General features: G+C 41.0%; 1 protein-coding gene across 1 annotated transcript; it reads left to right on the top strand.

Annotated features, from left to right (window-relative positions):
• Nucleotides 1-6,545: 6,545 nt before the first annotated feature.
• hs3st2 (heparan sulfate (glucosamine) 3-O-sulfotransferase 2) lies at nucleotides 6,546-33,899 on the top strand. The gene is made up of 2 exons (XM_050069189.1): nucleotides 6,546-7,167; nucleotides 33,184-33,899. Exons 1-2 carry the CDS (start codon nucleotides 6,656-6,658, stop codon nucleotides 33,800-33,802), a joined length of 1,131 nt encoding a protein of 376 aa, XP_049925146.1. The 5' UTR covers nucleotides 6,546-6,655; the 3' UTR covers nucleotides 33,803-33,899.
• Nucleotides 33,900-64,954: the final 31,055 nt, after the last annotated feature.

Consider the following 64,954-nt stretch of genomic DNA (forward strand, 5'->3'; position numbering starts at 1 on the left):
GGCGCTATCAACAAAATGATCAATTCGGGAGAGGTTAAAGTCGGTACGGGAAACCTCTGTTACTGAAGGACTTGGTATTGAATTTAACGACGGAGTAATCATTTCCTTAAATTTTGCGACAGCACTATCTGATAAACATCTAGTATAGTAACTGTTGCTGAGTGGCGTGTAAACGAGTAAAAAGAAATCAAAAGTAATCAAATAATGATCCGATAGTGAGGGATTCTGTGGAAAGACTGTTAGGTTATCAATTTCAATTCCATACGTCAGAACCAGTGTTTTCTCACTGCGCCATATATTGGTGGGGTCAAGGTTATTTATCTTATCTAAATTTCTTATTTAGTTATTTGAATTTTTAATACTACAGTAACACCAAGAAATTCAAAAAAAGACACACCCTACGGAACTGCTGTGTCCAAGTGGCTGTACATCATTAAACTTTTTGGAGGTGGTTACAGTTTCTGACATCATTCAACATGAGCTGCAGGTGAAACGCTGCTGTCTGGTTGCCAGCTCAAGGGGCCTGATGGATGACTTCATAAAAGTGTGTATAAGCTTTAGTAGTGTAAAGAAAGACCTGCCACTTGTTTATTTCCTGGAGTACAGTGTAGCAGTGTGGTGGTAAACCCCAGGGAGCCGAGAGTGTTGTCTGTTTAAGCAGCACTGAATCTGAGATATTTCACTTGTATAATGTAACAATATTCACAAAGCACCTCTGAATGTTCTCCTAAAAGGATTCACTTAACCCCACTGCTACTCTATGCAGCATAAATCCGCTTTAAACCCTTCTTTAATTTGCAATAAACAAAAGTTAATGAGCAAGAAAGGGAATAACAACATATGCTGAACCTTGAATGTTTTTTTTTTCTGTTCATGAAAAGAGTCTCAGTTTCATTGTAGGTTTTGTTCTCTTAATGTGGAGATACTGCTGTTGTTTTAATGTCAGATGTGACTTTTATGAGCACTCTTGTGCAGGTTTGCTGAAATAATAAAGAGGTAGAAGGAGGCAGAGGCTAGCTGAGTACCTGCATTTTCTGTTTAAGAGTGGTTTCACCTTCACCTCCTTGCACCTCTTCTGTTTTTCACTTTTAGTTCATACAGTATAAGTACACTTTTATCATTATAATCCTTTAGAAAACCAACTCCTTTCACTTGTGTGCTTCACCCTTTTTTAAGAACTATTTGCCTTGAAGCAGGGAGTGTATACGGCCACGTAACTTTGCTCTGAACTCCTTCACTTCTAACAGCTTCGCATCATTGTTGCTGCAGATGGTGCTTCAAAGGACATTCATACAACACACAGTCACAGAAAATGGATCCCAAACGTCATTAAAAAAAGACAACGTGAGGCAAACAGGAAGATTCGGGCATGCGTGGTACCTAAAATAAGATTTTTTGAATACCATTTTTACCATAGATTAGGTTCTTTGTTCAAAGTTACCCACGTATCGCACCTGCCAGTAGGTGGCAGAGTAAGTTATGAAGGTGTGTGCCCAGTGCTGCTGTACCAACTTGTATGTTTTGCCAAGACTCACCAGTTAAATAATTAAAGTGAACATTTTTCAACATCACTAATGCAGTTGCAGTCTGGATGGTGCAACAATTTGGAGGTCCCACTGAGATTAGACATTTCACGGTGAAACATTTTCCATCGCCGGCAGACACACATTAAACACCGGTGTGTGAAAGTGGTAGACAGCTACGTAAGCTAATAGAGCTACAGCTTGACATGAAGACATGAAAACATGAAGTCCAGCTAGTATGACACCGACCTATTTTGTTGTTTTTCAAGGGTTCCTGCGAAGTGTTCGCAAAGCAAGATGTCAGAGCACTAAGAATAGTTTTGTTTGTAAACAGAAAAAATGTTAATTGTAAACCCTTTCGAGTTTGTAAGTACTGTAAACTTCCTGGCCAAGACTATTAGGACATTAAAACAAACCAAAAGTTATGGTGCATTGGTTGAGTATGTCATGGCCTGTTTCTTTCGTTCTGAGCACAGCTAATCTAAATGCAACTGGATGTTGCTGGGTGCCTGAGCTGACTAAGTTCAACATAACTCTAAAATACCATCCATGAAAAACAAATACAGGCATCCTGTTTTACACTCCTGTGAGAAGGAACTCCCAGCTCATCAAATATTGATGCTTGGTCCATGGTCCTACACATCAGAATATGATGCGCTATAGGTACCCCTCCTGCATCAGTTTTGGACACTACGGGATGGTCTGTCAACTTTTGCTCATTGCATGCATTTCTGCTTGTTGTCCATTCTTAGAATGGAGGTAAAACACTTTGGTTTAATGCCTTGGGTTTAGGCAACAAAAGCATGTGGTTAGGTTTAGAAAACAACATCATGGTTTGGCTTAAAACAAGTAGCCTATGTTTGTCACTAACATAATGTTATGTTGTGTGACATATGTCACTAACATGGCATGCAGCACATACTAGCACACTGCGTTGTTGTCAAAATAACACAACTGACTTGAACAGGTGACCAGCAGGCCCCCTGGTGAAAGTCCAGACTTAGTTTGACCCATCCACCACCACTTTTGCCCACTCTATGCAGACTTTCTTGCTATACTATGGTAGTTGCCCAGTGCATAAAAAACACAGCTGACCGGTGTGTCTCATACCACCACTAAATGGTGCCTTGGTGTGTTGGTATCTGACGCCAAAGGCTACCACTCAAGCTTCAGTGTTTGACGAGCTGAGATTGAGTAAGACCAGATTTGGATGAGTGCACAAAGCAGGACTCCGCTGAAGTGTTAGGTGCAATATTCAGTGCAGGTCAAACACAAAAGCAGCATGAGGTGGTGTGGATCTCAGTGATTACCTGCAGCCCACATGTTGAGGAGACAGATACAGATAGCCAGCCAGACATTAAAGTAACAAGGCCAGAGGTACTGCAGGCACAGTTGCGAGACCCAGGCATATCCCATGTGCTCCAGTTGAAAAAGTCAAGAGAAAAACAGACAGAGGCGTCAGGACTATGGAAATGGCAAAGGTTAAAGAACTTCTACATGAATGGAAAACACTCTAGGTTTCTCGAGAGGATCTTTTATAACATAAAAAAGCAATCTTTACTCAAATTGGACTTCGAGAAAAGTACAAAGACATGGCATACAAGTACCTTTACTGTCCTGGGACTAGTACAGGTCTTACACCTTGTTAGACAATCTGCATTGGATACAAAAAGACATTAAACTTTTTTAAGACAGTGGCAGCAGAGAACATGTTTAATGAATCTGCTTTGAAATTTGGCTTCCCTGTTATGATACATAATGAACAAGGCAAAAAAATGAGAAGCAGCTGCAAAAAAAAACTAAAAAACACTGGTGCTGAAAAATCCCTTTCAACTCCCTCAACCACAATGGACAGACATAATCACACTTTGTTATCTATGCTGCAGAGGACCTGGAAAATTGTGTTGGAAAATCAAATTCATATTGTGGGCTTTCAAAAGGGTAAAAACAGCTCAGTTTATGAGGGGAAGTCTGCACAGACACAGGAAGAGAACTAATTTCTGTCTTGTTTTTATTTGTTGGAATCAAAAATTATTGTATCCAGCTGATTATTTGCTCTAAGCATTAACTGAGTGAATCTAAGGGACCATAGTCATTTGCTAAAAGAGCTAAGTAAATATCAGCATCAACTGCATAGCTGTGATGGGCAACGTTATTATCATGTAAGATTTGGCTTGGAGGGAGCATGTGCAGGTTGAATAATTGTGACCCAAGAATCGAACCCTGGGGAACTCCACATGTCCACTCAGATTAATTAGTGGATTTATAGTACTATTTAGGAGTAAAGTGTGATTAAATTATGTGGTATAGGATAGTAATACACTGTAATGGTAAACACTTTACCATTTACTTGTTTCTAAATTTCAAAAGAAATCCATTGTTAATAAGAAAGTCAGATGTTTAATCTACAGTTATAGCTGATACTGCAATTATTAGTTAAACATTGTGTCATTTCATAGTCCATGTTGGACTGTAAACTAATGCCAACATTTAGGTGGACAATGGGTCCAACAAACACAGATTTACAACCGGGAGAGCAATTCTTATCTTAACCCTCAATCTTAACTCTCAGTCTCAAAAATCCACGTTCCCACGAAGTGCTAGTGCTGTCCCGATTCTCAGTGTGTTGAGTTAAGGGTGAAGATTAAGGGTTGTATGTCCCTTACTTTTGAGATTTTCCAGCACCACACTTGGCAGTGAGTGCTATCCCAGAATCCCTTGCACATCATCGGCCGAGCCCAGCTGAAATCAGTCGAGTCCGTACGATTCATTCAAAGCAAGATTGCAGCGGAAAGCGGTAAAAAGAAGACTTATAACTGAGTATTTTCCTTGCAAATATGAGTTTAAAAATTATGATAAGCATTGTAATATCTTAGTTAAATGTCATTTTATGGATTTTAGATCTCTTTGTAGCGTAAACACTAACACATTTTTTCGCTAACGATCGATAGTCAGTAACGTTAACATAAGCCGTCGCGGTGCACACAAGCCATAACGTTAGCTGTCGTTCAGGTAACGTTACGAAATACCATTTTTCTCAGTGGGAATGTTGTTAAGTTTCATCAATATAAGTGAAATGTTTGCACCGTAATGTATCTTCTTCTTCTTCTTCGTTTGAATTGACAGACTGGACGGAGCTTTGGCATATTGCTGCCCCGCACAGTCTGAAGACATATCTGCCTTTAAGGGGTGTCCCATTTCTAAGTCTCAAAATAGCCCTAACACTTGATTTTTAAGGGCTAGTGAGATCGAGGGTTGAGCTTGAAAGTTAAGATTGAGGGTTAAGATAGGAATTGGGATTGGGCCTTAGTGTCCTTTAAGGTGATAGTGCCAAACCCTGTTCTTTTTTCCCAAACCCAACCATGTGCTTTAGTTGTCAAAATCTAATCACGTTTTAGTTACCTAAACCCAATCACATGCGATAGCTGTTGAAGGAAAAAAAATGTCAATTAGCAGTTACCAATGTAGTGCATTTATTTTGAAAGAGACTATGTAAATGGTAAATTTCCTGTGAAAACTGAAGTGTATTTTGAAAGAAGACAATGCATGTAACAGGCAGAACTTGAAACCAATGTAGCAGGGTACCTTTCACGCTGTATCTTGACATGGGAAGTCCATGAGCAAACGCTGATATGTGACGAGGTCAGAATGTGGTACCTATAAAAAGATTTAGAAAGACAAAAAAGACCTTTGCGTTTAGCAGATAAGTCTATGTTAAGTACGTAAGATGAAAACGTCATTCATGGGGCACTAATTTGTTAGATATCATACAAACTGTTATTGCATTTTCATAAGATACCAAATGAGCAGTTGTATAAGGATACCTTGCACAGGACGACTGGTGGTAGTCTAGCCTGAGCCTGTGGACTGTTGTCACACACAAAATGTGGCGTACTTTGTATATTTGGTAAGTCTTGCTGATGAAATAAAAACAGGTATGTTTTTCTACACTGTCAGTGACATCTGATATTAATGGTGTAACGTATTTGTGCAGGGTCACAAATTGAAACAAGATATTCATATTTTGGTGGAAAATCATGAATACTGCAGCTGCTCTGTATCCAAACACCACATAGGCTATCCACTCCCCCATAAAGAGAAACTTTAACCGTGACATTGAAAGAGCTGTAAACTTTGCATTCTGGTCTGCATCCAGCTTGCATCATGGCACACAGAGGATCAAGCTTGATCTTGACTTTCAGAGGCTGCTAATGCCCAGGTGTGTGTACAGAAAATACTCATGTCGAGAATGCTCCCCCTTGATGAATCATTCTGTTGCAAGTAAAAAGCAAAGGTGTTGAAAACTGATTACAAAACTGTTGATAGCTACTTTTAAGGGTGTTTTGGTGGATTCCTCTGAAATGAGCCATGTTATTTATACATCAAACATTATAAACCCTATGTCCTTGGGCTCAGTCAACACACACACTTGCAGCTCTGATATCTTTAAAGTTAAAATTAAAGTTGAAATAACAAATTAATGACAAATGTTGCATCTTTAAATCTCCAGATATGTTACCTCAAATATTCAGGATGTTCCTTTAAAACAAAACGCATATGGAATTATGATCATGTGCATGACGTCAGGGGGGTGATTAAATATTTATAGCTGGTAGCCTAAGTGCATATATCCTCACAACTTCTTTGTGAAAGGAAAAGCGGTGGGCTGAGCATCGAAATCCCCTCGGAGGCGAGCAGAATAATCACACTGGTGGGACACAGGACGCATTGGACTTTTTTTTTCCCTCCTCACTATCGACACACAACAAGGAGAAGCAGGATAAAGATGGGCGTCAAATTCCCCTGGGATTCGTTTTAAGACAGTTATTGATCCAAATGACTCACTTCAAACTACTTAAGAAAAACTTGTTTAAAAAGGAGGACTGACCCATTTCTTCCCTTGGCAGCGGCTGTAATCATATTCTGCTCCAAGTTTTCTCGCACAGTTCAGCAGCCTATGAAAAGGAATAATGCGACTTACGCGCGGTTGATGCCTCCGAGAAGCCACCCCTATCCTCATGTGCCCGTCTGTCTGACTTTAGAACCTGTGTTATTGCCAGACTCCGACCGCAGACAAAGAGAGGAGGAAGACTCCGATGGAAAATCATGCAGCACTTTGAACCCATGGAGACATGGCACATAGGTTCCTCTCACCTACTAATAGATTCAGCGCCAGATTCGCCTTCATATTCACTGTGTCACTGTCCTGCACCTACTTATGCTACAGTATTATTTTCTGTCGCAGCACAATCATGACAAACCAGGGTTACGAGGGGAAAAGATGCCCGCCGACCAAGAACGCGGGAGGGAAGAAACTTCTTGGAAAATTAGACAATTGCGCTTCGCTGGAAGTGAGGTCCGCTCTGGATGAGTCTGCTGCCCAGCGGGGCTCAAGTGATCTCCGCGACCAAAGTAAAGCCCCTGCTTCGTCTGGAAGTCACTGGGCTGACATGAAGTTGAGAAATATGAGCGTTGCGCAAAAATATGGGAATAAGAAGTTGCCTAATGCGTTGATAGTCGGTGTAAAGAAAGGAGGCACCAGGGCGGTGCTGGAGTTCATCCGGATACATCCAGATGTGCGCGCGCTTGGAACAGAGCCGCACTTTTTCGACAGAAACTATGACAGAGGACTTGACTGGTACAGGTGAGGAAAAAGTGAAACAATGATTTAAGTATTCATTTGTATTTTTCTGAGATAGATGCACTTGATTTGATATATTTTAAGTAGATACACTGTTTTTAATTATGTCACCCAGTTCAGTGTGGTCAGCCCTCTGCTGTACTGGGCTCCTGTCATATGTGGGGTCCAGATGTAGACACGTCCATGTCCAAATATTCAATTAATTTGTTTTTGTGACAAGTATGAATGCAAGTTTATAGTCCAAGTCACTTCTCAGTCATATAAGTGTCTTACAAATACTATTTAATTCAATTTAAGGGTCACATTTTGCTGCACTCTACACATACAAAGGCATCACGTTGATTGGGGATATCACACATACACACACCCACATGCCAACACCCTCCATACATACCGAAGCAGCATCCACCTCTGAGATCACAACTTTGATTCTACTTTTCAGTCTGCATGGTGTTGTTTTTCTCAGCGCTGCAGATGTTAACTGTCAGCAGAACTCCATGGTGCTGAAAAGACAGCTCCATGATGCTGTGGCAGGATCAGTGTACACAATCACAGCCAACAGCACAGATGACACCAGCAGCCCCCAGGTTACCTAGCCGACTTCAAACAGGCTATACTAAGGCACAAAATGTTCTTGCGTTGGTTAGTGAAGGCAAAGCGGTTCATAAGGTGCACCGAGCCCAGAGCATCACCCCCCCCCCTACTATCGAGATGGCCCCTGTTGATTCTGATTTACAGACATCTTTCTAATCTAGACTTTCTTTCTGCAAAATAACACTGAACTAGAAAGTTCATGTTCCCTCTCAAAAGAAGATCATTGCCACACTGAGTAAGCACTCACATAAAACGTTGCACTCAGGTCTGCAAATGTCCTTCAAAAAGGCTCAGTAGTGTTGTATTACATTATGTCTGATTGTTAGGAGCTGCCTACTGATTTCCGCTCACATAGCCACAATGCCACCAGTGTGGCAGGAACAGACCACAGTGCATTGCTTCCAAGAACATGGAACAAGTGCTGAAGTCTGTTCTCAAGCTGCACTGCAGGAAAGAACAGCGGAGGCTGCAACAAATTATCACGTCTACAAGTACCTGTCCATCATAGTTTGCTCAGATCTCGTTAGATATTTTTTAGTATGTTTTGTTTTGTTTTTTGTTCTATTTCTCAGTTTTAAGCTTTTCAATAACTATTAATGATTTAATTACAAGATGTGCATGTTTAAATTCTTTCCTTAAATTCTGCACATGCATAATATTACATGCATACTACTGTCACTTACTGGCAGGCCCTGTCTCCAGCTGATTCTTGGAGTTATTATGCATTTTAGCTTGACTGAATTTTGGTACACGTATAATATTGCAACACACTCTAACTCCCAACTCGTCAAATACAGCAGCTTAGTCAGCAGCCCTGTGCTTCAAACTATGACACTCTAGGTACACCTATAGCGTCAGATTTTGGATGTCAATTTACGATCGTTACATGCACAGCATCTGTCCAAAATAAGATTTATATGTTCACAGGAAAGTAGTTTTAGTTATTAACACTAAGAGGATGTTTAGGCAACAAGACTACTTCTTAGGTTTAGAAAAAAGATCATTGTTGGGGTTAAAATAAATATGTTTATTATGTAATTTAACTGACAAAAGTGTTAATGAGTGTGTCACGAAACGCAAGTGACTTATGCCACATTAATTATGTAACATAATTTTTTAGAAATCAAAAAGCCGTCCTTTTACATCGGCATAATATGTGTCCGGTTGCCGTTGTAGTTTAATGGCGCTTTGCTAAGTCAGGGACAAAACACGACCGTACAAGTGCCAAAGTCAAGGTAGCGAGAGTCCGAGTGGGGCGGGCGGGAGGGGCGGTGGATGGGTCCAACAAACAACCTGGTCTCACTCCGATGTTGTCAAAATCCAGCGCTTGGGCAGTGATTTGTGGCGTCAAACAACGACAAAGAAAGCTGTCCTTTTACATCGTTATGATATGTGTCCGGTTGCCGTTGTAGTATAATGGCGCTCTGCTGTCGGGGAGGAAACCGGACAAGAACGAAAAAGTGAAAGTGGCGAGAGTCCGAGTGGGGCGGGCGGGAGAGGTGGTGGATGGGTCCAACAAACGTGGACTTTCACCCGGGAGAGTAGTGCTTGTGTCCAGTAAGATTATAAAGCCAAACCCTGTCATTTTATCCTATGAAAATGGATGTGTATTTGAAAGAAGTCAATGCATGTAACTGGCAGAACTTGACACAGTGTCCCAGAACGTCAACAACCACCCAAGGTACCTTGTAAGTTATATCTGGATGTGGAAAGTCCATGACTAAACATCAATATGTACCAAGGTTGCAGTGAGAATGTGCTGGCTCTGTCTCATACAGATGCTAAAGGCTGCCTTGTGGGTTGGAATCAGACACTTACGGCCCTTGACCAAGCTGCAATATTTGACGCCCTGGGAGTGAGAGTGAGAGCAGGCTGAATAATAATAGCCACATTTTCTATACTTGACATGAAGCAAAGATACACCACATTTCTGCAATGAAGGATTTTGTCAAGGTGTGGTTTTTAATTAATTACATTGCCTCGGCATTGTTGTGACTAATAAACAACTAAGTTTGATTCTAGTTGTTTCTAAAACTTCATTTCAGATAAGGAAAGTTTCCTGAAGTTAAAACTGAAAATGAGCCCTCATTGTTTCAGAGTGAAACAAAATTTACAAAATACAATAAAGATGCAATGTCAATAATGCCAGTATGGACGAACGTCCTCATGGAGATGTAAGACAATCCCCCACAGAGACAAACACACACACATCCACACAAACCCTGATGTACAATAGAGTTATCTCAAAAGCTGCTCCATAGTCCTGAATAGCGAATCAGTCGTTTTTATCTTCAAACTAATGAACCAGAGACTATGATATTACAAAAATGCATTAATATAAGACACAAAAACACTCCACAGTGCCCCTGGTTGGAAGTTAAAAGCAAACACTTGTTCAATAATTTGCATGTTTATTAAGGTCTCTTTTTAATTGCTATTTCTGATAGTAATCTTAATTTTCTATGTATTGTACTCAGTTATCAAGCTTACAGTGGGATGTCATTTGAATGCGCAAGAAAGGAGCTTTTCAAACGCTGAAGGAAAACTTCCTGAGGGGCTACTTTATAGACAGTTAGTCTTTATTGTTGTGTGAATTTCACAAATGAAATTGATTTGGAAACATTCACAGACGAAAGGTGCCGCTCTTTGTAATACTTAAGAGAGAGAGCTGGAAAGCTTGTCAAAAACCTCATTGAATACCTCGACGCATGACGACATTTGATGTGGGCCCTGAGGATGGTCCTTTTTTGTGGTAAAAGACTTGATTAATTTACACGTGTACACAGAAGGTCAAGTGTAGACACAGTGTAAAGGAGTCAGCTGTACGTGGTGTATTCACAGGGCTCTCTTTAGTAACGAGCATCAGCACTACAGCAACAGAAGTAAACCAAACACTAGCTCAACATCTGAGCACAGCAGACTAAGAGTGTACAGATAGAAACAGCTGTGGTGCCTTTTTATACTTCTCCAACAGATGAGATCAGACATTGGCACATCAGACGTCGTCCTGCCCCAACCATTAGTCCATTCACTGCACCACCAACCTTCCTCCCAATGATTCTACCATCTTAATGATGCAATAGCAACTGTTTAACTCGCATTGGGCTTTAAAGAAGTTTGATTATTTTTCTTTCTGTCACTCTAAATTTAAGCAAGGATAAACTGAGGTCCCACACCGATATGATGCCACTAGTGGAAAATTACAAAGCTGGAAAATTGCACCACTTGTCACAAGCTGACAGTTCATATACTGAAGATAAATACTTAAACAATATCATGGACACAAAGGCTGGTTTAATTCAGGCTGAAGCAACTGTTACTCAACCTGACGAGTGACTGAGTGACGTTCATTGTGTTAGACTGGCCCTCAGTGATTATCTGTCACAATGTTTGGGTTGTTGGCAGCACGTCACATAAAGTATCTTTCCATTTTGATTAACTGTCACATTCGTCTCTATAGCAAGTAGCACAATCCCTTTGTGTTGCTGGGCTTTATGCACAAGTTGGCAGTTGGCCTTCCTACCTGTATATAAATGGACTGCAGTAAGTTATTTTTGTTATTAATCGATCTTACAGATATGTTATGAGATTTTTTTTTTCAGTGAAAGCTAACATAAGGGTGTAAAAGGTGCTTGGTGCTCCAATAACCCCAGATCAGCAATTACGACTCAAGACTCCCAAATATAAAACAGAACATTGTGTAGTGAGAACAGTACAGTGATCTGGAGACCTTGAAAGTCGTGTAGTGTGAACTCTTTTAATAGTTTAATAGCGCTAAGCAACATTTCGACGATAGACCTTTGGCAGGTAAAACTGACAACAGGCCACATGCTGTAACAACCAATTAAATCACAAACATCTAAGACAATTATACCTTCAATCACTGTAAAAAACACATACATAAATGAGACATGAAATGTAGCTCCATATCCATAGAATACAGTAGAAATGTGAAACTAGGAAATCCTAGAAGAAAATACAAAATAAGTAAGAGAAAGACAGAAGTTTCCTTTTCAAACTGGAAGTCACAAAAGAGATAAATCAACATGAATACAATATAAAAATGATTTTGATAAATGCCTGTGGGGAGACAACAAAACTGATGCCCAGTTATTTATTTAATTGCTGAATTAGTCAAAAAATAAATAATTAAAATAAACAAAAACAAGAGATGACAGTGTTCATCAATTATAAGTTTATAAGTTTATTTACTTTATTAATCCCCCTGAGGGGAAATTCAATGTTCAATTCAATTAGCCCCCAAAATCGTGGTCTGAAGTCAAATGCCTGGACAATGATGGGAATTAATAAATAAAAATACAAAATTAATAAATTTGGTACAAATATTCATGATCCCCAGAGGAAGAATCCATTCACACCACCTACATGCCTAATTTCATTTCCATGGTAGTTTATGACAAGATGTCTCCAAAGCATAACACCTGGTCCCATCACTTTGAATCCATATACCCTCATATCATGCTACAATAGCACGCTACACAATAGTATCTCACATGACAGCTGTACAGCTGTTAACTGCCAACATGCTACCATACAGGTTTATTCTTGTCTTAAGTGTTCCTTAGTAGCACATGTATCTCAGCTTGTTCTCACTCCAAACTCATTAAAAACCACCACTTTGTCAGTGAACGTAAGTGTCAGACACTGACACATGTAGGTGCCCTTCATGGGGGTATGACACGCACTGGCTGGCTGCAATTTGTAACACCACCAGCAACTACCAAAGTATATAGGGTGGATAGGAGGTGAGGTGGATAGGTCAGACAAACTCCATTACCCAGGAGCCTGATGTTCGTTTCCCATGCGAAACCAAAAGTCAGTAGGGTTATTTTAATAGCAAGGTAGTGTGCTAGTATGTGTAGCATGCTATGGCAGTAGCATTTGTCGTGTGAGGTTAGTAACAACTGTACTTATGTTAGGCCAAGACATGATGTTTTTTTCTAAACCTAACCACATGCTTTTGTTGCCTGAACTTAAGGAAATAAACCAAAAAACAAAGTGTTTAAGTACATTGTAATTTTATTGTGAAAAAGACTATATAAAAAGACTATATAAATGTAACAAACAGAAGCTATACACTTCCTGTGAAAGCGTAATTTGAAAAGACACAATGCATGCAACATGCGTAAATTTACATACTGCCCCTGAACGTCCAAAATTGACGCACGAGGATACCTAGAGCATCATATTTTGACATGTAGGTCCAATGACAAAGTGGCGGTATTTGACGAGTTGGGACGAGAACACCAACAACTTAATTTTCCATCATGTAGCATTATAGTCTTGCAGGCCTGCTACTTGATGAATGAACGCAATGATTAATTGATTACTGAAATTGCCCATGATTCATTTAATTTGACTGATTAATTTGAGCATAGGGGTTTATTCTTGACCTTGGGAAAAGTGTGTGCGACAAAATAATCTGAACAAAACGTCCACTTATTAGCTTTTTAAAAACTTCAACATCTCATGGTCTTCATCGTCAAAAGCAAATTTGAAGTGTCATCATAAGATAACAATGGATAAGCTAATTCACTGATAATTTTCTGCACTAATCTCTGTAAAAAAAAAAACACTTAAAACTCTACATACTCTTTTCTGAGGAGGATAAAAGCAACATTTGTGATATATTTTGAAGCATCTTGTTTTTATTTGGAGTTTTTCTTCGTAGCTTATATCTGTAGAACAGACAGGAAACATACAACATGTGACACCAAATTAACTCTCGTCACTTTCAGTGTACTGGCCAGTTGTTCTGCACAGTCTGTCCTGTTACATTAAGCGTGTGACAGATCATTTAGACTCCCAAGAAAAATGGTGCAGTGTTCATTACTGTGCCTCCTGAACAGAACACACACGTGGCCTCATTTATTTTATGCGAGGGTGTTCACATAACCATACAGGACCTGATAAAACAGACATTTCACTGCCACCGATTTTCCTCACACTTCTCTCGCCACTTTTTCCATCCTCCACAGAATCAGAAAGATCAAACAAAAACACGTCGCTATACACCATCAAGACTTAAAAGGGCATCTCAGCTCTATTGATTTCACAGGAGTCAGAAGCACTTCCAGTAGATTCCCCGAGAAGGGTTGAAATTGTATGAGAGGCTGCGGCAACAAATATTCTCCAGGTCCACATTAATTGGCTCAGGGAGGCAGGGAGCTGTGGAACAGTATCATCAGAAAGGTTGATGAGGACAGAAAGTTGGATGGTTCTCATTTAACACAGAAAACTGCACATTATACAGCAAGGGATCGTAAGGCGTAACTCTGCATTATTAATGAGCTGTCTTCATTCCAGTGCAGCTCAGAGACATGTAGTGGTTAACATTAATTAAAAAACAACTCTTTCTGAGAGGTTTCCCCAATGAGACGAGTCTGAAGCGCAGAGACATGGTGCCTTTATTCCTTTAATAGAATAATTCAGGAAATAATGTGATCATGCATACAATATGGACCAGTCCTATCCAGTGCATGCAATTAAGCAACTAATACTGCAAATCCTGCAACACTGATGGTGTGAAAGTCTGGTATTTGACATAGAATATGATGAGCTTTCACAACATCCACCACTTACTTTTTGGCCATCAATCGGTCATTACTTTGTTCCAGACTGAAGTATCTCAACAACAGTTTGATCGATTGCCATGAAATTGACATTCATGGTGCCCAGAAGATGTATCAAAATAATTAAATTGATTACCTGACTCAAGTCTGACTGACTGAAACGTCTCGACAACTAGTGGATGGACTGCCATGAAAATTGGTCCACACATTTATGCTCCCCACAAGATGAACTGTATTCATTTTGACTATCCCTCAACTTTTCCGTAGCACCATCAGGACTTTGATTTATGACCGTATCTTACTATTGACATTCCCATCAGCCTTAGCTGTACTTTTTGATAAGTGCCAAGTTACGAATGTTAGCATGCTAACATGCTAAACTAAGGTGGTCAATATAGTAAACATCAGCCTATACCTGCTTAGCATCAGCATATTAGTAAGCTGAGCTCGAAGCATGTCTGTGCATACAAAAAGCATCACAGAGCTGTTAGCGTGGCTGTAGACTCTTGAAAAGACCAGATTGGTCATTAACAGGGGAAGAAAAAATGAACTTCAGGCACTCATGCGTGGAGCAGGAAAAGATGCATTTGAATTAAGTTAAAATGGCTTTATTTCAAAACACAGCTGCTTACATTGAAATACTTACCGGTTTTGACCCTAAGTATTCACCCTCAGGGTGCAAAAGGGTGGACAGGAGTCGAGCAAACATTTTATACGCTTGTTAGGGGGCATTATAGCCTGGAAATCCAGACTCAAATCTAGAAAGATTTTGAGTCGTCTGGCCCTCACCAATACACCCTTCCTACCCAAGGGGCGGCACTAACTGAGGCATTTCAAATGCCACAGCACACAATTGGATAGCATGATGGCCAATCAGAGCAAAAAATAAGGTGACGTATTCATTGCACTAAGCCCCATTGGTTTGCCGACCAGTGGGGCTTACTGATATATCATGCTTTTGCTGTATCTCGTCGGCAAAACAGCAAAAACGTCCTTCCTGGAAGCGAAGGCTTCTCGGGCAGTCCTCTGTTCCTCTCTCAACGAAAAAGATAAGTGTTATTGGTTTAGCGTATCTTCCAAAGCTAAACTGAATGGACGCGGTCCTTCGGCAGCTGCCATCTTGGCTGTTTACTGTTCGATTCCTACAGCGCAGCGCTGTTTTCATCCTGTTACGCCTGCCAAGAGCCCGTCTCTGTCAGATAGACTGATCTGATTGGTCTGATTGGCGATTCAGCGGACTCTGCTCATCGGAGCCACATTCCCGTGCAGTGCAAATTCGAATTTGCTAGGGGCGGGGCATCTGGAGTTCCAGGTTAGGGGTGTTACCCAATCTTGATTAATAAGTGAGCACAGGTGGGTGACAGCAATGGATTACAATGAGAGGCCACTTTGAAAGTGACACGCCTCATCTTTAACAGGATTTTAAAGTGGATTTTTCTGATTATTTTGAAACACAAATCTACCTGAATATTTTGTTTTGTTTCGTTTAAAGCAAACTGACATAGCTTTGATGTGTGGAAGGGGGGTCTGATTCTTAAAGTCCCACTGATAATTTTTGTAATAGCCTACTATTGCAAAATTAAATTACAAGAAAGGATGACTTCAAGCCTGTTCATATTCTGCATGAAAACTGTTAAAGCCTAAGCTAAACTACGGTAATCTAATGAATAACTGAGCTTCAAAACAACTCAACTTGAACACCTTAGGGAGAAAGTTCAAGCTCCAAAATGAAAGCCATGCTCACGAGTCACATTCATCATAGCCTACACCTATCATGATCGGCTGGGAGAAGATCACATGAGAATAGATGCTTAAACGCAGATGTAGAATCCATTATTTCCTGTCCTGATCATGTTGGGAAATTAATCAAAATGAGACAGCACAGACTAAAATCAACTTTTACAGTAACTATAAGCTGCACAAAATGGTCAAATTATTGTGCATTATGTCACTTTTTGGCATTACTGATGGTACATTCTACAGAGGGCAAGCTTATCATGCAAAGGTGGTAGTTATCATAAATCTGGCAACACATTTAGTGCATCAAACAACCTGACAGGGTGTCGACCAAACTTGCTTGCTCATAGTCTGAATGGATTTAATGCGCTCGATCATTTCCAGGCATGTGAAAAATGCAAATCGTTCCACTGCATTTTTATGAAATTAGTTGTCCTACCCTTGATAACAGCCCTGTCTCATAACATAATATTTATATATGACTAATTTGCAACAGCGAGTGTGTTTTGACAAAAACAGAAAGGAGGACAACTGGTAACTTTTTAATGAGCGTGTGCAGAGTCGCAAAATATTCATACCGAAAATAAAAAAATCACTGACAACACATTTTGTTTCCCTAGAACATCCACTCATGTCAATTACAGACTAATTAGCATGTTTATGGTTATGTATAGGCAACCTAAAGTGCTTGGTTAAGACAGCTGGAGCCTTGATGAAATATTAAAAAAGTCAAGGCTGACTTGAAGGACAAGACATCATGCCTCTACTTTTAAGTGTACGTAGCTTGAACAGCACACAGGATTTAGGACGCAAACCCCAGTCTCCTCTGTCAAAGCCCTGTGCTTTCTACACCCATTATCCACCACTAACACCTCCCTACAACTGCTGTACAACAAAAACTCATAACACTTCCTTGACTGGAAAAAAAATGTTGCCAGTGAACACAATGGAGGCAGCATTTTTTTGTGCTGTGACTGTAGCAAAACCATTTTTTTTTTTTTTAGATTTTAGGAAACAGGTTGCTGATAAAAGTCATAAGAGATGTAATCTGTTTTTGCGTGGCCACAAAATTTAGGTCAAGCAATAAAGACTGATGGCAGCAGTCTGGTTTGTCAGGTGATGTATCTCAAGTCGCGGAAACAAATGATAAGATCAAACTAGTTATAACTGTATCTTTGTGGAGACATTGTGATTCTGGAAATATCCGGCAGTCAGCGATCCTTAGCTCACCTTAGCTCATCCTCAGAGATTGTCAGCTTGTTAACTTTCCCCCCTTGGCGAACCCAGTGCGTCCCTACTGACCAGGGATCAAATCCTGTCTGAGCTTTCCCTCCTGTGCCTCCCCTATATTGTCTCCTTTTGTACTTTCCCACCATCTAACTCAACAGTGAAACTACTAAAGGTGGGTGGATGGTCCGCTCTCCATTTATAAATATCCTTGGTGGTCACATTGCTACAGGCTATAGTGTAAACTCAGAAAGAACTACTAAAAGCTCCAGTTTTGATTAAAAAAAAAATTCAAGTTGGTTAAGATAATACTGTAAAACTGCACAAATGGGTGATAAATAGACAGGAAGTGTGCAGGAGCAGGATGTAATCTGCCCATCATCGATTGCAGACATTCACATTGTCACAATGTTATTATCATGTAGGGCATTTTATGTCAATTTAAGATTAGAAAAATATTCTAGCTTCCTCTCAGAGTGGCAAAATTTTATTGTATGTGTTTATCAGCTGAAATCAGCTTGAAAAATTATCCCAAAATAAGCAGAATAACCAGTAATCCTCATCTGAGAATGTGCAGTTTAGGATTTCAAAGGCTTTCCCATCTTCATTTCAGTGTCGGTGGATACTTTCTCATGCCACATGTTAATGTGACAGCTCGTAGCTCAGCTCAATTCAACGTGTTATTGTTCAAGGAGAGCAAGTGTCAGTCATTTCCCCTCTGCAGACCAAACCATGAATAATTGTTATTTCAAGGAAAACAAGAGCCCGGTGTTGAAATGACAGCGATTAAATAGGTTTTGGTTCAAGGTCAAGTACATTATGCAATTTATTTCCAGTATTTCAGAGCTGTATTGTCCTGCTATGAATATGTTTTGATTCTATTATGTGGCTGAGGATAGGCCAGGAATTTTCTACTCCGAGACATCTGGCTGAGTCAGTTGGCTATTTTTGACCAATTTGTCTTCAGTTAAATTAGAAAAATAGATGCTTGATTCTCAGAGCGCTGAATTGTTATTCACCTCTGTTCCTCACCTAGCTGAATTGACCACAGGATTGCTGTATTCGTCTGGACTGCCCTTTGTTAACTCTTAATGGACTTGAAAGGCGGCAGGCCTCTGTTGCTGGTGATTAATGATCAGATGTCATCACAGCTGTAATCTAAGTGAGTGATACTTTAATAATGGAGCAGCCTCTTCAGTGGAGACTGGATCTATTCTGTATCAAGAAAAGGGGAAGATGCCATTTTTAGGAAGTGCAGTGGCACAGACATTATGAGAATCACGCAGCATAAGAACATTTTCTCGGCACAGTCTACCTGAGTAATACAAACTGTTAATGGGTTTGGACAGCAGGGAAGCAAGTCTGTGGGTGGTATTGGCTTTTCAGGACATTTCAGGACAAATGGTTTGTATGAAACGCAATTCCCCAAAGTCAGTTTCTGAAAGTATGGAAACAAAGTTTGCAAAGAAAAAACCCTCCAATTAGCACTTAAAAAAATATTATTAGATAATAGCAAAATTACCAAAATATGAATTTGTTGGGATGCAGACAAGACAAAAATCCAGTACTTGAAAACCCCAACTGAAAACACACTAATGTGTCCAAAAAAAGCAATTACCCTGAAGCTGCTATGACAAGCTCTCATGACACTGCAAAACTAATCAGACCACAATACTTTAGTATATTAATCCAACTCTGCATGGCATTTGCATTGTATTGTGTATGTGTGTGTTCAGCAGTACTTTGCTGCTCCCTTTTGTTACTGTTGATAGCACTATTGTTGCGTGTTTTTGTGTAGCTCTAATTCAGTTTTGAAGATAACGACACAAGCAATTTTAATTATTTCACGATTGTGTGTTGGATATTTTTTGACTTTGCAGCACCTCTGATAAAAGTTTTAATCTATTTCTTCTCAAGAAATGTCTCCTTTTTGTCTCTAGACCAAAGCTTTTTGTGTATCGCCAAAGACTGTGACCATCATTACTCCGCAACTGCTTATTGTGATAACACACAGGCAATGAGAGCTCAGGAGACTTTTCCTTGTAATTTACTGTGTAACTGTTTTGCTGCTAAATTACTCCAGAGACAGAACAAACACAGCACATGTAATAGATACTTGGATTTGGGCCTCTCTATGGTCAGCCTGTGTGCCAGCATATTGTTCAATGGGCAGGGTTCATTATTGTCCTTGTAATGACAAACATTTGTTGTCCCGTGGGAGGGAAAGGCCATTCTCTAAATCTCTTTGCCCCCCCCCCTGCAGAAACACTTCACTCTGTGATTAATGGTTTCGAAGTTAAATCCCAATCAGATCAGTGTTTGCCTGAAATCCTCCAACTTATTCAACTGTTTTATTAGTAGGACTGGGTATCAGTACTCAATACCTTTAGGGTATCGACTGAATCAACCCAGTGCCAAGTAGTATTGAAACTTCTACAATCAAGCGATAGCTGCATTAAATCCTTTTTTGCACCAGGGGTCTGGACTCGGACTGTTCCAACTCCCCTGCCAAATCAGGAAACTTTCTGTTGCTGCATTCTCTTGTGCCACTATGTTTTGGGTGAAGGGTCAGTTCAATATCTGCCCCGTTAGAACGCGCCAACACAGCAGCAGCAGCAGCTAACATCCATCCCTGAGCTGCTAAATGGTCCCAACAAGGTCACACCAATACTGAAATGGCTGGATGCTGCGTGTAAACCTGTGTGATGCTAACAGTTAGCCCTGTCCCTGCGTGTGCTGCTTCTGGTGGACTCTCAACAAGACAGAGGTGATCACATGTGATGCCTAATATTATTATGTGATTATATTCAAAATGATTTAGGGCTGCTTTGAGCAAAGCTTTGGATTTACCGGTCAATCTACATCCCAAACCCTCACCTATGGTCATGAGCTCTGGGAAGTGACCGAAAGAATGAGTTTGTGGATATAAGAGGCCGAAATGAGTTTCCTCAGAAGGGTGGCTGGGCTCAGCCTTAGAGATAGGATAAGGAGCTCGAACATCCGGAGGGAGCTCGGAGTAGAGCTGCTGCTCCTTGTGTCGAAAGGGATCAATTGAGGTGGTTCGGGCATCTGATCAGGATGCCTCCTGGGTGCCTCCTATTCGTCGTCGTTCGAATGAGGCACAGTCAACCGGTAGCAGACCCAGAACATGCTGGAGGGATTCGTCTGGCCTGGGAACACCTCGGGGTCCCCTAGGAGAAGCTGGACAGTTTTGCTGGGGAGAGGGACGTCTGAAATACTTTGCTCAGACTGCTGGCTCCATGACCCAGCTCGGATAAGCAGTTGAAAATGGATGGATGGATTTAGGGCTGTACCCGATTCTGAATTATGTAACTCGAATCACATTTAGCTGTTCAATATGAATATTCAATTATTTGTTCCTTTGTTTGAGAGTTTGAACAGGGTTAAACAGGATGTTCAGTGTGACAGTGACATACATGTAATATAGTACATAAGCTAACTGCGATAACAATGGATCAGAAATGTGCAATAATATTTGTCGCCGACACTATTGCGCAAAAGCCAGATACTGTGTCATATTATGTTGCAGTGAGCCTTAAATTCACCACTTCCCAGCAGAAAGATAACATTTCAGAGCCTTATGGGGCAAAGCCTCTCCTCCTCTGTGTCGGCAGCTGCCTGTACAAAAAACAACGTGAAAGTGAGTACTTACTCTGCAGCAAAATGTAGGGACCAAAACTTCCCTAGAAGTACACTGCACACTGACTGGCAAAGGGGAAAAAATGCTTGACTTAAAGCTATCTCAGTTGACTGAGGGGTCTCTGACCAATGATTCAAATCTCAGACATTCAGGGGACAGCCCTATAATGATAAATCACACATGAGAAGGTGACTGAGAAGAATTCACTGGTTATTTTGGTTTGTTGCTTCATAAGGGACTTGCATTTTGCATGTGTTGCCCGTATTTGTGCTGCAAACATTTACTGAGAACTTGTCTGGAACTGACAATATGCAACATTCTGTTTTAAGTTCAGACCACAGTGAAATGACAGTAATATATTCTGAGTTCATTGATCGTTCACAAGGAGATGATTCAAAGCTGACCTTTACTTGTTCTGATGGTCTGCATCCCTGATGAACCTGCATTGCTCTTTGGAAGTCTAAGTTGTTCAACAAGACACACTTGTCTGGCGCTGAACAGTCCACTGTTTCACTGCATTGCCTGTCTTCACACCATGAAACAAACCGTGCACATGCTGGAGGTGATGCAGCAGCTTTTATATTTATATATATGCAGTGTCACATAGAGGGGGGTGGATGTCTACAGTCTGCAGTCTGTAATGTGATACATCAGCCCTGCACTAAATTGATTTTAATGTTCAATCTTTATTTGGTTTGTCTGAATTGATCATACTCTGTGGTAATTATTTGGATTTTGCTGTTATACTGGATTGTAGCAAAAGTGTTTTTGCTCTGACAGTGATGGGATGTATGGAGAGTCTGTATCAATTGGTATCTTTGTTTGAAACAGGGCTGCTGGACATTGCCCTAAAATCTGTATAGATATTTATGGCCCCTGAACAAATCCTGCTCTATTTGTTGACCCCTTAATATTTACGACAGCACCACCAGCAGACCAACATTTTATTTTTTTTTACAAAATAAATGTATAAAAAGGAATGCTGAGGTTGCCATGAATGTTACAAAGCATATTCATACTCCCCAGAGGATGGACCCCTTCTTGTTCAAACACTGTATGATTTCCTGTAGTGCAGTCCTCTTGCAGGGACTCTGCTGTGGGTAGTATTGTTTCTGACATTCTGGAGTCTCGACCTCAATAATATACCCTTTAAAACTAAATTACTGTCTGTGCAGGTCAGCTGTGGTGACTAAGCTGGGATAGTCATGTACTCATGCAGTCCTCTGTTAATGCTGCCACAATGTTGTATAGCTGGATCGCCATCTCATCTGAAGTATACTTGGAGGACGTGTCTATCGCCAGCCAAAAACAAACCAGAGGTGCTGTCCAGATGGTTGGTTTTAAACACACAGCCAAATGAAGATCTGCCTAAGGCAGATGTGTAGCCTATTTTTTGATAAGGTTCTCTCCAGGGTTAAAAGTGCTCATCCCTACTGGTTCAGCGCATACAAAATATTAAAATCTTTGGTATGCTGAACACCACAGATGAATAACTACACCTTTAGGGCCATATGAGAAGTCGTGAGTAAAATGGACCAACAGCAATTCACAGATATTAGCTTGCAAAAGTCAAAGCAATCATAGCAGGGATTAATTTAAAGCTTTAAATCTGTTGCTAATGAATGGCTTAAGGTATGAATGCTGTAGTAAGAGTAACACGTTCTCCCAGTGGAACTGCACGCTGCAGTAGAATGGTGTATCTGGGTTTAATGGGAAGTCCTTGGTACTTTGAAACAGATCCATGTTTGTGGCTTATTCCTCCATAATGATATAGCAACGTCCAGAGGGAACTAAGCGTGAACTCCAGACCTCCTGCCTCCACCGCGCCAACAGAGATAAATTGTTCCGCGAGATAGCCAGCAGGTTCTTTCAGGGTCACTACAATATGCAGACGAGCTTTCAGCACACCACAGCTCATTAATGTGCGGCAATGACTGCCATGCTTTCCGCCGTCGACCCTAACTACCTGTAGATAAGAGCTGCAGCTGGATGCACGTATTTGGTTTTGTTTTTTTTTTCTCTAATCTCATGGAGTGGGCAATTGAGCTAACATAAAATATTTCATCAAATCATCACAGAGCAGAATTGTTAGAATAGAATAAAGTAGTTTATGCATAATGTGGAATGAGACAACTTTCAACTCCACCCCCCTCGCATACCAAAGTGGTTTTATTGTTGGTGCTGCTGTGGCAAAGCCAACTGGATTGCTCTCTGTTTTCTTCAGAGTAGTAACTACCAATGGCACAGGAGAACATTGTGGGAAACACACTGCATTTTCTTCTACTTTGGTTGTCCATCGTCCACCATTTCCACCAACATTTTTCCACAGTTTTCGGGGATAGTAACTGTTGCCAATAGCCGACGCACTGTCTTTATACTGTAAGTTTGGCCTTCATTTTCCTGGCGACTGTACCTGGTGGCAGACAGAATTGCATCGTGAAAGTGAGGCTTACAGGGAGCCCATGGAAACACTGATGGTGTCATTATTCTTTACCAATTGCATTGTGCTATTAACATTTACTTCATAATATTTAAAAATTGAAAAGCAAAAAAAAAAAAAAAAAAGTGCTTATTTTTATCTTACTGTATAGCCAAATTTAATAATGAATACATGCCTCTAAATAAGACTGTTTAATTTTAGCGTTTGCCTCAGCTGTTTTCAGGGCATTGTTCTGTTAAAAACACATTGTAATATACTGTGAAGTCTCCCTGTTGTGAAGAGACACAAATTAGAACCTTCACAATAAAAGAAACACCACGTGTAGCGGCTGCTTCACACCCATTAGCAGTGACTTCCTGTGATGTTCACACAGATGAAGCTGGTCCTCACTTTTCAGTTTTCTTGGTTACATTTATTTGCTTTATTTCTAGCAATAAACTGCCTTAATTGGTAAACACATTGAAATAATCATCGCAAAAATAAAAGTGATGCTTGAGGGTTAATTAATAAAGCTGCTAGTATTAATGCTTTAAGGCCCAAGACTATTATGTCTGTTAATTGTTTAGATATTTACAAAAAAAATATCAAACAAACCATTTTTATAGATACACCAGAAGTCATTGTTAAATTCAAACATACCTAAATAAATAAGATTTACAATATTTTGCACAAATTACCAACAAGAATCAGAGAATCAGGGCATCAAACGAAATGCTGAAGCATCCAGAACGAATTAGCTTTCAACCATGTCCTCTCATTTGACCAGGAACAGGTCTCATTTACAGTATCGAGCTGATCTTCCACACCTGAGTTCATTTTCCCAAAGTGATTAAAATGTCACAGCCAAGCCTTGTAATGCATCCTGACTTAAAGTTTCACCAAGAATTGGGTAGAAGAAAATTACCCTGAAGAATTTAGCGTTGACTCTGAGTGAAAAGGTGGTAATCAATCAGAACACTTCACTCAAATGTCAGTTAATCAAGGTGTGTGTGTGTCCGGGTATGTGTGTTCGCTCATGTCCCACAAAGCAAGATGTTCATTTGAAAGTTTCTACTGATACATGCATACTGATAAATATGCTGGAGTGTCAGACCTAACAGTGATTACCCTTGGAGCAATTCCATTGGTATTACAGTCATGTAGCTTTACAAACTGGAAATAATCATTACTAAGCAAGGGTGGAGCAGCTTTTCGTGAAAGAACCCAGTGCCATAAAGATCCTCAATTTTATCTTCTACTTTCAGATGCTGTGTGCAGTGCAGATAGTTTCTTGGGGGCATTGGGAGGAAAAAAAATCCTGATGGTTGGTTCAGACACCTGCCTCAGGTATCACATGTTCCCCTTCTGGCTTGATTCCCGCTATCTCAATAAGGAACAGATACATAAATGAGGCTGCTGCTGCTGCTGCTGGGTGTGTTTGAGCGAGCAGAGAAAATGATTTATCAGAAATAATAAATCTCTGCTCGTCACTTGCGTTCTGTTTGTGATATCACATATGGCCCTTAAAGGTTCAAATAAGCTGTGGCAGGGCCGGCGCATGCACGTATGATAATTTTGTAATAACCAGATAATTTGAGATGAGCTCCAACTACAAAATTCTAGTTCAAATAAATGTTTGTACTTACAGGCACCCCCCAGTGTTCCTCATTAACATCACTCCAAGACAGACGACTTTGAGTTTATAGGTCCAGGCTGCTCCCACTGACATGAAAGAATCCCTTATAAATAGCCCTGATTTCAATAGAAAATAAAGACTAACATCCTTTGATCATTGGACTGTACCTTGTCCTCCTTGGCCGCAGATAGTTAAACAATCCTTTGACTGGAAAAACGACAACTGAGCTCAGAGGACACGGAGGCCGTAGGTATCAGTTTAATGAGCCACAGGGCGAGATTAGACGATGCCCAGCAGGAGATTGCTCTGTTAATATTTCTGTTTTCATCTAGTCATGTGTGATCAGATACTGGAGACAGGATTATTCCAGCACATATTGTATTTTCTAACTTGTTGAGTTCTTTGAGGAGAACTGCTCTCAGTAGAAGATACTAAAGTGTGAGAATTTATTGATCCATCAAAGACAACAATCGTAAAAGACTGCATAATTTTGCCGTGGACCATATACAGTGACTATGTTTACACTGACTGCAACGGTCTCTTGTTTCCCACTGAGACCCCAGACCCCATTTACACCTGGTATTAACATATAATGTGCAATGTATCTGAATAATGCAGCCCAGTCACCAGAATAAAATGTTGGCTTTGTACATTTCTGAAAATCACACTTGTTTCTACATTTCATAAATATCAGAACAACATTTAAAAGTGACATGGTTCAGGGTACATGTATCTGAGCTGAGTGCCTCACCACAGGGAGACAGCTATCAAGCAGCAGACAGCAGCAGATCACTGTTCAAGACTCAAACACTGTCCAGCTGAGTTTGTATCAACAAAAGCGAGTATTTTTTTAATGAGAGTTTGAGACATGTCCAGCTGTGTTTGTAGCAACTAAAAATGCTGGTATTCTTTTTTATGAGAGTTCTGGACATTTCCAGCCAGGTTGTAGTGAGAAAAGCAGGTCATTTTAATGAGAGTTCAAGATATATCCAGTCATGTTTGTAGCGACAAAAGCGGGTATTTTTTAATAAGAGCTCAGGATACATCCAGCTGTATTTGTAGTAACAAAAGTGAGTGTTTTTTAACGACAGTTCAGGACATGTCCAGCTGTGTTTGTAGTGACAAAAGCAGGAATATTTAATGAGAGTTTGGGACTTTTCCAGCTGACTTGTAGCCACAAAAGTGAGTATCTTGAAATTCGATTTTGGGAGATTTCCAGTCGTGTTTGTAGTGACAAAAGCGTGTATTTTTTAACAAGTGTTCAGGACATGTCCAGTTCTGTCTGTAGTGACTTAAGTGTGTATTTCTTAATGAGAGTTTGGGACATTTCCTGCCAGGTTGTAGCCACAAAAGCAGGTTTTTTTTAAAGAGAGTTCGAGACATATTCAGCTGTGTTTGTAGCGACAAAAGCAGGTATTTTTTGATGAAAGTGTGGGACACTTGCAGCAGTGATTCTAGCAACAAAAGTGGGTGTTTTTTTAGCAAGAGTTTGGCATGATTCCAGCTGTTTGTAGCGACCAAAACAACCCTGAGAAAGTAGTTTTGTGTCTAAACATAAACAAATGTATCTACAGTGTTGTCATAACAAAAAATGAAAAGTTTCAACATACCCACTGGATATGAGATATACAAATATGAGACATCCAATACCAACAATTATTCTAGGTATTTCAGTTGCATAATGACATCTGATTACAAGCCTTTGGATTTACACCTGCTACTAAGAAGCACTGTCATTATCTTTAATTCTGGCCACATTGTGATTGGTTCTGAACATGCAAATGAAGGACTTTTGGACAGACAAAGGCATCTGTAGATTACTTTTGGGGAATCTTGCTAACATGGCTAATACTACTCATAATGTAAGAAGGTAATCAGTTCCTCCATGGAGGGTTTCTAGTTTTAGTTGCCACACCTGTCTTGCACATCGTAACGTTCGGGTCCATGTCATTGGTTCGACAGCCCATTGGTTCGACAGCCCATTGGTTCGACAGCCGTGGTGCTGAACGGCTCGCGGCGGGCATATGGTCCGCTTACTAAAAGAACCCGGGAAACATAGAACCTTTTTTGTGTAAGCGGGGAACATAGAACCCAGGAAACATAGAACCCGGGAAACATAGAACCTTTTTGGGTGGTAAGCAGGGAACATAGAACCCAGGACACATAGAACCTTTTTGGGTGGTAAGCGGGGAACATAGAACCCAGGAAACATAGAACCCGGGAAACATAGAACCTTTATTGCAGGGTTAAGTGGGGAACATAAAACCCGGGAAACATAGAACCCGGGATACATAGATAGGCTCCCATGTACAGATGGAGTGCCATTCATTCCTATAAAACTGCTCACTAGGCACATACACTGGCTTCCTCACACTTTTGATTTTGAGCCCATAGAGCATGTGCATTACTTTTCTAGTTAAGCCAGTTGAGAGCACGCACTGTCCCAGACATCCGCTGGCCGAGCTGTCTGAGTTACTCTTAGCTCCCCGCACACATGAATGCTTAAATTTAATTATATAGCTCTTCTCTTACTTTCTAAATGTTGCTGGAAAGAATGGACCAAATTCTGATAATAAAAAGAGTCATTTAGCAGGGTTCGCTCAGAAAAATGTATCCACCATTTGACTGCCACTCCTTTACAATGATAGTGTATGGGGAAAAATGTATTCTTATCCAAATAAGATATCCAGACTCAGTACATTAACATGGACAGTTTAATTCCACTTTCATTCGGAATGAAAGGCCATTCCAATTACAAGTGGTCATGTAAATGGTCATTCCGACTGAAAAATGGTCATTCCGATTGAAAATTAAGTCCAATTAAAGGGGGTGGTTTATTCCGTTTGTCATTCCGAATGAAAGAATTTTGTGTGCATGTAAACGCTCATTCCTCTTTAAGTTCATTCCGGTCTTTCTGTGCATGCTTGTTTCCTTGCCCTTCTGGCGTGATGACGTGTATAGCGCGCATAGCAACGGGCTGAGATAGAGCAGTCAGACTCGTTGCACTCACCGGTTTCCATTCGCCATCTCCCTTCTTCGACCTTCTGCCTCTCTCCTCCTCCTCAACAGATGAAGCATTAGCAGAACAAGGTTGTTGTCGTACTGCTGCTTCAAGAATATAAGCAAAACAAGCCCGAAATAGGCACGAAGAACGGCGTTGTCAAGCATCTTGTTATCCGGAGTGAGGACTACAGTGTTTTCTTCCGGTAAACGTAAACACAAAACATCTGCCCCGCCCCCTATCCAATCAGAAACCTTCCCTGCCCCAAACCTTGCGCGGGCCCGAATACAGGCGATTGAACTGATCTCCTGTGTAAACCCTCATTCGGAATGAATATTTCTCATGTAAACTACCTGGAAAAACTTTAATTCCGAATGATTTCATTCAGATTTATTTCGTTCTGAATGAGAAGCCATCATGTAACCGCACCCACTGTGTGTATAATACCTGATGTAAATGGCTTCTTAGCAGAGACCGACTGTGGTTGCTTGTGTATATTATGTGCATTCAAAATGTTACATTTACTTTCAAGTCAGAACTTTGAGTACCTCTCATAGGAAAAATAACACCTAAATGTTGACTAACCATTCTTAACACATTCATGATAATTGATTTCAGCGGTGCCACTGACTCTCCAAACTCGAGATATTTCAGTCTATTCAGTTTTTTAACACCCTTATTTCCATCTCGTCTCTTTAATTCCCCTCAGTTCTGTATGATGTCTGTGTAACATGAAGAAGATCTGGTGCTGAGACTCACAGCTGTAAAAATCAATAACTCAAGATAAGTTAGTATATAATGCAGCTTTCTCTGACGGACAGGCTCACTTGGAGTTTTGTATTCTGCATCCAAACAAAAACAGCCAGTGTGAGTGGAAAATGTCAGTGTGAAATCCTCTTGGTTTAGCATCATAGGTTTTTCATCAGCACCATATTCCCAGTATCCTCATGCTTGTGTGTAAACATGTTGTCAACAGAGTAGTGCTGTATACGGTTGTGTAGTCAGCAGTGAGTAGCTATACTATTTTAAGCAGAGCCATCTGCAACCTTTCACTGTATGTGTTCACATTGTCAGCCCAGTTTTGCGATATAACAAGTTGAGCCAGCGTGTTCGGGGTCCTCTCATCTATACAATCTTCATCTCCGAGGATGGTGAGAATGTATGGAATTGACAAGCCAGATAACGAAGACAGTTTCCTCAGCACACAGCCAAAGATTCTGTACCTCCTGGAAAATGGCTGCGAGTTTTTTTTTTTCCAGTGAGTAGCAAAGCTGTTTGCTTGAAAAGGTGCTGTTCTCATAAAAGATTAATAGTTGCCTACTGGCCCTGAGGCACCCAAGCCAACAACTCAGGATTCATAAATAAAACTAAATGGATCAATATTTCCAAGACTTTAAAGGTAACCTATGGCTACCCCTTCCTTGCGAGAGAAAGCTTTGAGAAAGGTTAGGCTTTAATCGAAGCCTTCCCCAGTAATAATAAAGAAAGTGTGGTATTTAATCATCAGCACTGTGTGGTAACATACCTGAAATCAAGAGACTGATGCACATGCTGTGAAATAGAGAAGTTTAGGTACTGTATCTGTAATAATAAAAGTTAAACAAAACAGTATAATGGTACTATTTTGTAATTATTCTCACCAAACTGTAAAGCTATTGTGCTGACTCCACAGCACAGTCCTTTTTCTTTACTTACAGGACACAGGGAACAAAGTGAGGATGAATTGTGGCCGAGGCATTCGGTGTCTCAACAGCCAACATCAGATGCTCATTAATCAAGTTTTATTGAACCAATGTGCCAAAGCAGAATGACATATTACGCCGGGAAGGAAAACTCGCATGACAAATATGACAAATAGAAACATTTGCCTGTAGTTTGCAAGGCCATTATCTTGGCAGCATGATGATGATAATTATGATGCATGTTTTGATTGTACAAGCTGTCGTGTCATCAGTGAATATCTAACAAATACACGGTGTTTGTTCAGGTTTTGTCTACAGTTAACTGATACTTTGCATTTGCTGGAAGTTGACCCTACAGTTTTACATCTAATGTCATTAAAATATCGTTAAACTGTAGTTACTACTGTCTGTATTACCAATATTTCTATATATTTGACTGTGGTCATTACATAGCCAGATTTTTTGTTGTTGTTTGTTTTGTTTTGTTTTTGGGTTGTCTCTTAAAAGAACTGATAAAAGTGTACAAAAACTGAGGAAATAAAAGACAGTAAAATCAGGAAGGTCATACAAGGTACAACTCCAGATCCTGTCAGCTCCTCCTTCCTTACATAGTTGGCTTTATAAGTGTCCATGTTCCCACATGGTTCTGGTAATCCATGTTCACTGGTTGTGGAATAATTTAACTGTTGTTAGTACAGTCACTTCTGTTATACAAATTAAATCCACTGCGGACTCTGTGGAATTCATTGATGTCATCAATGACATCAACGGCTGGGTCCCAGAACGTTCGGAAGACTCCGACTGGCTCCTCTCGTGTCACTGAGGGGATGCATTGCAGTTTGTTTGCATATCTTGACCTCAACAAGATGTTGGATGGTCTCTCCTCCCCAACACGGGCAGTGATCTCACTCTGAAGCTGCCTCTGAACGGCGAATAGCAGCAATCCAGAGGATTTATTCCCCTTACGGTGCAGGGCGAGCAGTAACTGGACGGCACCTCACATTCCCACTGTCCTTTTTCACCATTACGCACATGCCTTCTCCCCTTCTCTCACCACAGTCCTCTGCTCTGTCTGATCAGCAAATAGAAAAAGTTACCTGGTTGAATGACACTGGTATTCTTTGGCACAGTGGTAGAGGGTCATGGGAGGATGCAAATGAAGCAATATTACATCAATTGGTCAAAGGGGGGCGCTATAGTAACCAATTGAAATTGCAAACTTTGAATGGGCATATCTCATGCAGTGTTGCCAAGTCCGCTTATTATAAGCGACTTTGGGCTTGTTTTTCTGTAAAGTCGCTTACAAATATTGGTAGTCGCGGGTCGCGTTTTTTTGGGGCTTGTTTCTAAATGTAGTTGCTTATTTGGGCTTGTTCCCAGCTCCATAATAAGTTGTCAAGCAGATATTTTCGATATGTTATTTAAACGTAGGATAGTTTGTCTTGCCTGTTCCCTCTGTCCCTCCCCTTTCTCCGTACATACAGGAGACAGCAAAGTTTTTTCCCACCCGCATCCTGCTTCGAATTGGCTCTGACCCTGATGGCAACGAGTACTAGCCAATCAGAGGCAGAGCAGGGCAATCTGGTTTTTTTCTGGTTAGGAAAACGTCAGAAGATGAGTGCATAAAAAGCAATAATAAATAAAGACTTTGTGAATTCAGGATGATATTTATTTGTGTGTGCAAATTTTAATTATCAGAGGTTTACTGTGTATATAGCCTAGGCCTAATGTACATGGTACATCAGTCTATATTTGATATCCCATCTGTTTTCTAATGTTAAATAATGTTAAACAGTGGTTTAACTCTCTCTTGTGGTCATTGTCCTGAAGCTCAGGGGGGAGAAAAATAAATAAACTGTGTACCGTGGGTACAGTTTTGCAAAACTGCGCACAGTTTACCAATCTGTCCTAGGGGGGCTCCGCAGAAAAAGTCGCTTGTTTTGGGCTTGTTTTCACAGGTCTGGTTGCTTACGCTTGTTTTGGGCTTGTTTTCACAGGTCTGGTTGCTTATTTGTCTCGCGAGATCTGGCAACACTGATCTCATGCCCCGTATGTCGTAGAGACATGAGACTTTGCACAGAGATGCCTCTCCTCATGAGGAACACATTTGCCTCAAGAACCCATAACTTCCGCTTATATAGATTTTCCGCCATTTTGAATTTTTTGAAAAACACTTCAAATGGATCTCTTCCTAGGAAGTTTGAGCGATCTGCATGAAACTGGGTGAACATAATCTAGGGACCAATATCTAAAGTTCCCTCTTGGCAAAAGTTGGAAAACTTACTAAAACTGAGCTTCTATAAGGCAATGAATATTGCGGAGGGCGTGGCTCATCACATAAAGGTGTATAACATCTCAAGGGTTTCACCCATCACCACGCAACTTTGTAGGCATATGACCACACATAATCTGAGGGGACCCCTCCATTATTGACCCCATCAAACAAAATGGGGGCGCTAGAGAGCTAATTTCTTATCTAGGCCTAACCGCCATATCAATTTTTACTAAACTTGGTAGATATGTAGAACAGGACGCCTCAAGGTGACTGGAGAAATTTAACTCTAATTGGCAACTGGGTGGCGCTATAACAACAGAAAAATGCTTAAAAATGGCTAAAATGCGACCGATCGCTGTGGCTCCCCCTGTGGCCGAATGTTGTTGGGGGTTTTTTCAAATTTTTGGTATGACTAAGTCATGGTATGGTATGCTGTACTCATCATTAAAACACTGCTTATATTATCAGTAACAACAATTTAACATAACAATGACATTAGTTAATCTGCAACATTATGAGCACATTTACTATTACCTAAAGTACTTTTGTATCTTTACGTGAGTAAAATTTTGAATGCAGGACTTTTACGTAGAAATGTCCCTGTTTATAATGTAGAGAAAGTAAAGTAATTATACTTTTACTTAAGTAATATATATTAAATATATATATCATATTGTCCTGTCTTTGCTGTTGTGTTGTTGTCAAGACCTGAAATGCCACAATGTGTAGTACATGTGCAGCTGTGTTTTGCATAAGGAGGAGGACGGGTTGGTAGGTGAGACAGCTGCCAAGCAGCCCGAGTGGTTTTTGTGCTTAAACTTAATTACACGTTGATCACAGTTTTGTCATGACACAAACTGTAAACTGAAGTGCAAAGTTTTAACATATCAGCAATATATGAAACTCACAAATTTACATATGAAACACACAGATGTAAGATATTCGTAATTTGCAGGAATGTACAACACCAAATTTTATTCTGGTGACTGGGTTGTCACAAGACATGTTAATAGGTTGTTTTTAACTTGCTGTTTGCGATGCAAGATTTTTGTTGCTTCTCTCTGACTGCTACATTTTTATAACCACTCTCATCCATCCAACAGAAAAGACATGTGGAAAAGCTCCTGGACAGGAAAATAACACCTCTTGCTGACTCATCCATGTGTGTTTTCTTCTCTTCCTTTTTTTCCCAAGGGGACTAATGCCACGCACACTAGACAGCCAGATCACATTAGAGAAGACACCCAGCTACTTTGTCACCAGAGAGGCACCCAGACGCATCTCCAGCATGTCCCATGAGACCAAACTGATCGTTGTGGTGCGTAACCCAGTCACAAGAGCCATCTCTGACTACACACAGACTCTTTCAAAGAAGCCAGACATCCCTACGTTTGAAGAGCTGGCCTTTAAGAACAGAAGCCAGGGTATCGTGGACACTTCCTGGAACGCCATACGTATCGGGATGTACATTCTGCACCTGGAGAACTGGCTGCAGTACTTTCGCCTGTCGCAGATGCACTTTGTGAGCGGGGAGCGGCTGATCACAGATCCGGCAGGGGAAATGGGCCGTGTTCAGGACTTTCTAGGACTGAAACGAATAATCACGGACAAGCACTTCTACTTTAATCGAACCAAAGGCTTCCCCTGTCTGAAGAAGCCAGAGAGCAGCAGCCAGCCACGCTGCCTGGGCAAATCCAAGGGCAGGACTCACGTACAGATCGAACAGGAGGTCATAGAGCAGCTGCAGGAGTTTTATAGGCCATTTAATATCAAATTCTTTGAAACTGTGGGGCAAGACTTCAAGTGGGATTGAGAGTGCCATACAGAAACAGTGCTGTTTTTTAAAATGGCTACCTCTGGAGAGAAGTATAAATGAGGGTATCTTCAACAAAGGTTTATTGAGCTATGTATACACCGACAAAATAAAACAGGAGAATATACTACTCATTAAAATATAATCATATCAATGGTTTCACATCATGTTCGGTTTTAGGTTGGGTCATTCTGATAAGTGCCATTTCTTTAAAGATATATATACAAAACTAAGTTTCTTTACCATAAACATGACATATGAATTCACCAACAGCCAACAAGCATTTATACATTAACCAAGTCATTACCCAGCATCATTACAATGCTGTTCTGTCATTTAGCCAAACCAGACCTACATTTAAGGAGCTGTACATAACATTCAAAGCTATAATTCAGAGTCTGATTCAGGCTGTCTGCACACGCCTCTCTACATAGAAAAGGCTGAACAAATGGTGAGCAACTAACAGTGCTAACTCCAGAAACAAAGCTACCAACGTCAACAGTGCTGACAAAGCTAACATTAGCCCCTTTTCTACCGCAGGAACTTACTCGGGATTTTGAAAAACCGTTGTGCGTTTCCACTGAAATTACCCGGGTAAAAAAACTTTCCCTCAACCCCAAACTTACCCTGGAAAAAGTACCTAGTAGGGGGGTAGGACTTTTCAGATTACCCGGAATTCTTGAGGGGCGGGGCTGTGTGCTGAAGAACGCTGATCGATGGAACACACACGCAGCGTTCCGCACTTCCTGGCACGGGCAGCCGCTGCAAACTTTATTTCATTTCTACAAGCTTCACTTTGTTTCTGTTTTGATTAAGGATGGGTACCGAAACCCGGTACTAAATTAGCACTGGGGCTAAATTATCAAAGACCGTAGTATTGATATGCTCTAACGGATCGGTTCTTTTGTGCCGGCGCTGAACTCCTCCACATACACACACCGACACGACACGGTAAACAGCCAAGCGGCCGTGGTGGAAATGAAGTGAAGACTCAAAAATCACTCGAGTTGACGGCAGCTACACTCATTACTGTAAGTGACATTGAGCCTTAGCGAGTAAGAAGCCAATACTTTATCAATACATGTGTTCAGCAAGGACAGCACGCTAGTTCGGCTAATTGTAAATTGTTAATAAGCTGAAATGACAGCTGTCTGTATGTAGACTAACTTAGTATGACACTTATCTTAAAATACTTTTAAACTTCACTGCTGGCGGAGCCAAATACAGGGCAGAATCATCTGCGTCATCACGCTAATTTGAATACATTTTCAGGAACTTTGAGGTGCAGTGGAAATGCAAACCACACAGATTACCAGGAATTCTTTTACCCAGGTAAATAAATTCCTGGTAATAAAAGTTCCTGGGAACATTGGTGGAAAAGGGGCTATCGTTAACCTTGGAAGGAACCAGAGGGTCGATGCTACACTTCCGCAATGATACCATGGGTCATGATAGGTTTATCAGCAGTAACTGTTGTATGAGCACAGTACAGAGTGGCAGCAATTAGCTAGCCAATGGGATACAAACACATAGACGGAGCATGACTTCCGTTCTCTGCTCAGGACGCCATAACTCCACTCTCTCTTTACACTGCAAATAGTTGTTCGCTGCTATATTATTGCTCTGAATGTTGTATACAGCTCCCTTACTGACGTTACTGACATAAATATTCATTCCGCTCAAAATGAACCACCGGCTTCACTGTTAAAATGAGCTCTCAACATAAAGTTGCAGCGAAATGTCAAATGAATAATAAAATCAGCCTGACGATTACTCTGCAATGAAATTTATCTTCTTGTTCACAGAAGCTCATATGCAACGGTGACAAATTTACTGAATAAATGTACTGTAACTGAAAAGAAAAAATAACAGCTATATTAAAACAGATGCTATAATACTGATTAAGGTTTATCGTTCTTTGAACTTCAGCTCTTTCTGTGTCAGTATTTTTGTTGTGATCATCGAAATAAAAGGCAAAAGTCTTAAGTATTTATTTGAGATTTTCTCTTATTCTTGCCTACACATCAGTAAAAGTACTGTGTTCTTCTTACATTGTCCAGTTATACTATCCAAGCATATGTATTCTACATTTGCAGTATCGTATTTTTGGGGTTTTCATAACAAACACATCAATCAAATCCATCAGTCTCTGTGACATACAGGCGGTTCAGTCATTATCTGATGAGTCATAATAAAGTTGACCTTCACTCTAATCTCCTGACCAAATTTCAAAGAGCATATAACATACTAGTACAAAGAAGTTTATATTGAGCCTCATGAAAGATAAAACGTGCTGTCATGCGTGTCACTGATCTCATTAACTTTCACCATTCCTCTTTTGATGGATTTGATTGTGCTCTTTCTGAATGGGCCTCCATGCTAAGCAGCTAGATTAACCTCCTGAATTTGCACCCTGAAGCCAATCAGAGTTGTCATTAATAATTTTCTATCGAGGCCTCCAAAATTCTCAACACGGAAGAGGAAGTAAAGTGCCGAAAACCAAAGAATCTGTGCAAAAAGTAATACCCCAAATTAATGACATGTAAATTTATGCCTGATGTATCTGTGTCTGTGGAATGTGTCGACAAAAATGCACAGTGGAGTTTTTATAGTACAGGCTACAGATGTCAGATTAGCACAGGATTAAGAACACAGACGACCTCTGCAATTATTTCAAATAAAGTCTCCAGGTAATACTTGGGTCCCGTAAGAATACAGCTTTAGATTTAACTTTCACTGTGAACTGACTACAAAATGACCTTCCAACACTGTTGAAAGTGCAAGCACTGCCATGTTGTTTCTCGGTTTAACATTCAATTACCAAGTCTAATTGGTCTGAGACGCAGGCATTCTCCTTATATCAGTCCCTTTAACTGTTTTGATGGAACTGACTCATGATTTTTGAGTTTTGCTTGAAGGAGGAAACGCAGCAGTCAGCCACCATAAACAGCATGACTCCCACTTCCTGTTTACAATGTTTCGAAAGAACATTTCAGGAGAAAAATAGGCAGCACAGTAGCATAATCTTAGCTGATATTTGAGCAGCACTGAACTAAATGTTCTTATTAATTAGGGTGCAGTATCAATACAATGTCAATCCCTCACTCCTGAAAATGCTCCATAAAAACCCTTACAGTCAAATCACAGTATGTTGCTATGACTGCCAAACGTGGTGCGTCATTCACATCCACACTCTCATCAACTGCCATGTCAAAGTTGCAAACTTTCTGTGTGTGTGTGTGTGTGTGTGTCCATCTCATTGTATCATTCTTTGTCCCCTCTCTAATTCAGATTTTTATGGTCCCTGAATGCAGCACAAAACTCCTCATGAGTTCTGATTTTTTGTGTCACAGTGTGGACAACTGGTCAGAGCTGATCAGATCTTATTAAAAGATGAGAGGAGCAGCTGCTGCAGGAAGTGAGTGCAAACTTTTAGATCCAGCACAACAGTTAAGTTTCACTTTCACCACACCTAGGAGCGCTCCTAATGAACGGTCCCGCTCAAAAAAACAGAAAATACATGGCGGCAGATGACGTTATCGTGATGGGCTGCCACAAATGAATCAATGTGTGGGAAACCCTGCACTTAAACATTTCAAAAAAGACTCTTGCATACATTTTGCTAGTGTGCCATTAGTTAAGCTATGGCATGCCAGTGGTGGCCCACATGCCCAAGGTTGTCGACCCCTGATCTGAGCAAAGCACCCTGGCTGAAACAGCCAAGTTAAGCTCCTATGGTAATGCTGAAACAGTATTTGGGGTATGAAAAATTTCTGTGACTTCTCCCATAGATGTTTCACTTTCATTGTTTAATCCGCTGCTGCAGGGCTGTGAATTGAGCAGCCCTATCTAGTCACACTTAGACTAATGTGCCAAAGTGACAATGTGACCTTCCATATAAAGGAAATTAGATATTCACTTGCATTCCAACTGTGCTCTTCCAGTACATGTCCGTTGGCCAACAGCAGTATTTAAACTGTCATTTGTGATATTCTCCATTAATTTTTGATTAACCTGCCAATGTCGTCTGCAGCTGCCTGCTACTTAGTGAGCCATCAGCAGACACGCCAGTTTAGCAATAAGCTCAACTTTATCTCAGCTCAGTTAATTATAACTTTTCCCCAAGAATGCTTTGGGCTTGATGACATGGCACTGAGGAAGAAACTCCCACGCGGCTGCCACCGTATGATACCCAATGAATACTTTGATGTGCTATCAGTCCTGCATATGGCTACTTTCCATGTGACTTCTGTTGAAGAATGTTAGGTAAACTTTTTCGGGAGGGAGTATTCGTGGATGCAAGACATGTTGGGGAGAGGAAAATGGCAGCTGTCACAGCTTCTGCACATCTTTTCCTCGAATGCTTTTGCTCATTTAATTTTTATGCTTTCTTGCAACATCGAAGGCAATGTACACCTGCAATGTAACACCTGCAGTTGTGGCAATGAAAACACCTTGCTCACTGATGTGTATAATGTATTAACTCCTCATTATGAAAGAACAAAAGTGTTCTCCTGGTAACTAAAAGTTGTCTGACCATTCTAACCTTCAAAGTAAATACCAGAGAAGCTGCTGTAAATGCCATGAACTTTGAAAGACTCTGAGGTAAAATACACCTCTGCCACTCATCGGAAATGTCTAACAGTACACAATAAAATCAATTACCACGGAGACCATTTATTTTGGCTCTTATTAAATGAAAAGAAATAACGAGGCAGCATTCAAATATGTGTTTTTTGCAGTTGCCTTTTACAGACTCCAAAGCTGTAGAGGTCTTTTATAACTCCTGCCTTGAAAAACCTATTGAAATTCTACTGAGGCTCCAACCCTGAAACTTCACACACTTTACAAGCTCGTGTCTGTAATCTCTATATTGCGGGGACGGCATCTAAAGAAAAACAGCTGCGAAAGTGCTGTGTCCCAGAAAACAAAGTAACGATAGGCTGCTCCAAAAATTGCATCAATACCATAACAAATTCTCAAACACAAGCAAAAAGCAGAGAATATGCTATATTTATTGGCTTCTTGTACGATACGTACCAAGTTTGCAGCTATTTGTTTACTGATATTTCTTGAATTTTCCAAATGCAATTCAAGCAGATATCTTCTTACTGGAATGTGTACTTTCTCCTCGAGGACTTCTTCTATTTGGGGGACAGTGTTGAAGTATTTATATCGAGACATCTCCTTGGCCTCTGTAATGAGCCAATGCAATGGAGGATAATGAGGATTCTCCTTTTCTCCAGTGGACAACGAGAAGAGCAGACTTCCCTTTAGATGATTTGAAACTTGGCAGCCAGAAACCCCTCCAGAGGAAATCTCATTAAGCTAACCTCTACCTGCATCAATGCACCTTTTGAATATGTCATCATTCCCCAAGGTTTTTCAGGCACATGTTCTATCACTGCGTATCATACTTCAAGCTGTTCCTCTAAATTAAAATATGTACCCCAAAAAAAAATTGATTTATTTCCTCTGCAGGTGCACGCTGGAATTTTCTCAGGATGTGTCGATGTCTCTGCAGTGCTGCTTCATGCTTCGTGTGATACAACTGACTGGCTCAGTGTCACACTAATAAAAAAAATACCATTCAAGAAGCCATGCATTCTTGGGGAAAGAAAGGAATGACACATCCACACATTCCCACCTACCATATGTACTAACAACCAATGTGAGAACCTTTCGCCCTCACCTCATTTCCTCTGGTCTGTTGAACATGTGCTGCTTGCCTTACTTTCAGAAAGGTCAAGTGCAGAACGGGTCTCCAGGCACACAGTCAACTAATTAAGCAGTAGTGGTGGAAGATGCATTCCGGATCCTGTGATACCGCAGCGGTCGGTAGCCACCCTCAGGAGTAACGAACATATTGTTTCACATGCAAGAGAGGTAGGGATTTGCATTACATTGTTCTCATGCAAAATATAAAATAACTCTGGAGGGAATAAAGGGTCTGTATAATGAAAAAAGGTACTAATGCTTAGTATTCAAGATACAAATCATTTAAAGGAGCTCTATACGACATTAAGTGCATTAATATAGGGGCAAACAACTACTTGCCATATAAAGATATGGTAAAGTAATGACGTCTACTGTAGAGAATGACTTCACTCTCCCTGAGTGTGTGTTGTAATCCGAGCTTCTGTTTGTTGTTGTGGTAGATGGTCCAGTGGTGCGTGCATGGTAGTGTCTCTAAGTCTCTGTGTTTGTATCCCATGAGCTAGGTAATTGCCGCAACTCTGTGCAGCGCTCATATGATGGTTACTGCTGATAAACCGAGCATGACCCTTTGGGTCCCCACAAAGGTGATATAGTTAGCTTTGTCAGCACTGTTGTCATTGGTAGCTCTGTTTCTGCAGTTAGCACCATTAGCTGCTAGCCCTCTGGTCCACCCTTTTCTATGCTGAGCGGCGTGTGCAGACAGCCTGAATCAGATATGCTTTGAATGTCATATAAAGCTCCTTAAATGTAGGTCTAATTTGTTCCAGCGGCACAATTACTGTGTGTGAGTCCCTGTGTGTCCCACCGCCTAGCTAATCAGTGCTGCACTGCACCATGCTAAACTACTGGTGCTGCTGACAACACTGTCCTGATGTACGGTAGCAAGCCGGCGTTGACGCAATTTCAAGTGTAATGCCCACCCTCCAGTTCTGCCTCATGTTTACACCATTAGCTCTATCAGCACTGTTGTTGTTGTTAGCACTGTTTATACTGTTAGCTCAGCCACCTTCATGTTGAGAGCTGTGTGCAATCCCAGCCCAGACTCTAAATCCTAAGTATGCTCTGAATGTCTCACTCCTTTAGAACAGTGTTATTGTTATTTTGATACTGCTACCAATGACAGGAAATGAAGCTAGAAATTTGGGATGTGCAGATGTTTTAAAATGCCTCTTTGTCATTTTTTCAGCTGGTATCTTATTAAAGGAAAAGTTGACCTGAAAAAACTTAAAAACCACTCATATCATCCCTATCATGTCCTTGTCCAGCCTGTTCTCATTCCCAACTCATATACTGCCACTTTGGCAGTGATTTCGGCTTTAGACACTGACGCAAAAAGGCAACTTTTGCAGCGATATGATATGCCAACCGGCATCAGTTTATAATGCCTTCCAACGGTGTGTGATACTGCTGCAAAAGGTGCATCAGTTTATAACGCCACCAGATGGCATCACTTTGAAACGCTGCTGGTAACAACTTAATATAAGGAGCTGAAAAATCTCTATAGGGTAGGAGTGGAGGTGGATGGGTCCAACATACCCAGGACTTTCACCCAGGAGGCCGCTGTTCGCTTCCTGCATGAATGTTGGGCCAAACCATGATATTTTTTTCTAAACCTAAAGACATGCTTTTGTTGCACAACGAAATAAATTGAAATACAAGGGGTTTTACTGACATTTATTTTGAAAAAGTCTGTATGCATCTAACAAGCAGATACTGTACATTTCCTATGAAAATTAAAGTGGATTCTGAAAAGACCCAATCTGGCGTTCCAAAACATCACCAAAAGATGCAGGAGGATACGTAGCATGTCGTACGTGGAATGAAAGTCCACCGACCAAGCAGTGATATTTGATGAGTCGGGATATGAACGTGTTGCCTTCAAACTACTTCTTGATTGGGACCAGTTCTGAGGGAACACGTGGAGACTCCAGGAAGTTACTGGCTCCAGTCAAGAAACAGTCCGATAAATAACCCCCTGTAAAAAGGCAGCTTGTTGTTTTTACAAAAAATGTTGTTGAACTACTTTGGTTTGACATTGGATTGAACAAATGTGATACAAAGTGTTAATTAATGAGCTTCAGAGGTGCTGGTACATTTTGTTAACATTGGACAGAGTCAGGGTAAAGTTTTCCCCATCTCAACTCTCCATGCTGAGCTAACTAAGCCAGCTACTAGTTTTAGCTTCATATTTATTGAACAGACACGAGAGTGGCATCAATTTTAATATCCTAGTCCCTGCAAGTTAACAAAAAACGTGTTTCTTAAATTGTCAGACAGCTCAGTATCAAATTCAATCCCACAGTGAATTAACTTTTGTTAGTCATCTGTAATTTTTGCCAATATGATGTTTTATTACCAAAACAGCTTCCCAGTGCTGTAATAAATGGAACTTCCAAGACATCTGATAAACATCATTATATTTTAATGCATTTTAACAGCATTATATTTTAATGCTGTGTTGTTGGAAAATGATAAACAAATGACAAATGATAAACAAACTGTTGTGGAGGTTGTAGCTTTTCAAGTCACATAGCTGCTCAGTGTTGGCAGAGGACTGTGCTCTGCCCGCTGCCTTCCATTTAAATGTGGGATCACAGAGGATGTCAATTCAGTGTACAGGACTGCGCCCAAGGGACCCCCAGAGGAAAAGAAGGGGTCCGCAGCGATAACAGACATCCTCTCCAGGAAGCCTGATAAATGCAGTCAGTCTGAGTCTGTAACTGAGATAATTAAGTCCTTATTCATTCGAGGGAATGTGTCCGACGGCGTGTTCAGGAGAGCAGAACACAATAAGGAGCCGTGCCAAATGACCGCCACGTACCCAAACTTTTACCATTTCTGTCATTCTTACCAAATCCCATAGCCCGCCGGCCTCAGCTAAAAGGAGCTCAAGCACACAGATCCTGAAACTTTTAAAATCCCAGCAGGTGGTGAAAAAGAATAGTTCCTTATTCTGAACAACACGTAGAGTTCACTTAACTACTGATGGGTGAAGAAAAGGAAAGGTAAGCAGGTAATCTGAATGCAAGCGTTACTGAGCTGTCAGGCACACGTTCAGCATAGAAAGGCAGCTATTTTCTGTTTTCTGCTTGACAGGCCGGATTATCATTTCCGTCTGTTCTTGACCACCTCAGTGCATAAACCACTGTGGACATGATAAGATTAACGGTTTGCAGAGGCTTACAGTGTTTAGACCGTCATAGTCTATGTGCTACAGCTATGTATTACAAGACTAATGCCTGTGTTTGGCTTTTTGATCGATACCCCACATTTGTGTTGCTTATTCAGATGTAATTATTAACATGAGGTTGAGATTTATGAAGGCATCTCTAATGAAATGGAGCCATAAAGCTGTCACGATTGTTTTCAGGGTGTGAATAAAATGCCATCAGTGCCGTAAACATGGATGGAGGACGTGCTCTGTTGATATAATGCCTCATTGACCCTTAATGTGTAGGCATTCTGGGGGAAAAAAATGGTGAATCATTCTTGAATATAACTCTCTGTAATTGTGGAACTAATGGCCTTACTTTGGAGAACAGGAGACAATAATCAGAGCAAAATGCAAAGCCACTGAGATTGCCTCTGCCTGCCTGGGATAGATTCTCAGAGGGAAATTATCATAGAAGCTCTTTGCAATCACACTGGCTCTGGTTTAGTGTAATGTGACTTATCAAAGCATTTCCATTGTGTCATTACTCTCACGCTTTCAGAGAAAATGGGCTCATTCAGTCAGCATCAGTCTAACTCCTGCTCTTGTCTCCTACCGTCTCCCCTTACAACGGCCCTCAACCCCCAAACCACATATTAAATATTTTAAGATATTTGCTGCTCGCTTCAGCCAGGTCTCTGCTCTGATTACACTTCGATGCAGAGTTTTACTGTTCGAGTCTATATGCATATATGGTCAAGAATAATAAAAAAAAACAAAGACATAATCTATATTCTTATTCTGAAAGTGAACATCTTCTGCAAACTTTGCTCCTTCAGGAATAGTCTGCCATTTTGGAAAATGTCCTTACCATATATTCTTCCTTATGAACAGACCAATATTACCAGTTATTATTATTATTACCAATATACCCTTTGCTAAGCCCCACCCGTTTGTAATGGTCCGTCAAGGTGTAGGAGTTAGCTTGGAGACCACATTGTAACTAACTGCACTCCCTGAAGAAGTATTATGAAATTGTTTGGAAGAATAAAAAGCAATTTCAGAGAAAAGCAGACAGAGGGGTCTACAGTCTGTGTTTGAAGAATGTGTCTGGGATGTCAAACTCATTCAGCAGCAAAAACAGGTTAAAAAAGAAGCTAAAGCCAAATGTACAAATCAGAGTGTAAAAGTGAAACCATCACATCACTTGTGATCGAAACAGAAGACAATGAAAATTAAGGGAAACTTTGTGGATTTTCAACCAGCTATGTGTCATCTCATTGTGTGTGGAACAGTGTTAAGCTTCCCCCTGTTCTGGCCACGCCTAGACATCCACTGGTGGATGGGCACAGAGCTCTGGGGGAAGCCAAACAGTGTTTATTTGCACACACTGAGATGACACACAGCTGGTTGAAAATCAGTTTCCCTGTTTCCCTCCTCTGCTCCTGTAAAGCACGGTAGGTCTGCATTCAGTATACATTCAGTAGGCTATATCTTCAGTAGCTAGCTAGCTAACCTTACACTTTTCATGGTTTAATTTCAGTTTTGTAACAGTGAAGAAGCGTATAGACAACAACTGCCTCAGTTGCTAGACCTTTGTTGGAGCTGGCCAATACTACGCTATAATTGGCCATTCTGTGTTTGAAGGGTGGGACATAGCAAAGGGTCAGTTAAGGGTGAAGTATTCCTTTGAGAGGCAATGCACTCAAACAACCCATAAAATACATTTTTGAAACATAAATGCAAACTTTCCACAGACACACTTATGATTGGTCACTTGTTAAATACAAGTTAAAAGCAGACAAATGAATAGTGCATAAAGAAATAATTATTATCACACAGTTTGAGCAAAGTGAAAAAGTAACCCCAAATTTAACAAAGAAAAGTGCAGTAGAAAAAATGAATCAATCTGAGGCACATGTGGAGTTTTTAATTTAGATTTAAAAGTGGCCAAAGTTGGGGAGTTAAGACTCATTTAAGATCATCAGGAAGTTTGTAGTTTTGCACCAAGTTTAACAAGAGAGCAAAGCAACACTGAATGACATTTTAAACAGTCAACATGAATCCACTGCACGACTCCTGAAGAGGGAATAAGATTAAGGTGTTTAGTCTCAATATTTTTGAATGAAGTCTTGAATGTCTGCTCCCCAGCCGGAATTTTAAACTGTGTTACATTTCTGCTCGCAACACAATCATCGATTATATAGGAGACATTTTACCTTTGACAATATCAAATGTCTTTGTTGTCAGGAAATTATGCACCCCCCAGAAAAGATGGGTGATCTGTCATCCGAGCACGCCTCATTTTGGCATCCTTCAAAATAATGTGCTCGGAGAGACAATAGCTGAAAATGGTGTGTTAATGCACCTTTAAAACATCCCTCTGCCAGCCTCATCTCCTTGGTAAATTTGAGAAAATCACTCACTTGAACATTTACCTCAGATTTTAACAGTTCTCTTCTTGTGGAAGTACAGTCATTTACATTTGAATGACTTCACACGCACCCTCAATATCTGAGAGAAAAAGGTAAAAGACGTAACAAGGCTCGTCTGTTCTGTCGGCCTGGAAAATGGGCGCAGCTTAATGGCTTGTGGTTGGCAGAGACGCTCAAAAGCTATATGAAGGCAACAAAAGAATCAATCTGAAATGCATGACAAGTTGCACTACACGGGTGCAAACTGTAAGAGGATTATTAATGTTTGCTGACATAACTGGGACTTACAGTGAGCTCCACTGGAATTGTCAGCCTTTGTGTCTTACAGCATCAAAGTTGTTTGACTACTGAATTATTAAAGCTGGTCTATCAACAATATTGAGTCTGAACCAATTCAGTTTAACGACCTTGCTTTTTGCACAGACGGCAAGAAAACCATAGGAAGTCTGTTATATATGAAGGGCTGTAAGATAAGACACTGCTATATTTTTATCTTCAGAGGAGGTGATGAAATGACTTTGAGATCAAAGTTCAGTCTGTGATTATTCATTAAGGACAAGTTCGGTTTGAGTGAATAGGCGAGCAATTACAGACCTCTCTGAACTCCTCTGTAAATAAATATTGTAGAGAAAGGGACAGGAAGCATCCTACAGTATAGAGCTGCAGCTTTGCACTGGATTTTCCTGAGACTGAGAAAGAGATTTTTTATTATGTTACCATCGCACTTTTGTGTGGATTTTGAATAAATTTCCACTCTCTGTTAGCTGTAAGTGTCGAGTGATGACTTACCACAAAAGTGTCAAGAACAAGTATGTGCAATTCTGTTTGCTGCTGATTTTTTTTATTTATTTATTTTTTTCTCTGTTTCTCGAAGTCGTGCTGGTGCTTTGACACAGACCGAGATCATCGCTCGACTTTGAAGTGAATGTCTTTTTCTTTCAGACACGCCGACGCTTCCGCACTTCTTCGAGGAGCTGAAGCTGAAGGTTTCCGAATGTGTTTTTCTCTCACTCAAAATAAATGACTCGTGTGCTGCAAGAATCGGAACAGAAGAATGTTCTGATGGCACTTCAAGATTCAAGGACTGCACGGGAGGTTTTTTTTTTTCTGCCTGTGTTAGGTCATTAAAGTACAAATCACATTATTATCATTATTGCTGTCAAATACTCTCCAAAGATTTTATGGTATGTAAGGTTTGTTTTTCCTACTTTTCAGACAGCAAGTGGTCTCAGTTCACATTCGTTTGGTATGAAAATAAACCTTAAGAGAATACTTTAAGCTTGAAGGTTCCTGTTTTTGTCTAAGTTTTAAATAGTAGTCTGGCTAAGTTACATTATCATATCATAGTAAAGCAGATGAAAGCATGGATTGTTTTAAATGCATTCCTCTATTGGTGCATTCTTGAACTACTGTGGCTCCAGCATTCAAGAATTAAAAGTCAGTAGTTGAACAAATTAGCATATATGGTCATAATGCTGGCAGGAAAATAAAAGGGAAAAATAAGAAGAGAAAACAATAAAGGGGGAAAAAAACATTTTACACTTAAACTTTTAAACAGGCAAGATATAATGTATTAATCAGTGACTTGTGAGACAGTGAGAGGTTCTGGTGGGCATCTGTGTTGGACAGGCTAGTTTTTCCTCTGTCTTTGTGCTAAATTAAGCTAGACTGCACCCAATCCAGGGTTTTGCACAGAGTCAGTTAACCCCGAATCAAAAATACCAACATATTCTAACTCCGACCTCGTCACATATTAACATTTGGTTTCCCCATCCACATACGACTTGCATGGTACCCTGGCTGCATTAGTTGTTGATGTTCTGGGACAACGTGTCAAGCTTTGCCTGTTACATGCATTGTCCTCTTTCAAGATACACTTCCATTTTCACCGGAAATTTAACGTTTAAAGTCTCTTTCAAATTAAACTCACTACGTCCATACAACGCCGCAAATTCACTTGTTTTTCCTTCAACAACAAACACACATGGTTAGGTTTAGGAAAAAAGAACAGGGTTTGGCCTTAGAGTCTCACGGGACACAAACACCGCTCTTGCAGGTGAAAGTCGTGATTTGTTGGACCCATCGAGCACCCCTCCTGCCTGCCCCACTTGGACTTTCAGTGCCTTAACTTTCGTCCTTGTCCTGTTGCGACCGCATATCGTGCGGACGTTAAAGGACGCCTTTTTCGTTGGTTACTGACACCACAAGTCACTGCCCAAGCGACGGATTTCGATGACTTCGGAGTGAGACCGGGCTCAAAGTACATATTTTTCCTCTTACCTGTACTTATCAATCTCAGTTTCATGCAGAAACTCTTTTCTTTCTACTAAACTACTCCTGCCAACCATACCACTGTGCAGAGGGAAGCCTGCATGGACAGCAGATTTTGTCCATGTTAGACAGACCAGCTATTTCCCTGTTTCCAGTCTTTTTGCTAAACTAAGCTGTCTCTTGGCTCTGGCTTTATATGTAGTGCACAGACAGAGTTGTATCAATTTTCTCATCAGACTCTTGACAAAAAACTGCCATGTAAAGATCTTGTAGGATTTAAAAAAAATTAAAAAAAACATTGCCATTGAATGTTAAAAGCCATTGAATCTAATCCAGGGGTTGTCATAAAGGGACAGTTAACCCCCAAATCAAAAATACATATTTTTCCTCTAATGTGTGGTACTATTAAATTCAGTTTCATGTAGGATATACTGTACTTTCTTTCTTCCGAACTACACTTGCCAACTGTATCACCGCACAGAAGGAAGTGTGCATCTATGCTAGCTCACCTAGCACCACTGAGCTAGCTAACGTTAAAGCTCAGCAAGGGAACAGGCCATTAACGTTTTCATCTTGTGTTGTCATGAGCACGAGCCTCCCATCCATGAGAGGATGTTTTCTTCTGCACGGTGATGAGGTAATATGCACATGCACCATTAACAGATGGCCATGGCATTACCCACAGCACCCAGTGTACAGTAAGTGCAGCAGCAGCATTAGGCTCACTTCTTTACATCACCAACATTAAAGGTGCATCAATTTTTTTTGTCAAGCTAGGAACACATTAGAGCAAATAAAGGGGGATGATGTGGGTGAACAGATGTGATTCATGGGGCCAAGCAAATACAGTGTGTCCTATAGCCGCTTGTTAAATGTTCTGAAAATGGATAGTGGCCTTTCAAAGAACCTCAGAACTCTGTCATGCATTCTTGCACTGAAGGGAGCTGAGCCTCTTTGCCAAAGACTCCCAAGACAAAACGACATGTCAGAACTGTGGCCCTGCATGGTTCATCATGTAAAGGTCACACATATTGCTGCATGGAGGGCCTGATGAGCATCCAAAGAGCGAGAGCATGTTAAGACCACGGGAGCCGCAGTTTAACAGTGAGACTCAGTTTGATATAGATTATTACCAAACCTTCGGTCCTAAAACCTGAGTCTTATCCTACTTTTTTGAAAAGGCTGCATGTGTAATTTCCCCATTTGGTGACCTTGAGCTGGCCTGCCAACACAGTCACAGATAACACACCAAGTTTAAACTCAGCATAATGAGGTGTTACAAACTGAACTGCTGACATTGTCATTCTTCAGCTCACACTCACACAAAATATGAAAAAGGGCACATCAGAAGCTTCCCATGAGACAAGGCATTATTTGAAGGATACATTCATCCAAAATACAAAATGTATATATTTTGCATAGTTTTATTTCACACAGGCTGAAGGAATCTGTTGTCTGCTAAATGACTGTATGTGTCTCTGGGCTATATTCAGTGTATTATATTGTATTCTATTATTTTACTACTTTGAAATGCACGTGGTTGGCTCATCAGTTCCATGGTGGTGTTGTGTCGGTAACGTTAATGTTAATCTCTTGCTCGCTCACTGAGTAGATTGCATATGTGCATGGGAACCTGTATGTGGGCGAGCAGTTCCTGTGGGTACTATGAAATCACCACTGTCCTTATATACTGGCGGGTCTGCACGTATTTGAGTGGGAACATCCTGATTGGCTGGCTACATTTATGCTTTTCTCAGCGTGGTTGTGATTAGACGAGTATTACCCAATTATTACTCAATAGCCCCTTTTACACTGCCAGCTTTTCCGCGAATGTTGGGCCGTTTTGCCGGCAAGCTGCGAGCATTTAGACACAAACAGGAAACAGCTGATAGTAGGAATTAGCGAGCAGCTAGTAGCAAGAGGGAAACGCAAACCTGACAGACACTGTAAAGATGAGCAACTGGGGAGACAAGGAATTGCGTGCCCTCCTTGCCCTCGCAAACGAAGAGGCCATTAACCGTCAGATGACGGGGACGATGAGGAACGGGCCGACTTACGAGAGAATTGCCGAAGGACTGACTAGCTGCGGCTTCCCTCCCACATCACTGTTTACGTCACACGCTGAGCTACATGTTTTGTTACTTGCTCACGCCCCCCATTGCCCCGAAAAAGGCGCATTCTGTATAAACAAAAGTAGGTAGGCAGCATTTTGCCGCACTCCCCGATTTTGTTTTTATACTGCCAATGCTGAAAGAAGACTGATTGGGCTTTCCTGCAAATTTGCACAATTCCTATCTACCTTCGTTATCTGGAATACACTTTCTGCCGCTGATGGTTTTGGTGTGATTCGCTGAGGTAGAGCTGTCTGCAGCAGCTGGTTTGTGGTACCAATTTTTTTTTTCCAGATGTCAGAGTTACTTCTGATAATCTACTAACTGAATTATGAAGAGTTTCATTAAAAACTATCCCACACCAAATCACGTCTATCAACTGTCTGCTTCCTCATGGCAAGGATGCTAACGGTTTCGCTAATGATGACACTAAAGACTGACATTTCTATTCCAAACATCACACTATCTGAAAGGCAAGACAGCAGTAAATTAAATATGTATCTTAACAGAATTAGTTAGCACACTGGTACAAAAATATATGACACAAACCTTTATATTTTAGCCATTTAGTTGCCATTTGTAATAAGAGGATTAACACTGGTATAATTTATAAGTAAGGGAGAGTGCAAAGAGCTTGTCTGCCTATATCGGCTCCACTGGCATTGGCATGCTTTACATAATGCATTTAGGAATACACTGTATATTGTTGTATTAATATTCATTAATCCATCACTTACTTTTTAATGAAAGGGTGAAACTTGTTCATAAGGATGGAATGATTAAAATTGCAACAAAACTGTGGGGAAAATCAGTTAAAACTGTCCATATATGCCTTTTTTCCCATCATTTTCAACTATTGCATATAAGAATGAACAGCGCAGTGTTCGTAAAATGCCATCCTTGTGATTCTTTGTATTATTCAAAATAGATTAGAACGTGATTATTCACTACAGGGGTTATAAAATGTCACTGAATCAGCAATGTCTGAAATCAGGAGCCTTCAGCAGAATGGCCTTAAACTTCAAAGGGAATCAAGCACTGTAGTTTTTGATCATTGCAGACAATTGATCTTTTGTGCTCAAAGAAAATTTATGCTTCAGGCTTCCCTAAGAAACATTTCAAAAAAACCTGCCATTAAGTGTGTGACTGTAATATCAATGCCAAGAAAGATGCAAATAAACCAGCAGCTCACTGAAAGTACATTACAGTATCTGCTGGGATTTGTCTGTTTTCCTACAATAACTGAGGCATTTCCTTGTACAGTATCAGTCAGTCCCAGACAGTCCAGTGGGGATTAAATCAGCTGGATGGACGCTTGGCAGCACTGGCAGGTACAGTTAGCACCATGAAGCAGTAAAGGTGACAGCTTTATTTGTATGTAAAAGCTTACAGGGCTGCGACACTGAAATTCATGCATTTCGATAACATCAAGTTTTTGGAACAATCTGTGTTTTAAAAATCCTCTTACACACTCTATGGACAAACTGATCCAGGCTCAGGAAACTCTGAAAGATTTGAATGTGATTCATGTGTTTGCATAAAAAAAAAATCATATTGAAAAATCTCCTTAAATGCACTCATACGCAGTGCTCACGGCTGGGTTGCTTTGTCTCTATTATGTTGGTAAAACTTTAAGTACTCCTATTTAGCGTTTATAAGGAGTATATAAACATTGGATCCGTGGTGTATATTTCTGTCTCTCATTAACAATTGGAAAAGCTTGTGTATGGCAGGAAGTGAGAGGGATAATTCTGTAAATCTCTGTCACACCAAACTGTGTGAAAGTGATTTCAGGCTGTAGCGTGAGAGTTATTGCCATGTAGCGTGAGAGGAATGTTTTTTCAGGTGTAACATAGTGCCCTCCAAATCTGTTATTGACTTCATGTAGTTGGATTTAGTTTGAGAATATGTAATTAATGTAAAGGGGAACACCACCTAAATCAGGAATTCCAATATGTTATTCCCATGGCCTAGGAAAGTTGAATTAATATTTGTGAACATGAGCTACTCTCTGTCAAAGCCAGAAACCAGGAAGTAAGTCTCAAACTTGTGATGTCATAGGGTATAAAGACTGGAGCTGCTCCATAGGGAATGAATGGGAGCCTGATTTTGTGGTCCCACATGATGTTTGTTTTCTATTTTATACCCAAATAAGCTTTATTCTGTTGTAGTGTTTTCATTTCTGATACAGAAAATGTACCCTAAGGTGCATGCACATGATGGCTGATTTGCCGATGCCGCAGCGCTCGCCGTCAGCTTGACCCAAGGTTGATCTCTCCTCCATCTTGCATTTGGATCTTTACATTTTTCCGCGCCCCCGCCCCCCGCCTGCGTTCTACTGTAAAATCATTGGCTCTACACAGAAAGGTCAGCGTCAAATGGGGTTGAAGTTCAACAAAATTGAACTTTCAAAACACTGGTGAAGCCCACAACGCGACGACGATGTCGAAAAGTACCCTGATGTCAGCGTTAACGCCAGCTTCCATAGGAAAACAATGGCACAGCGGGCATCAAGAGATTTTTAACGCTGGTCATGTGCAAGCGCCTTTATACTCAGAACATTCGCCTGGGTGCTCATGGTGTTATCTAGAACATCTCTCCCAATTCATTGTCTATGGAGCAGCTCCAAACTGCCAGAATTTTAGCACTCTAGATTTTGGATTTGGGTGAGCTTTTTTCATGTTTACTAATATTTTTGGACTGTCTTAGAGCATAGAAATAACATATATGAATTTTGAAAATGGGTGTAGTTCCCCTTTAATTTGCCTGTCATCTGCTATTTTTCCCTGTAGTTTGAACCATGCCTGTGATGTTCTTGCTTATTTAAAGCCTGTTGATAACCTGTGTGCACTAGTTGGTGGAAGATGATGAACTGTAGTGTCATCTTGCGTCAACAGGGACCTTGACTGGGGTGACTGAGTGAGTTATAGTTTCCTCAGAAAGAGTTTCAAGTCAGGGTCAGACATCACTTGGGCCAGAAAAGAACTGTACTTCATCCACAGAGCTCACTGAGGTCAGCTCAGTCTGACTGAACCCCCACACAGCCAGCAGAGTCTGTGCCCTTTCTGGCATTTGGGTTGGATTTGTTTGGAGGCTAAGGAAACCTGGCCGGCTTCTTTGTGCCAGAACCTCGAGTTGCCTCATGGCTAAAATCAAAGAGCCTCTGGCAATGTCCCTGACAGTTTTATCATCACTATTCAACATGTTGAGAAAATGGAACAGGCTGGAGGAGTTGTAAATCCACTACACAGTCTGCGCACCAAACCCTCGCTCCAGTTGGTGTGAATGAAAATGTCTCAAGTTGAATGAGAGTTTGGGCCAAACCACTCAGACACTGTTTTATCAGTGTGGCTCAATTACAGAACGGAATGGCATGGTGTGATGAATTTTGGACACCTGAACACACACATAAGTCGTTATACTTTATGGACATATAGACAAATATAGAGTGAACTTGTCCTTGGTTTAAAATAAAGATGGACGATGCAGATCTGGTGAAAACAATGCTAATCTGAGGGTAACTGAATATTTATGTGTCACACAAACTGGCCTGGAGGAACAATCAGACGGCTCGGCTGTAGGAATCAGATAGCAACTCTGTGACTGCACACCAGCCACACACAAGCTGCTCATTTGCACTCGCTTCACACTTCTGATTGCACAAGTGGTGTGACTTGCAGCGTGCATGATGAATTTATGTGTTAGGGTTTTTTTTTTCCAACCAGTGTATCCTCACCAAAATCACTGGCACCCTTCCTGCTGAGAGGGGGGACTGCTGCACACTCCCGTGGGGAAGAATACAGAGGCTGTGGGGATGTGAGGAAAGCACACGGGCACGCTTTGTTATGCACCGTGCGGCCCCACATGGGTCGGAGAGCACAAAAAGTGGCCGTGATACTGACTGACAATTCCTGATACTTACCCTCCAGCCCCCGTACTAATCTCCATACCAGGAATGGCGGGCAGACATTTTAACAAGCTTGTGAGCTGCAACCAGGAGAGGAGCTGAATTATTATTTTTTCGCTCTGACTGAACACCTGTTGATTGAAAAACATGTCACTGATTGGCAATACCTGAGTGAAGAAAATAATCACCACTCAAGAAAGTACATGTGAGATACAGGAAGCTCAAGAATTCAACATCCAAGGTCAGTTTCTATTCAAAGAAGTTCAATCCAAGCTTGTTTTTCCACCAGTGAAGAAGAAATCTGCTGCTGCTAGTCACAATGATAAATATTTCCTCATTACAATTATTATGCCGCCTGTCAAACTACACTCATCGATTTCCAGAGGCTAATGGTCGTGATTGAGCTTAATCGACCAGCTAAACGAGCAACACTGAAGCATTCCTGGCTTCATAGTTGCGTCTTATTCAAGTGAGATTTTAAATTCCCCAATTAACCTCCCACTCATTTAGTCTTTTGCAAATTACTATACAGCAAATGGGCCTTGAAACGGTTTTATCTTCATTAGCAGAGATATTTTCCACTTTACATATAAGCTGGAGCCAAATACTCAAGATAAACTTGTAAGGAAGCCATTTATGTAGTATTTTTTTTTTTTAAATCGTGAAAGAGTTATTAAATCATAAATACTGGAAAATTTAATAAACTGCTCTTCAGCTGACCAACATATGAAATTTCACAAAATGGTTTATAACACACTGTAATATAGCTGTAAGCAGATACAAGCACTTATTAATGTATTCATCAACAACTATAAGGCCCTGATCACACAGAAAGTGTTTTAGCAGCTGGAGGCAGCTTTTTGTAATTATTTTAATGAGAATTAAGGTTTTGCTCTGGGTTTTTGCGTTGCTATGTACCTCATGTTTCTACGCTCTAGGCGTTGTTGGTTTTTTGCCGGAGCTCTCTGAACTCCTCAAGTTGAAAAAACTTCAACTCAAAGCAGAAAAAGACCCATGTCATCTCTTTCTTCATCATCCTTTTTCCCATTGTGCAACTGGATGATTTGAGAGGCGGGCCTTCTGTGGTGGTCATGACAACAAGTTGACAGTTGGCAAGCAATTGAGGAGAAACTGGTGGTAGCTGTTGCTGGATACCCAGAGCTATACAGCCCGACGATAGACAGCAGGTTTTCAAACTGCCCCGAGTCATCCTAAAATGTGTCAGGGAACGGCCATCACCGAGGAGAAGCTCCTGGACCAACTGGTGGTACTCCCCATGATCCACCCTCTTTTTAAGGGTCTCATGTACCCACACAGATCTCTGTTTCCATGTGCCCAACAAACTATTTACTGACAGCCTCTCACCCTCAACCAGAGCTACAGCAAGTACCCTCTGCCTGTCCACACTAATTACTGTCAAATAACTAAAATACATAAATAAACGGTAGATAGATTATGCTGTCTGTGTGACTGGGGCCTGACTCATTCTGTGGACACCCATGAGTGAATGCTGCTGCAGAAACAGATAATATATAACAATATAATAAAACCCAGCAGTCATAATCTAAAATATGTTTCCATAAAAGAAGTTATAACTGCTAATAAATATTGTACATTGAAAAAAACACATGAAATGGCCTCATTTCACTTTAACGAACCATATTATAGTGTATTATAAACCATGGATTTAAAGTTTACATGCTGCTTATAAATGCTAAATAGGAGTACTTAAAGTGTTACATGGTGGTGAAACACATCAACAGGAGCATACAAAAAATGTAGAATTCAAATGAATCGAGCACCACCGTTCCTCCGGTATTTCCTGCTGCAGAAGCACTAAAACATTTTCCACCATGAGCCATAAACCCTCATTGAAACCAATGAAAGTGAAATTCTCTGACTGCTGCTTCAGGCATGTATGGGCAGACCCTCTCCACTCACCCACTACGGTATAGTCAGAGGCAGTAAAATCCCTGCATGCACGTCATAAATGTTATTATTTGGTATCCGGTTACAGTAATTATTACAGATTAACCTGTGTGGCTTCGAGCAGTCTGGGTGGTTTGACAATAAAAACCTCATTATTTAAAATTAAAGGCTGCAGTAGAGACAAGAGCATTTTTTTCTATATTGTTATTATTTATAACAGCATGGTCTAATGCTTGACAAGGCATTATGTCTCTTTTTAGGGAGTGCACATGCTGAGAAAACACCTCTCTCTTCCAACGGGACGTCTCGCTCTAGTGTAGCGTTAAAGAACGGCAACAGTCTGGTAAATAACATGTCCAAGAAGTGACACGCTGTTCGTTGGCGGGACGTGGAGCGAAGGCGGACGGGTCGCTGCCCTCAGACACACTCGAGCGTATCCTCAGATTGAAACTGAAAACAAACATGAATCAACAAAGTGAGGCCGTCTTATATAAGTTTCTTAGTAAAGGTTGCCTTTTCATTGATTTTTCATCAAGAGTTCATGTCTCATTGTAAAAGCATGAGGGCAGGATATTGTACAGAGGGTGTGTTTGCGCTGACGTGTCCAAAAGGAACAGCGTCATGTCTTATATCATTTATTAGCTGTATACACCGGCTTGTTTGATGTTGTGCAGAGGGACGTTACATGTTCCTGTAAAACACTGGGAGACTGACTAATTGCTGTCAGGATGGAATAGCGTCTGCTACTTTCTGTCGCTAGTAATTGATAGAAGCATGATCATCCCCTTTAATGATTGTCTTATTTACAAAGCTAGGGACTCGAGGCTCGCACAACACAACCGACTGGACTGTGAGAAATGTGTGAGATTTCAATAGCAGGCACACATCCTGAGAATATTTCACAACACAAAGTTTCCCGCTGCAGTCTGGCACATCTTGCAAAAAAAAACAAAACAAGCTCAAACAAAGACACATTCTAAACAATACAAAGATACATTAAGTATCAATGGGCTGTAAAACTCTCCTGATGGTACGGCAAACTCCATCCAGCTCGGCAGATAAAAAAGATTTACAGCAGCTTCTAATTCACATCACACCCTCGTCCAAACTGGCTGCTCTCTTCAGTCCCCGTTGAGTATGATGATGTGCATCACTTAAATAAACCCGCAGCTATGTAAACCTTTTATTTATTCCTGCTTTTACTGCATACTAACCAATCAGAGGGCAAATCGCTGCTGCCTCCAAATAATCAAACGGTTTCGGCTGAACCAAAACAGTCAGAGGATAGAAGCTACTTCACTGTGAAATGATAAAAATACTCCTGAACCTCTGTTTGCAGAAAGGAGAGAAGATCAATAACAATCACGACTCTGATTAGACGAAAGGGCCTATCTTGTTTGGATTGCCCTACATCAGATCTTTGCGAGTAGTCAGGCCTGTGTGCTACCAATGTTTGGACAAATAAAACCAGACATGTCAACTCTCAGTTAGCGGTAACTGGAATTCTCTCTGCTTTTGCTGTTACGAAAAACAAAGGTTTTCTCATCTAAACCTCCACGCTCACAGGGGTATTTTTTATTATTTAGTGAGCCTTTTTGTGGTGTTGAGGTGTTATAAATCCAAATGTGCTGGTAAAACTGTGGGTATCTCACGCGCTCACCTGTCCTCAATACAGCAGCAGGGTGTGAGGATGAGTTCATCCATAGCTGCTGAGCGAGGAATATTCTCAGAGATCCAGAGCGACTTTAAAGATGGTGGCAGATCAGCCGGGAACTGCAGATGAGAGATGAAAGGGGGGGGGGGGTTGGAGAGGGAGGACTGGAGGAGAGACAGAAAGAGATAGAGTGAGGTGAGAAGTTAATATCCCCCACACGACATATCCCGCATATCATCCAAGTGAAATAACAGCGAGCCCATCAATGCAAATATGCACAATTACTGCAAGTGTTGAACTACTTGATATTTTAAACATGTCACGGGGATTTTTCAGCTTGAACCTCAGACTGCGGTAGAAGTCTGAGAATAACCAGCTGCTGTCTTGCGAGAGGATCAGCCTGATAATCTTTGTAATATTAAAAACGCATTCATTATTCTGCGAGCAGGAGGATGTGGCCTAAAACAGGCGCACTACTGAGCAACCGATTCCCAATTCAAATGGGGAAAAAAAGCTCCCTGCAGTCTTTTCCTAATGTATGAAAACTGCTCGGTGATTTCAGTGTATTTACTGTCCTGTCCTCATTAGCATTCTTTTGCGCTCCTTAAGCTGTGGGTCATTAAAATACCTGACAGTGAGTCCTACAGCAGGTTGTGTTCTTTAACAGATTTAAATAAATAAATTGCAGCAATTAAACATAAACACCAGTTCGACTTCAGTCCCCGAGCTGCGAGCCATATTTCATGCTACATTCATCTATTTGGCTCCCGTGCAAACAGAAAATAGATACCGTATTACCATGTGCAGCCATATTGGTCTCAGCAGCAGCACACATTGACCTCCATGTGCTTTTGTCTCGTCCCACTAACAAGGTTTATATTTCTAATGCATCTGGCTGTCGGCTCGGCTGTGTGATGAGGTATTAAATGCCATAATAGCAAAACAAAATCTGATTAATTAGAAATGACGCAAACATCTGTTTTTCTAATAAAGAAAATATAAATGTGAATCAGATTATGGAGGCAGAGTGGTGCCCTCGGGGTGGGGGGGGCGGGGGGGGGGTGTACAACTGCTAAAATAATTGGAGGCCAATATAACTGCCTGCAAGATGTTTTGGTGCAGTGATTCTTTAAGCTGGAGTGAAAGTGGTATCTTGTAAAACTATAAGTAAAATGTATATGTAAATGAATAATGGTTATTTTTTTAACATTTTAATTTTCATTTATCAGTGGTGTAGGTCTGAATTGATTCTTACATACTCCAAGTGTAAAAATGTGGAGCCCACAGAAAAAAAGATAAATGCTTTAATAATTCAGCAAGAAATATGTGGGCCATTTCTTCTAAATTTTGTCAAGCTGCCATAGCGGTAGCTGATCTTGTGTCTCCCTGGATAGGATGGCTATGGTTTCCTCAAAAAAGGAAATGTCTCTCACAGAAAGTGTGTGGCCACTTTGTAGTGAAACATATCAATAAATGCTAATTTAGACCCATTGGTAATGCTGATAGGCTAATTTAGACTTAATAGGCTGCGTTACCTTCCTTATAATGCTCAAATATGTTTTGTGGCTCCAGACAGATTATTTTTTGGAATGCTTGCTGCGCCTTTTTATTGTTGCCAGGCAACCACCCCATCACGTCCTTACACTAACCTTCCCATATGATCAATATGCCCTTTATTTATTTTTTATGTCACAGTAATTAGTCACTATAGTTCCTAAAATGTTCAGGCAGAGGGTACTTGCTGTAGCTCTGGTTTAGGATGAGAGGCTGTCAGTAAATAGTTTGTTGGGCACAGGGAAACAGAGATCTGTGTGGGTGCATGAGACCCTTAAAAAGAGGGTGAATCATGGAGAGTACCATCAGCTGGTCCAGGAGCTTCTCCCCAATGACAGCTGTTTCCAGGCATATTTTAGGATGACCCGGGGGCAGTTTGACAACCTGCTGTCTATCATCGGGTTGTATAGCTCTGGGTATCCAGCAACTGCTACCACCAGTTTCTCCTCCATTGTTTACTAACTGTAAACTTGCTGACCACCACAGAAGGCCCACCACTCAAATCATCCAGACAATGGAAAGAAAGGTGACAAAAGAAGGGATGATGTGGGGCATTTTTCTGCTCTGAGTTGAAGTTTTTTCAACCTGAGGAGATCAGAGTGCCCCGGCAAAAACACCAGGCACCTAGAGTGCACAAACGCAAGGCACGTGGCAACACAAAATCACAAACAAAAAGCTTGATTCTCATTAAAAACGATTACAAACAGGCACCTCCAGCAGCTAAAACGCTTGTGTGTGAAAATATCACTATTTGGTGCCATTGCTGTGGTGATAATCATAAAGAAGTGAGTGTGCACCTCTGTTTCAAATATATTTCTCTGTTTTCTTTGGGGAAGCAATATAACACAGCCAGTAGTGATTTATGACACAATAAGCTACACTGAAAAAGACTAAACATGGGTTTATAATCATGGCCTATGGAGGTAGATAGCCTATCAGAACATTCAGCCAGCATAATATCTTAAAGTAACTTATTTCCACTTTTGCATACATCAGGATCCCAAAAGATACCGTAAATCATTCCCCCTCAGTTTTCCTTCACGACAACTGATTGTGTCCAATTCCCCCTTTTCCTCTTTATTATATAACCAGAGTACAGGTCCAACCTGACAGCAGACCAGTCTCTGGAGCCTCCATATAACACCCTCCCCCGCCACCTCCTGCCCCTAAATTAAGATTAATTACACAACAGGCCAATATGCTGAAATGGGAAATTATATGCTCCCAGGAACAGGGCTCTGTAGATGCTCTGTCTCAGTTAGTGGAACAGCTTTTAGATTGCGTTCACATATCCTTATGCTGAGCACAGCAGGCGTGGGATTGACTGTCTCGCTGTATTCTGTGGGCTTGATAATACCTGGCAGAGGGGTCTCGGGATATGATGACACTGATTAAAGCCACTTTTATTGCGTGTCAGGTGGGGTTGAATTCCTCTTATCTTTCTAATCAGTCGTTGCGTGCAGTGAGACAATGCACTGCGCCCTTCTGTGTGACGTGATGCATGACTTAGGAGCCCTTACAAAACAGTATGTGCAGATATGACATGGAAATTTCATTAGGAGGAGTCTTGTAAATCACTCAAATATATGTTTTTGGTCTTGCTGTAAAGATGCACCACTTAGCTGTCTTGTACGTTGCATATTTTGATGTTTTTTAAAGTCACTTTTTTACGCATTTAGCTGATATTTTTATTCAGACTGACACAGAACAAGAAGGAATGATCGTCTTGCCACTCCACCACAAAACAGCTTTTTGTCAGCAACCCTGATTCATTGTTTTCACTGCAGTATTTGCCACTTAAATTTGACAACCTGCGCACATCCTCTCATATTCATATATCACTAGCAACAACCAACAGCCTTTGTTTTGCAGCCATTACAGTATCAGCATCAAAGGCCCTCCCCGTATTAGAGGGAAAGCTTTGACCACCGTGGACCGGCTCAGCCACACGGATCCCCCGCCGCGAACATTACCAGAGGAAAATTCATGCTGAGAGAGCTGAGGGAGAGGGAGTAGCACCTGGTCCGTTATGTAATGTGTGGAATTCATTGTTCAGCGTTCAGCTCTGTGTGTTGTGTTTCTGCAATCTGCGAAGCATTATGTCCCGGACTGTGTTGGAGGATGGATGATGGGCAGCTGGTGGCTGCAACATGCCTCTGAACTATTTCACACATGCCAGAATCTGACACAATTTTAATACATTCGGTTTTGAAGGAAGAAGGCTCTGCACCACTTGTGAACAATGTGGCTGTTTGGAAATAAGTACGCTGTGTCCAGAAATTTATCGGGGCAAATGTTTGAAAAGAGGGAATCCAAAACCTAATAATGGGACTTGATGGGCATTTTTCACAGAAGACATTTTGACTTGACTTGAAATAATGTGATTAATTACGGCCAAACTTCATTTATGCTGGCTTAACACCAAATCAGTTTTCAAGCAGTTTCACTATCGCAGACAACTTTCCAGTGTCAGAAAAATCATGAGAGTTTTGCTAGAGTGTAGCATGCGCCTTTGATCTCGATTGTTTGATGTCAGGGTGTCATAAGACTCAGTCGAAACAGTCAGAAGTCTTTTTCTCATCTTGACGTTCTGATAAAATCAAACTAGCTTAATATTATTCCTAGTTTTTAGTCTTGGCTCATGCAAATGATGAGGTTCAATGACACAAACAATGTCAGCAACCAATAGTTGTCCTCTCTCCAGCACCAAACAAGAAGCAGCAAGGGAGGGTGGAAGGGAGGTGCAAGAACCTGAACGAGTCTCTGTTCTCTTGTACTGTGGAAAAGAAAGAGAAACTGGTGGAGTTGTGGAGTGAAGAAGAGTCAGTCTTTAACCTGGCGTGTACTTGATCCACCAATTAGCACTTATGTTCGTGAGAAATCTTAATTTTTGAAACAGTTTGCTCTCATTCCCACAATCTAACCAACGGAGGCTGCCCTCCAAACATCAGAACACATACCTCAAAGCACGTTGCACACCATTTCACAACGTTTCGAGGAAACATGTTCAACCTGGAAGCTGTAGTGAAACTGTGGCAAAACTGTGCACACCATTTTAAGGTTGAACGCCCCTTTTGGGTGTTCCACACGGGTGAAAGGGGGCATGGTCTAGGGAATAAAGGAGAGAGAAATTGTTTGGGGAGGGATTTTGACTTTGTTTGCTAAGGAGCGAGCAGAGGTTGAAGCCGGGCAGCCTGCCATGGAGAAAGCCCACATTTGGCTTTTTTATGGTGTTACCTCGACTGACTGGAGGCAGCAGTAAAACCAGAGCATATGGAGGTTCATAAAGACTCAGCAAGCCATCAAGCTAAGGCCAGGTTATTTCTTTCCTTGACTCTACAGCCAGTGAGTTTGATTTCATTTCATTTATAAGGGTTTTTTGGCTAGGATTACTTTTATGAAAGAGGTCTGTTTTTTTTTTTTTTATTCTATTTGTGACTACACTGTAAAATTAAGCTGATTGTTATAAGGCAACACAATTAAAAATGTAAAGTTTGTATGCAAATACAGTTATCTTTATAGATGATATTGATACTGAGATGACAAAAATACTGCCAACATGTGATACCTTTTATCTGTGGTTCTTGTTTGTTTGGTGTAATATTTTCCACCAAGAGCAGGATGGGAAATAATCTCAAAAGGAATGTAGCTGTACAGTATAGTCTTGCAAATAATGACCCTGCAAGGTCCCCAGTCTTTGCAAAATGTCAAAGTCTGACTATGACAAGTCTAACTGTGTCAGACTTTAGTTGTTAAAAAATCTTTTAAAAGTCTCTGAGTGTATTGTGGGCATTCCCTGCTTTAATGTCAGGGTGGTGGTGTATGCTGGCACTCTTCACTGTCATGCTCACGGGGATTGTGAATAGAACGGAGCCATTGTTGGCACTATTAGTAACGACTTGGCTTTTCCTAATATGATGAGTCTACGGCCCAATGCCATTTCTCATTTTCGCCCCTACCCCTACCCCTACCCCTCTTTTTCGAGTGCCCCTTGCCCCTTGCAACAAAGTTACAAGGGGTAGGGGTTGAAATATTCCCCTATGAAATGGGACAACCCTTCATACCCGGAAACGCCATCATTAGTTGTCATTGACGTCATAAAAAGATGCGACGAGTATGTTGCCGGGGAAACCTCACAACTAGCAATTTTTTTCATTATGTTTGTTAGAACAAATGTATATAACACATTGAAACGACATTTCCGATGGTTATCATAGTCTTTAAATCTTTAGTTAAGAAGAAGAAGAAAATACTTACATTTATGGTTTTCTTTCATTACCTCTGAAGCCTTCCCTGCCATCTTGCCGGTGATTCACAAGGCATTCTGGGAGATTTCTCGTAGCACTCGCTTTGAAGTGTGCCTCTGAAAAAACTCTGTTTGGAGGGCCATATAGCCCTAGCACTCCGCCCTTCCCCTCTGCCTCAATGAGAATCGGGACATCCCTACCCCTATGTGTGAACGCGCAAAACAGAGGGGTAGGGGCAAGTGGTAGGGTTAAGGGGTGTATTGGGATTGGGCCAAAAGGTCTGATGTGAAAGGAGCCTGTTAAGTACACTTGTGCTATGTTGTGCAAGTGCACATGGGAAATACAGTTCCTCTACCAAGATGTGATCAAGGATCTGGGGAACTAGACAGTGCATTCCCCATGTGTACTTGCACAACAAGTGCACTCGCATTGGTCCCAGTTAAAGGTGTTGGATTCATCTGTCCTGAAAACAAAGGTCTGTATACCTAAATTTTGTTCACAGCCAGTGGTGATCCTAGGCTCTCAGGGGCCCCAGGTAAAGAAGCCCATCAATGCCCATCAGGGTCATATGGTAGCTAGAAGAGGGCCTACTTAGAGGGGTTTTGGGGCAGCAGCGTATAATGCCTTTAAGGGATGTTTAAGGGGGTTTACAGTAATCACTGCAAAATGTGCCAATATGAGTCGCATTTTGGGGCCCCAGTTTTCCACTACAACTATTTGTATCAGCAGTGCTAACACTACAGCTAACTACTTCAGTATGTTAAGCTGAACTGCTTTAGATATCTTTCTCGGAATCCCCATCAGAATCAGATTACATTTATAGAAAGACATTCAATTAACATCAGATTAAAATGATTTAGGCAATGGGGTTTTTCGACCCACCTGACTTTTATTGTGTTCATTCTGCAGGCTGACTTCTAACAAACTCTAACAACTATCAAACCATCAGTATCTTACAAGAGATTCACTGACAATCAGCACAGACAGCCAGTGCCCTACAGATATGAACATCAATAGGCTGCTGGTACACAGTGGTGTTCTCCCACATTTCTTCATACTCTGCTCCTGGCTCCCACTTCTTTGTGTACTTCTTCTTTGTTGTTGTGGTATTTGTTCGCAGAACAGATCAGGCCCAAAGTGAGAGCTCCTTAAAGGTTTGCAGGATTATAGCAGTACTTTATGAAATTGGTTAGAATGGAGCAAATCATATGGGCATGATAAGAATGCCCAGAGGATTTGTCAGCTATCACAGCCAAAACAAGTTTAAGGTTAGAGCCCATGAGGTGTAGTGCAGAATGAAACTACAATTACCACCTCGCGGTTGGATGCCTCAGCAAACCAGTCAAGTTGCAATTATAGTTTATGTCCATGTCTGTCAAGTCTCATATGTAGCCTTGAAAGGTGACACTGCCTCAAATATGGACATTGCTGCAAAGAAGATACATATTCCAAAACATGGATGCTTTTGTTGTAGAATAAAGAGACTCAACACACAGGATTGGACATTTGAGGGTGTACTTATGAGAAAGCGAAATAATTAGTAGATCATGACAATTTATTGTGCCTGACAAGCAAGTGTATCAGATGACACATCTACAGCTTTCCAGTACGCATTTAAGGTGTTTCCTGTCACTTAAGCTACTGTTTTCCTGTTATTCAGATAACCAGTTCTGGGAGCAATTGCTTCTCCTCACATAACCAAATTGGGCCAGAATCAGGGCCGTCGCAACCGGACAGGCAAACTAGGCAATTGCCTAGGGCCCCAAGCTGGAAGGGCCCCCCAGAGACGGCTGACATTGGTCCATATCAATGACAATATGAATGGAACCCCTATAGACACTGCAGCAACGACAACACGTCGGAATCCCCCCTAATGGCCCGCCCCCCACTTGCTGCTGCGAGTGGCAAGAGGGGGCCTCCAGGGACTGCTGACATTTGGTCTGTAATCAACGACACAACTTGAAACCCCCTTAGAGACACTGCAACGACGACACGTCGGAGACCTCCCTAGTCTCGCCACCAGACAATCAGAGATCTCCGCCTTCTGATAGTCTGGGGACACTCCTTTCTAAAGTGTGTTTAACACACCGGCGAAAACGGCCGGCAACAAAGCAACGCCTCTTGCATTTTTTAAAAGGACACGCCTTCTCGGAAATGTGCGCTCCTCCTTTTCTC

This window comes from Epinephelus moara, chromosome 18 (assembly GCF_006386435.1).
Source record: "Epinephelus moara isolate mb chromosome 18, YSFRI_EMoa_1.0, whole genome shotgun sequence".
Lineage (NCBI taxonomy): Eukaryota > Metazoa > Chordata > Actinopteri > Perciformes > Serranidae > Epinephelus > Epinephelus moara.

What these genes read in the sequence shown, in the direction of transcription:
- hs3st2 (XM_050069189.1), top strand. Translation starts at nt 6,656, where the DNA reads ATGGCACATAGGTTCCTCTCACCTACTAATAGATTCAGCGCCAGATTC. An exon ending in AGAGGACTTGACTGGTACAG is followed by an intron (nt 7,168 to 33,183) that starts GTGAGGAAAAAG and finishes TTTTTTCCCAAG; the next exon opens with GGGACTAATGCCACGCACAC.